Genomic DNA, 65,840 nt, shown 5'->3' on the forward strand with positions numbered 1-65,840 from the left:
GGAGGTGGGAGAATTCGACACGGTGGACAAGGTTGATCCTGTCCCGGACGAGGCCACAACAGGGGAACCAGGTGAGGCAGGATCTTCCTCGGGATCGGCGCCTGTTGTTCCTGATGATTGTGCAGGTGAATCTGGGTGAAATTCCGTGCCGTTAGTCTCTTCTGCCTGCATGAAATCACAACCAGAACTTCCTGCAACTCCAAGATTGTTAGCAGGATTAACAGGATCACTCCAGGAAAAGCGGTGCGGTGCGGTGTAAAGCGGGGCCATCATCACTCCAGGAAAAGCGGTCAGTGCTTGTACGCCGGTGCCAGGCGACCACGCAAAAGAAGCACCGAAAGGGAATCTATGACGGAAGCCGGCAGAGGATAGCTGTACCCGTTGCCAGCTGACAGAAAAGGTAAAGTTGCTTTGTCCTCTGCGGTGCTGCCTGGAGGGAACCAAGCCGCGTGCCCGGTGGAGCCCAAGGAAGGTGACGATAGACTCGGCTCACATGGCAGTGTACCATGTGCGGCCTATAAATAGAACCTTACCCCTCTGTGGGAAAGAGACGAGAGCATCCTAGGGTTTTTTCCCCTTCTTCTTCTTCTTCTTCCCCAAGAATACAGCTCAAGGAGCACCATTGTAGAGCTTTTCTATCCCAACTAATACAACAAGGCAGGAGTAGGAGTCTTACCTCTACAAGAGGGCTCCGAACCTGGGTAGATCTGGGTGTTCTTGTGTGTTTTGTGCGTGTTCTTCTTCACGTCCTCCCTCCTCCAGATCCACCATCGTCCATCGGCTCCAAGTTAAGCCATCCTATGGCATCTGTCATGACACCACCACGACAGTTGGCGCCCACCGTGGGGCCAGCAGCGGCGCTGGCTGGAGTTTTCATCCGGACGGGAAGCTTCCTCGTCACCGGAGAGCGTGTGGTCTCCGGTTTGGTCCAGAGATTCGGCTCTCTGGGATTCATCGACAACAACGCGGGCTGCTTCAACGGCGCGCCGCTTCCCTGCGCTGGCCGTTTCATCAACTTCGGCATGCACGAGGTTTATCTGGCTACTGACCGCCCTTGCAGGTACCCGGAGCAGGTGGTGATGGCCGAAGATCCACCCGCCATCTGCACGGTTTGCGGCCGGCACGCCGACTGCTCCGCTGACCGTGTGGAGGTTTTGGTGACCACTCACGGTGCTGATACGGGAAGGGACGCCGCAGGAAGTGGCGCGGTCCCCACCAAGTCCGGCAGAATGGCAAAACTTCCCTTGGAGAAGCCGGAGAACGTCGTTGCTCAAGCCAGCGCATCGGCCCTGCTGCCGAAACCGACTCAGATCCAGGCCTCCATCGAGCAGCTGACCACGCTGGTAGCGTCGAACGTTAACCCGGCTCAGCTACAGGCAGATTTGGAGGTGGAAAGGCAAAAGCTGCTAAAGGAAGCAGTCGACGTCGCCAACGCCCGGCAGCAGCTCGAGATCTCGCTTCGTGAGTATAACAAAGCTCATGGTCTTAGTTCTACTGCGTTTACTAACCCTAGCAGAGTCGGGGAGGTGCGTAACCGTGGCAAGAACTTGAATGCCGAGATGACAAGAGATGGCAGAGTTGTGCCAGTTGTGTCGACAAGTTTTGCCTCGGCACTAAAGCCGAAATACAATACCCCTGTCAAAAACCTCCGGGCTGCCGAGGCTGCGGCTGGGGAGTTGCCGAATCTCACGGGAGAAGCACTTCGGCAGCAGCAATTGCGCGTGAAAGAGCTGCTCCAAACGGCAAACGAGCAGAACGAGGCATACATGAGAATGCACGGCAAAGCCGGTGCATCGCAGGTCATTCACTCGGCAGCAGACGCCGATGGCCGGGTTGACAAACAAGCATCCTCGCCTGGTGGCAAACGGGACAAGAGTGTCAACTCAGGCCGGGATAAACAATTTGAACGTTGTGATCCAGCCTTGGCTGAGAGTCAAATAGTCAGGAGGATTGATGATAGCCAAAGCGGTCTGCGTCCCGGCGGTAATCGCCAAAATCAGCAGGAGCGTTACTCGTTCGATCACTGTACCGAGATGGCACCCAATACTGCTGCAAGACAGTAGGGTGTCAGGCGCAACCCACTGTACCGAGATGAAGATCGCCGATATGATCGTCACGATGACAGATACTCGGCCTTGACTGACGAGGGTTATATCAAGCGAGAACGCGAGAACCTTGGCCCGCTCGGAGGCAGAGTCAGCAACAGGCAGGTATCACCTCTGGACGCTCGGCACCGACTTGATCGGATATATCTGTCCGAACTTCTGGAAGAGCAAGGCCCTCCGGGACCGTGTTGCTTTGCAAACTGAATCATGAGGGAAAGACCAACCCCGGGTTTCCAGCTGCCCAGGGGCACGAGAACGTATGACGACAGTACTAAGCCGGAAGATTGGTCGGAAGATTATGTCACGGCGGTAAGCGTGGCAGGTGGCAATCGCAGATGAGCGGTGCGTTACGTACCCCAGATGCTTGTAGAACCGGCAAGAATATGGCTGAACAACTTGCCCGAGAGCAGCATTAACTGCTGGATTGACTTTGAGGAAACCTTTGTCAGCAACTTCACCAGCACTTACAAGAGGCTGAATCGTCCTCAGCAGTTGTCCATGTGCAAGCAAAGAGACAACGAAACTGACCGGGATTACCTGACCAGGTGGAACAATCTCCGCAACTCCTTTGAGGGAATAGTGGAATTGCAGGCCATAGCATGGTTTGCCCAGGGATGTCGGCACGGCAGCATGCTGTGGCAGAAGCTGCAAAGAGAGATGCTTGCCACTCTATCTGAAATGATCAGGATAGCCGACATGTACGCGCTTGGCGATCCGACTCAGCTATCGCTGATGCCGGCTGAACCGCAAAGGGAGCAGCCGGTGTACAATCCTGCTGGGGCGTTCCGAAGGAACGATCATCAAGATCATCGCAACAAGATAAGGGATGATAGGCCGGATTATCGGTATGGGCCAGCCCATGTTGCCGCAGTCCAGGATCAGCCCGATGCTGGCTTTAGTCAGCGTCAGAAGACGGGAAATCAGCAGTGGGCCAAGAAGGGAAAACAGAAGAAACCCTGGCAAGATAAGCCGAAGTATACTTTCGAAGTAATGTTGGATCAGCCTTGTCATTTTCACACGACTAACCCAAACAAGCCGGCAAATCACACAACCCGACAGTGCAGCTGGATGCAGCGGGCCGAGAAAGGTGAGGCAAGCCATTTACCCCCACCTCCACCCCTCACAGGCGCAAACGCACAGGTCCAAGGACCCCCTCAGGCAAATAATGCAGTCAACCAGGTGGAAGGACAAGAAATCCCAGGGTATGCCGGGAGAAACGAGTACAAGGAGCCTCACCGGAGCTACATGATTTTCATCACGGAGCCCACTCACAAGCAAACTCAGCGCAGGCGAGAAATGGAAGTCAATGCTGTTATGCCGGCGGTTCCGAAGTTCATGTATTGGTCGGAGCAGGAGGTCAACTGAAACCGGGCAGACCATCCCAAGGTGATGCCCAACCCTGGTGGATATGCCCTGGTGATCGATCCGACGCTCATTGGGCCCGACATTAACATCAAGTTCACTCGGGTTCTCATTGACAATGGGAGCATCATCAATATCCTATATCGGGACACGATGCTTAAGCTCGGCATTACAGATAACATGCTTGAGCCCAGCCGGACTACCTTTCATGGTATCGTGCCGGGAGTGTCTTGTGCCCCGGTAGGCAAGATCCGAGTGGATGTCTTATTCGGCACGAGGGAGAACTGTCGGACCGAGAACCTAGTGTTCGAGGTGGTGGACCTTAGAAGCCCGTACCATGCACTGTTGGATAGGCCGGCACTCGCCAAGTTCATGGCTAATACTCACATTGGTTATCTAAAGATGAAGATGCCGGGACCGAATGGTACCATAACCATCACGGGCAACTACAAACGCTCAATGGAATGCGCGGCGGCCGGGTCTGCTTTGGACGAGTCGCTGGTCATCGCTGGCGAGAAAAAGAAATTGCAGGAAGCTGTGGCAATGGCACAGGCGGCACAAGTCGGTCTGCCGGCAATGACCAATCCTCATGGAAGCGTAGCTTTTCAGGCAGCCAGAGAGACAAAGAAGGTACAGGTTGACAGTGAATTCCCGAACCGCACCGTCATCATTGGTGCCGGCTTAGGGGAGAAATAGGAAGGCGAGCTCAGCAGTTTCCTCCGTGAGAATCGGGATATCTTTGCATGGTCAACTCAAGACCTGCCGGGTGTACTGAGAGAGTTAGCTGAGCACTCATTACATGTCAGACCAGACGCAAGACCGGTGAAGCAGCCCCTTCGACGCTTCGCTGATGACAGAAGGAAAGTCATATCGGAAGAGGTATCTCGGCTTCTAGCTGCCGACTTTATCATGGAGGTATTGCATCCAGACTGGCTGGCAAACCCGGTCATGGTCGAGAAGAAAAAAGACGACCCAACTGCTGCCAAGGTATGGCGCATGCGTATCGACTACACCAGCCTGAACAAGGCATGTCCCAAAGACCCATTTCCGTTACCTCAGATCGATCAAGTGATTGATTCCACTGCCGGGTGTGAGTTGTTGTCTTTTGTGGATGTGTATTCTGGTTTTCATCAGATACCACTGAACCCTAATGATCAAATAAAGACATCATTTATCACCTCGTTCGGTGCTTATTGCTATCCCACTATGCCGTTTGGTTTGAGAAATGCAGGAGCTACTTATCAAAGGTGCATGCAGAAGTGTTTACATGATCAACTCGGCAAAAATGTACAGGTATATGTCGACGATGTCGTCATAAAAACCAAACAGAGCGCCACGCTCCTGGATGACATTCAGGAGACATTCGCAAATTTGCGGAGATTCCGAATGAAACTGAACTCAGCCAAGTGCACACATTCGGTGTGCCGGCACGAAATTGCTCGGTTTCCTGGTATCAAGCGGAGGAATAGAAACAAACCACGTGAAAATCGCTGCTATAGAAATAATGAAACTACCAAAGTGCCTCAAAGATGTGCAGAAATTTACGGGATGCCTAGCGTCACTAAGTCGTTTCGTGAGTCGGCTTGGTGAAAAGGCTATGCCCTTATACCAGCTGATGAAGAAAACCGACAAATTTGTGTGGACACCACAGGCAGACCTAGCTTTCCAGGAGCTGAAGAAAATGATTGCTACGGCACCAATATTGGCCTCTCCAATGAAAAAGGAGCCGATGTTGTTATACATTGCGGCAACCAACCGAGTTGTCAGTGCCGTCATTGTGGTGGAAAGAGTATCATCACGGATAATGGAACGAACTTCGCGGAGGGACCTTTCACGCGATTCTGTGCTGAAAAGAAAATTCGGCTGGATGTTGCTTCCGTGGCACATCCTTAGTCCAATGGGTAGGTTGAAAGGGCAAACGGCATGGTTTTGGCCGGCATAAAACCCCGGCTAATTGAACCATTGGAGCGCACTCCAGGATGCTGGATAGATGAACTCCCGGCTGTGCTATGGAGTCTCAGGACGACTCCCAATCGCTCTACGGGCTACATGCCATTTTTCCTCGTATACGGGGTGGAAGCTGTCCTACCAGCCGACATTGAACATGGCTCTCCACGGGTAACCATGCATACGGAGGTCGAGGTGAAAGAGGCCCGAGAAAATGATGTCGACCTGCTCGAAGAAGCACGGGAATTGGCTCTATCTCGGTCGGCCATCTACCAACAGCACCTAAGGCGTTATCACAGCCGAAAGGTCAACCCGCGAGTTTTCCGGGAAGGAGATCTTCTCCTCCGACTTGTGCAACGCACAGCCGGCATGCACAAGTTATCACCTCCATGGGAAGGACCCTTCATTGTGAGCAAAGCACTCCACAATGATTCTTACTATCTTATAGATGCACAAGATCCGAAGGCGAACAAGATGGATCGGTCGGGAGAGGAGACCAAGAGGCCATGGAATGTAGCGTTGCTCCGTCCGTTCTATACTTGAAAGCTGAGTATTTGTATCTTTTTTCCTTATGTTGAATGTTACAATTAAGACAATGAAATTATCTGCCGGGTTCTTAAAAGAAACTCGGGGACTTCTGTGTCATTTAAATGCTCTGTTACAATTTTCTTTTCTATGTCGGCATTGCTTAATTGCGTAATCTTATGTCGGTCTAGTACTGTATCGGTATTGATAAAACCCCTCTATGACTTCGTTGCTGTCCACAACCCGGCTTCATGGCAAGCTAGAGATGGGCGTAAGATAACCGAGCACACGAAAGATGACTACGAAAACAAGCAAAGAGGCGATCTGAGATACATGTTATCTTAATCCGGCATTTCCTTTTAACTCGGTTATCGCCGAGCGAACTCTTCGAGTTACCTTTTTCGAAAGAGTGGTTTACGACTTTGCAATTCATACGTTGAACGCCAGCAAGGCAAACAAAAGAACCGAGGTTGTAAAATTTCACTAGTGAAAAAAATGCACTCGGGGACTCGGTCGGGAATTTGATGATCAACAGGCTTAATTAAAAATAAGAAACTTACTTAGCACACAATAGTATGTCAATTACATCTGCACCCGGCATTCCGGGGATCTAACTATTCTCAAGTGTTTCAAGCAAACTACGGAGATATAGGGGGCTCGTTGTCACCGGAACTCGGCACAGTGGAGGCGGACTCCACGGCGGTTTCCTCGTCTTCCGCCTCTTCATCCCCGTCTGTCATCTCGGCGTCGGCATCAGAGATCGGGCCTTCTACAAATTTATGCACGTCGGCATATTGTATGAAGGAGTAGGCCCGCTCCTTGCGCTTGGCCACCAGGTCCGGATCCGAGAGATGGGGGGAGCCGGCACGCATAGTCTGCAACACGTCGAGGCTAATGCCGTCGTACCAAGAGAGTACGAACGACAAAGCCTCGTCGGCTCTGACGCGTCCGGCAGACTCCCGCCACTCGTTCAGTCGGGATGGGCCCTCATGCAGCCGCCTTGCCAGGACCGGGATCTCCTCTGGCACCTCTTCGCCGGGCCACAACGCTTTGAAGAGCCGGAGGGCGGCATCCAGCATATCCATGACGAAGGACTTGAGAGGTTTAACCCGGCTCGCAATGCTAACCAGGTAGTCCTCCAAGTCCTACTCGTATGATGCCCCTGCTGTCGCCGCCGGGTCCCTCTTCTTACGAAGTTTCGCCACGCTCGCCTGAGCGTGCTCGACGGATGAAGGAAAGAATTCTGGCAGAGGCAGAGGAAAACCAGTCAGTCTCGGCATGTTACCACTATCATTTAAATGAGTAACAGAGTGAAGAGGTTTAGCTTACTCGTCAGCATGGTATCGATTTTCACGATCTCTCGCTCGAGGACCTTGAGCAGGCCGGCCTTCTCAGCATCTTCCAACTCGGCGGCTGTCACACGAGTCTCGAGCTCGGCAGCGAGAGCCTTGCCCTTCTTCACCTCATCTTCCAGGCGGATTTTTTCATCGGCCTGGGAAGAGGGGGCCGAGGTGCGTCGGTTCACCTCGGTCTTGTGCGTCTCGGCCTGCGCGGCGACCTGCGCCTGCAGCCAGGAAATTTCTTCCCGGTGCTGCTCGGCCAGCCGAGTTTTCTCGTTTGTTCAATCAGACGAGTGTTACAGAAGCCGACATGTAGTATAAACGGAGCTCGGGTCGAAGATGGGGCGTTACCTTGCACCTCGGAGATGCGCTTCAGCAGCTCCACTACTTGGGCGTTATCTCCGGCTGTGAACAAAAACAAATGTCAGTTTGGGTCAGCTACACATACCCGGACAGAGATCCTATCTTGGCAGAAAGTGCTTACTCTGGCTCTCACGCTCGGCCTGCAGGGCCTTGTGCGACGCCACCAGCTTTTTGTACTTGCCCAGCAGCCCCTTAAAGGTTGCGGTGCGCTTGTTCATGCAGAGCTATAAGATGGAGATTCACACGTGAGTTCACTACAACAGGCAGTTGACGGGGAATAAGTGTTTGAAACTTCTAAGCTTCAGGCCGACTATTCTAAACATGACCTGAATCTTGGGGAATAAGCGTTTGAAGCTTCTAAGCTTCAGGCCGACTATTCTAAACTCGACCTGAATCTCGGGGAATAAGTGTTTGAAGCTTCTGAGCTTCAAGCCGACTATTCTAAACTCGACCTGAATCTCGGGGGATAAGTGTTTGAAGTTTCTAAACTTCAGGCCGACTAACTCTTACTTGCCCTAAACCTCGGGGACTAGCAGTATGGTTATTATATGGAAATTCAGAGTTAAAGTTTCTTAAAGAATTTCGGCGTACCTCGGTAGCTCGGCTTGTCTCGTACAAGGTCACTCGGGCTTGGTGTTGGAAATATGCCCTAGAGGCAATAATAAATTTGTTATTATCATATTTCATTGTTCTTGATAAATGTTTATTGACCATGCTATAATTGTATTGATTGGAAACTCAAATACATGTGTGGATAAATAAACAAATACCGTGTCCCTAATACGCCTCTACTAGATTAGCTCGTTGATTAAAGATGGTTAAGGTTTCCTAACCATAGACATGTGTTGTCATTTAATAACGAGATCATATCATTAGGAGAATGATGTGATGGACAGACCCAAACCTAAACATAGCTTTTGATCGTGTCACTTAAGTTTAAGTTGCTTATGTTTTATTATGTCAAGTATTATTTCTTTAGACCATGAGATCATGCCACTCCCTAGTACCGGAAGAATACTTTGTGGGCATCAACCGTCATCTCGTAACTGGGTGATCATAAAGGTGTTTTTCAGGTATCCCAGAAGGTGCTTGTTGGGTTGTATGGATCAAGACTGGGATTTGTCACTCTTTGTGACGGAGAGATATCTCTGGGCCCTCTCGGTAATATAACATCCTAATGAGCTTGCAAGCATGCGACTAATGTGTTTAGTTGCAGGGGTATTATATTACAGAACGAGTAAAGAGAACTTGCCGGTAACGAGATTAAACTAGGTATGGCGATACCGACGATCAAATCTCGGGCAAGTAATATATCGCGAGACAAAGAGAATTGGATACTGGATTAATTGAATCCTCGACATAGTGGTTCAACCGATGAGATCTTCGTGGAATATGTGGGAACTATTATGGACATCCAGGTCCCGCTATTGGTTATTGATATTTGATCATGTCCACATGTTCTCGAACCCGTAGGGTCACACACTTAACGTTTCATGTTGCTTGGGTTATATGAGATAAATGATGATGATATCGAATTATGATTCGGAGTCTTGGATGGGATCCTAGACGCAACGAGGAGCTCCGGAATGTTCCGGAGATAAAGATTTATATATGGAAAGTTGTTTTCAGGGTTCTGGAAAGTTTGGAATATTTCCCGGTTTTGACCGGGAAGCTTCTAGAAGGTTCCGGAGGGTTCCACCTTGAGGCCCACCTATCCCTGGGCTAAATGGGCCTGTGAGGGAGCACCCTGGCCTTTATGGGCCGAGGGGCTAGCCCACAGGGCCCATGCGGCCAGGAGGAGAGTCCTGGCCGCGGGAGAGTCCTGGCCGCATGAGAGTCCTGGCCACGGGATAGTCCTGGCCGGCCACGCCTCCTCTACCCCTATATAAATAGAAGGGGGGGCAAGGGAGAGAGACACCCCAAGCTTTCAGTTGGATCTCTCTCCCCTGAGCCCTCCTCTCCTCCTCTTCTCACGCGCACGGCGTAGCCCTGCCTGTGAGAATATTCACCATAGTCACCACGCCGTCGTGCTGCCGGGATCTCGTCTACCTCTCCCTCTCGCTTGCTGGATCGAGGAAGGAGGAGACAACGTGAAGCTGAACGTGTGGATACCAAGGAGGTGCTGTCCGTTCGGCACTGAGATTGATCTCATTGAAAGTTCCACTACACCAACAACGATCTCGTGATCGTAACGCTTAGCGGTCTACGAGGGTATGGTGTTCATGATCCCTCTCGTTACATACATCTAGTATATATATTCTTGGGTTTTCTTCCGCACTTCTCGTAGGAAATTTTTTGTTTCCTATGCAACGAACCTAACACTTGGTACATCCGAGCTGCCACCGACTCTGGAGTCGCTGCCGGTGGTGGCCCCACCAAGGGACTTTGTCGCGCTGACTGCACGCTGCTGGAGGTAACTTCGTAGTGATGCGCGCTGTTCCAGTCCATAAAGGACTGGCCCAGCGACCCCCCGCTTTGTGCGCTGGATGTCCGGGGTAGGATCTCCTGCTGCCGGCAGTAGATCCTAGAACCGTCGACCTGGCTGCGGCAGCAGGGCCTTTAGCCTTTGCAGCTCGGGCAGCGGCAGCTTGGGCGTCCTCCTTCGGCTGCGGCGAAGATGGCGGAGGAGTCGGGGTCGGCTGCGGAGCTTGGGGGTCTTGGGGACCCGTCGCAGGCTCCTGAGGCGTCTCGGAGGTCGGTGGTTCCATTGTGGTCTCGGCTGCGGCCGAGGAAGGGGCTGCCTCGGTGGCAGCCGCGCTTGCCAAGACTCTGGCGGCGGGGGTCTCAGACTGATTGACGACGGTGGCGTCGGCACCTGGACCGACATCCCGGGCCGGGGATGTCGGATCTGCGGCGGTCTCTGTCCCGCCCACGGCCGGGTCAGAGCCCTCGACACGGGAAGGACAACCCGCCGAAATCTTAGACGCGATGCACGTCTGAGACTGGGTGGCCTCCAATGCCTCCCTGCAGAAGTAAAATTTAACTATTTATGGGCTCAACAACAAAGGAAGAGTGCCGGCTTAGGCAGTTGAAGCAGAACAAGGCCTTACCCGATGACCAGGGGCTTGGGCTTAGGGCCGCGAGCCGCAGCCCTTTTGCCGCTTTACATTCTGCGGAAGCTCTGTCTCGGAGGCGTGCCTTTTCTTTATCACGGCGCGGTTCTCCCGAGTTGGCACATCCGCAGCGGGCTCGCCTGAGTCTGTTGCATCTGGGAAAGAATGAACAAAGTCACCTCACTGACAAATGCCAAGAAATCATAGAAGGATGCCGGAGGTTCTTACATTCGACGCGGCAAATTCCAGCATGCGGGATGGGCATGAAGTCCTCTGAGTCTGGATCTTCAGCGTCGGCGGACTTGCGCGGGGCCGCGAAGCGTTTGTCGGGGGAAACCCCGTCCTCCTTGCACTGAATAGCGAACTCCTGCACGAGAGGGTCGAGTCAAGCCGAAGTAGATGCATATCGAACTAATGCCGGCATAGCTCTATGCCGGATGAAAACAGGAAGTAACTGCGGGTTAAGACTTACCGGAGGAGCGCGGCGGTCCCGGGCATAAGCCGGCATACCCCATGCCCACTTTTCCGACATGTTGGTCTTGGCGATTGCCTTGACCCGGCGCCGAACCTCCGCATGGGAGAGCGTGACGGTCGACACCCTGTTCGGGTCGAACTGACCGCCGTAGTAGCACATCTTGTGAATCCGGCACTGCAGCGGGCACAAGCGCCGGTACACGAAGCTGGCCAGGAGGTTGTCGGCCGACATCCCTCTTTTCTTAAGCTCGAGGAGCCGGGCGTGGATCTCGACAGCCTCTAGGAAGGAGTCCTTCGAGTCGAAGGACCAATTCCTCTTCTCTTCCGGGGGCCCGACTTCGAATCCCGGAAGATTGATGTAGTTGGAGGAGGTGGCATTCTTCACGTAAAAGTAGGTCTTGTGCCATTTTTTGCATGACTCAAGACCTTGAACTCTCGGAAAATCCGAGTTGCGGCGAGGGACGATGGTGGCGGCCCTGCACTGGGTCATCCCCTTCGGAGCGCCGGGATTCTCTTTGTCAGGAAGAACCTGTGGCCGGAACATGAAGTACCGAGACCACAGGTCAATGGAGGGCCAAAGGCCAAGATAACCCTCACAGCAGGTAGCGAATGCTGAGAGGGTGAGAATGGCATTTGCCGAGAGATGGTGCGGAGGCCGAAGAAATCAAGGAAGGTTCGAAAGAAATCGCTAGCGGGGAGTGCGAAGCCGCGTTCGAAATGAGAGAGGAAGACGACGAACTCACCGTCTTCCGGAGTCGGGACAATTTCTTCGCCGGGAACCCAACAGTGGACCTCCTCCGGGACTCGCCGGGAGCGGCGGAGCCACTCAATGTCCGCTCAGGTAACCTCGGAGCCATCCCAGGCAGCCCGCTCGGTGCTGGTCTTCTCCTCCGTCTGAGCAGCAAGGTCGACGGCCGGAGCACGGGAAGAAGAGGCCATTTGGGGAAAGTAGATCTAGGGTTTCGGTGAGGATGGTGGCTGCGGAGGGCTCGAGCGGGCGGATGAAGAGAAGGCCGAAGCAGCTACGGGCGAAGCGGCGCGGCCTGCAAGCTCGGAGGCGAGAGATAGCGGCGGTGGAGTAGCTCAGAGCAGGCGGCAGTGAGGAACGCGAGAAGCAGAGGGGAGCGAGGTGCGCAAAGAGCACGAAGGGGCAAGGAACACGAAGAGGCGAGGAGAGCGAGGTGTGCAAAGGGTTTTCCGCCCACGCCTCCTCCTCCTTTTATACCCGAGCCGCAATAATGGGGTGCGCGTTTCCCGTGCAATCCCCTTAGTGGCTAACGGGAAGATTGTCTCCGATTTGGGCAGTTATGTCCATCAAGGCGCATGCTCGGTTGCTGCGCGGCGTGCCGCCGAGAATCCCGCGAGATCCGAAGAATGTGTGCGCGCGTGGAAACCGAAGCCCAATCTTTAAAGGCTCTATTGGCTTTATTGCCCGACGCGGCGGCACGCTCGCCTCAGAAAGCGTGATGGCAGTAACTCAAGCCTTATCCTCCCGTTGGTGGCGATTATGTCGGCAGAAGTGTGCCTTAAATTGTCGGTCATGAAGAGGAAAGAATCTCGGCTGCAAGCAGGATAAGCATGACAACCCGGAGTCCCGGATCAAATTTATCTCAGCTAGGAAAACCTGAGGAAATCTCGGCATCCTTCTTGGCTGGATTCGGCTAAGCGCTGATGGTCTGTTTATGGGAAATTGTTGCAGCCCGATATTTTTCTATGCTGGACCACAACAGTTTCGGGGACTAGTGTCGGGGGATGAACCCGGGTAGGGTCATAACGGCACTACTCTAGCCGAGATAACGAAGGCAAAGCCGGCATAGACAAGTACGCCGGCATCGCGGAGTGCGGCTAACACTAAGCCAGCATACCCGGTGTATGCCGGTGCAGCTAACTTGCTTTATGAGTTTGCAGGACAATGATGAACACGTGGGTCTTGGCAGTAGCCGAGATCCCTCAACGGTCTTATCCTGGCCATGCGGTGAGGTGTAAAGCGGGGCCATCATCACTATAGGAAAAGCGGTCAGCGCCTGTACGCCGGTGCCAGGCGACCACGCAAAAGAAGCACCGAAAGGGAATCTATGACGGAAGCCGACAGAGGATAACTGTACCCGTTGCCGGATGACAGAAAAAGTAAAGTTGCTTTGTCCCTTGCGGTGCTGCCTGGAGGGAACCAAGCCGCGTGCCCGATGGAGCCCAAGGAAGGTGACGTTAGACTCGGCCCACATGGCAGTGTACCATGTGCGGCCTATAAATAGAATCTTACCCCTCTGTGGGAAAGAGACGAGAGCATCCTAGGGTTTTTTTCTCCTTCTTCTTCTTCTTCCCCAAGAATACAGCTCAAGGAGCACCATTGTAAAGCTTCTCTATCCCCGCTAATACAACAAGGCAGGAGTAGAAGTCTTACCTCTACAAGAGGGCTCCGAACCTGGGTAGATCTAGGTGTTCTTGTGTGTTTTGTGCGTGTTCTTCTTCACGTCCTCTCTCCTTCGGATCCACCATTGTCCATCGGCCCCAAGTTAAGCCATCCTATGGCATCTGCCGTGACACCACCACGACAACTGGCCCTCCAGCTTGGGCCCGCAGCAGGTTGAGGCGTGACTCGAAGCCCATCAGCAGTGAGTAGAGCTCCGCCATCTTGATCGGCTCCACACGCGTGCAGATAGCCGACACCAGGGAGTTGTAGTCGAAGTCGAGGCCGGCGAGGACGTAGGACACCAGGTCGTCCTCCCCGAGCGGCTTGCCGACGGAAGCCATCTCATCACCAAAGGACTTGATCTTAGCAAAGTACTCGATGACGGTCATATTCCCCTTGCGCGTAGTGGCCAAGGCGATGCGGGTGTTGACGACCTTGGCCAACGTGCTGGAGGAGAACATCTGCTCGATGGCCTCCCAGACCTCGCGCGAGGTTTCCATGTTGATTACCTGCATAAGAATCTCTTTCGACAGAGAGTTCAGGAGATAACCTAGGATCTGTTGATCTTGTGTCACCCATGCGACGTCCGCCGGGTTGGACACCTTCTCGTCGTTGTCGTCGATGCTTGTCAACTCGGTCGGTGGCTCCTTCACCTTGCCGTTGATGTACCCCATCAGATGCGCACCGCGAATAGCCGGAAGGACCTGCGCCTTTCACGGCAGGTAGTTGTTCCTCGTGAGCTTCTCTTGGACAGTGCCGAGGGGATTGGATCCCGTGGGAGAGGACGAGGATGCAGAGCTCGACATTGCGTCGGTGGCTAATGGCGAAAGATGAGATGTGTTTCGAGGAGAGGCTCTGATACCATGTAAAGTAACAGAGACGATATGGAAAGCGTTGAACCTTTCACCAGGGTCGCGTAGTGTATTTATAGGAGAGATTACAATCGGGTAAGATACGAAAAACAACCCTAACTACCTGAGTCTATCTACTAACAGCCGGCTACAACAAATATACCGAAACTGTTTACAACAACAGATTACACAAGGTATTTAGGATCTGCACATATCCAAACTCATCTGTTAACACCGATGACTCCTCACTGGCCGAGCACGATTAATAGCGAGCAAATTTAAAAAACGGTTATTCTACAGACATGCTGTTCTTATGCCAAACGAGCTAGCAAGGGGAACGTGCAAATCAAAAGGCGCGGTTTTGGAGCTGCGAAAATTAGAAACGACACAACCGACTCGCCAAACAAACGGTTCGGTGCCAAACAACACGTTGCCGTCGAAAGGAAAATGGAAGACTGTACTAAAAGGGAGCAATGTACACGTTTTGTGTTCTGGCCTCTGTAGAATGTACCACGCCATGGGCATATGAAATGTGAGGAAACAGCTATATATTTTGTGAGATAATGATAATGGTTATTGAAATGGTTAATAGTTTTCGTCGGAGGCTCACTCACAGTCACTGTGCCTTCTGTGCTCTCAGGAAGTCTTCCAGAAGGGTCTCGTTCTGAAAATACGATAAAGTATCCAGTTTCCGACATTTATAACTTTAAAATAAAACTAGAGAAACTACAATAAAACTAGAGAAACTACCTTTTTTTTGTGGAGTTTCGACCGAAAACTTGTTCGTGTGGAATTCAAAGAGACAGTATTACCAGCGACGGGAACTCCTCCAAATATTGCGGTGTTTTGATCCGTGCGGTGCGGGGATTCTCCGGCTCGTTACGAAGCAGGGCCGGCCGGAACGCGTAGGCAGGCAGGCGGCTGGCCGGGTCGCGTGTCGTTATCACTGCTGGCGTGGGCGAGCCGCAGCCTGGGCCTGGCTCAACAAAGCCCGGCACGCAAGCGCCGCGATATAAATAGCCTCCCACGCGCTTCCCTTCCACCACAAATCAACCGCCCGGACCCAATTAATTACTCCCCTGATCGATTCATTACCCCCTCTCCTCCCTCCCTCGGGTTCGGAGCAGCAGCGAGAGATACAGAGAACCTGTTCCCGAGCGAGCGAGCAGCAATGGCGGCCGCGCTGAGGAGGGCCGTCGCGCAGCGGTTCGCGGCGGCGCCGCAGTCCTACGGGATGCGCCGCTTCCTGCAGGAGCGCCCCGGGTTCCGCCCCGCCGTGCCGCCGGACGTGGGAGGGTTCATGCCGCCCCTGGCCGACCGGATCCGCGACCACCTCGGCGTCTCGTTCCCGCGCATCAACCTCGACGGGCTCGTGCCGCCGGCCGCCGCGCCCGCCCCTCCGGCAAGCGCTAGGGCAGAGGGGCCTGTGGCGAGCCTCACGGTAGAGGAGGCGAGGAAGGTGCTGCGGGCCACGCAGATGGAGGCGGCGCGCGCGCGGGTGCGGGCGTCCCGAGAGGGCACCGTGCCGTACGCCGAGTTCCTGCGCCTCTGCTGCGACGCCGCGGGGGCGGACGCGGGCCCCTCCGTCGCGCGAGCGCTCGACGAGTCCGGATCTGTCATCGTGCTCGGCAAGACCGTCTACCTCAGGCCCGAGATGGTACGACCCCCTCCTCCTCTTCCTGTCCCCTCATTTCGAATCGATGAGCTAAATGTTGCTTGATCCGTCTGTTTCCCCAACCTTTTTGGTCTAGTTTTGCTTTGCAGTTAGCATGTTTTACAGAGAAAGACAACGTTGGTTCCCTCTTTTCTGCTCTCTTGTACTGTTTCATTTTAATCCGGGTGACCGGGTAGAGATTTCACAAGGCCAGAGATCTGATGCGATTTTTCGCGTGTTTTCCATGTTTCTCCCAACAGGAAAAGAACGAAAGAAACGGCGGTGTTCTAAAACAATAGAACAGTTGACATCCCCCCAAAGTTTGGGATTTTACCCCCCGTTCCAAGGGAGATGGGAGTTTCTTTTCTTCTCTCAAAACAAGAAGGAAAAAACTATCTAAAACTTTAGCCCCTCGACCTAATTCTGAGGGGGAAAGAAACAAAATAATAATCTTGCTAAATGAAATCTCCGATGAATGAACATGAGGAGACTTTAGAAGCCCCTTGGGCACCCAAAATTTTCGAAGGAAACTTGCATATCATTCTTCTTTATATAGACTAGCTGTCGTCTAGGCAGCCTCTAGAGGATCAGAGCTCCATTTTTTTGTGTGTGGCCACGATCCATATTATTTCAACAAGTGCTTCAAACTTTAATATTTACTCTGGTAATTCTGTAGATGTTCATGTTCATAGGGAAGTATTTCACTTAATTTTCAATCTACTGTATAATTAGAGATACATTAGTTAAGTACTATCCCACATGCTGTTGTCTGATCTACAGTTAGATGGCAGGGGAGAACAATGATCATATGAATGTTCTGTTTGATATGCATAGCAGAAGATTCGAATCGAAAGTGTCATCATATACCCCATCATCTGCCAGTGGTAGTGGAGGATTGATGTCACACTTTGAACTTGTCATACATCCCAGTAAATTTAGTTAGTCACATACCGAAATATGTTGTACTGCTAGTGCCAATTTGCTCGATAATTCTTCCAGTACCAGCCCTTTCTGGCAATCGTGACACATGGCCCATCATGTTTCTTATAAAAAAGTTATGACCCATCATGTGGTGTCCTTGTCACTTGTTCGTTTGATTGGTGTATAATCAATTTACTTGCGAGAATGCTTACCTGAAGGTTATTCATAATTCTATCTTTCACTTGCATCTTAACTGCATCCGTGTAGAGTTCATCTTGTTACTACTATTTGTATACTCAAGATGAGAAGTGAGCTCTTGTGACTAAAAAAATTCTGTTCTTTCTTCATGCTGAATACACAAGCTTCATCCCTACCCAATTTGAATAATAGGAGACTTAAGAGGGCTAACAAGTCATGACTAGTCTACTTTTCTTATGTTCTGGGTGACCTTCCCCCAGAAAATATATCGGGCTGACCTAAACAAAGTTTAGGGAACACCATTGCATGCCATCTGGTTCAGATTAGGTCATAGCACTCATAGGCAAGATGAGTAGTATTATTAATTCTTTGTTTTTGCTTGGCCCAATTGTGGTCAGTTAGATAACTTGGCAAGCTGTCCCCTGCAAGTAGTGGTGGCTGGCCGTGGCAAAAATAGCTTTGGATTCTTTATAGTAGGATTTAGTCTTGTTGCTGCATCTTTTTAGCACTACAGCCTGGTGACCATGTCACGTAAGGCTTAACAGTATGTTGAGGCCGCGGTGGATATACTTATGCCCAATACTGACCTAACTAAACAGTTAGCACCGTTAATTTTTCCAAGACAAACATTTTCCTTTTGTGAATATATCTGAATCCATGTCTGAACACAAAGCATCCAAGTTTCTTTTGAAAGCTCAAAAGCATTTTGCATTTGTTTTGAAAATCCAATCATCTACAATTGCTGTTGAATGTTTTGCTTTATCAGCATTGCTCTTTCTTTGATGGATCTCCCTTGAAAAGAAGAGCAGCCAAGTAAATTTTCGAAATGTTTTTGTTCTTTTTCTTGACGATTGCAGGTTGTAAAAGCAATTGAGAAGGTCATACCCATACCGCGAGCGCAAACTGTTGCCGAGAATGACCTGGCAAGGGAAGAGCTCAAGGCCATGGAGGCCCAGAAGGTGGACATTGATCGCGTTGCAACGCTCCAGGTACGGCGGGAGCTGTGGGGTGGGCTGGCTGCTCTGGCACTCCAAACGGCCGGCTTCATGAGGCTTACATTCTGGGAGCTCTCCTGGGATGTCATGGAGCCCATCTGCTTCTTCGTGACGTCGACATACTTCATGGCTGGCTACGCCTTCTTCCTCCGGACCAAGAGGGAGCCATCATTTGAGGGCTTTTTCCAGAGCCGTTTCGCAGTGAAGCAGAAGCGCCTGATGCAGGCTCGGGATTTTGATTTCCGCCGGTACAGTGAGCTCCGGCGAGCCTGTGGCCTACCGGCCTTGCAGCCTCGGAGCCCCTGTGAATTCTCGCAGGAGAGCCACTGCCATTGCCATTGATCCGTTCTTTCCAATTTTTTATGCCCATTTTATGTGGATGCTTCATGTACCGTTCTGAAATGCGGATGCAAAGCATACTCATTCAAAGTCAGATTCAGTTCTAAACTCGAAATTGGAGCGTTCCTGTTGCTGCATTTGACTCGGGGAAGAGAGGGCATCATGTTGTACATATCGGCTGTAAACAATCTTCTTTCAAAAAAATGATTCGGAACTCAGCAATTTTTGTCCAACTATACTGGCATTCCAATATTCCGCATGCATGTTGGCATGTACGTTTCTCACTAGGTATTTTCTTATGTGGTGAAGAGAAGGATTTTCTCAGTATTATCTTGTCTGATTCAAATAAAGAGAGTACTCCATCCTTTATAAAATGATTTTTTATTACATGTATGTAGACGTTTTTAGAATATATACTCTATATTTAGACAAATTTGAATCAACCAGACGGAGGGAGCAGTTTCAACAGCATCCGAAAGGCATCTTCAACGGGTCCGCCGCGGGAGGCCACCAGAGCCGTCAGCACTCACATTATTAAAGCTATCTTTCCGCCAATTCGTCCTTTCTGGCTGTCTGTACGTTTGGACTATGTCATAATAGAGATCTCGTCATAAGATGCCCAAGAAGGTTGGTGGGGTTTGATACTTTCCCTCGTGACCGTCCATTGCTAGCCGTTGTTAACTAGTGGCTGGCAGTCCGGCACGGCACTCCTCGGCCTGCAAATCAACAGCACGAGCACGCACCGCCGTGCGTGCATGGTTAACTCGGCTGGCAGGAACTGGTGGTGGCTGGCACGGCAAATTCTAACCCGCACGGCGCTACTTTCTCGTTCCAAAAGACAACTCATATAGATGACCACTCATATTGGATTAGTAGTAAATGAATGTGAGTAGTTATTGGCGGGTGCGGGTACCAAGAAAAAAACGAGGTGTGTTGTGAAACAAATGAGAAAAATCTATGTGAGTTACGTTTTGGAACGGAGGGAGCATGTTTGAACTGCTTGTGTGTGTAACCACGAGTTGCACGCACCGTGGAGAGAAGAAAAGAAAACGAGAGCGCCTTGCAGTACGACGGAGGGTCACGGAGCGCACCCGCGAGGAAAGCGGCATTTTCCCCTTCGGCGCGCGCACGCGGCAGGGGGTGGACCGGGAGACCAGGGCCGGTGCCGCTCTTGCTCTCGCGGTAGAACGCCGTGCCCCGCGCCGTGTTCTACTGTTTTTCCAGTTCTCAGTTTCACTTTCACCCCACCCGGGCGCCCCGTTCCTTGCCTGCCGCCGCGACCCGGCGTTTTGGTTCAACCCGGCGCGCCCGGTGGCACGCGCGACGCCGATGGAGACTGGAGTCATGGAAGCGTCTCGTCTTGGCCAAAGATACGAAAAGAGTGTGTTCGTGTGGGGGTTTATTAGTCTGGAGTTGAATGACCCACGGACGACGCCGACGCAGCTGGCACCAACTCGATCTGCAATTCTCCATGGATCCGCGTCACCCCGTGTATATCCTCATCGCACAACACAACAACGATCCATGACGACTTGTGATTTGTGAACCACCACCACGTTTCATATTATAAAGACACAAATTGTACTAGATTAGTGCCCTTAGGAAGGGGAGATGCATGAAGCCAAATTTGCAAACTTCTGGAAGCCAGGTACGTGGAGCTGCTTACTTATGGGACATGGCATCTCCGCCCCGGTTCCGGTGGAGCTGCCAGCCAGCCAGTCGTGCGACGGTGCAAAGAGTGTCAGGGACGTCAGCGTTCCTGCTTTGAATATTCGGCCGGTGCGCCGCTGTGTAACTGCTCGTCCGCTCGAGCTGTCCAAAGACGGAGCATTCATCCTGCAAAAAAAGAAGAACAAGCCCGAGCGCTCCAATGCTAAACGTACACCACTGTCTCCCTCCCCTGAGTGAGTGTAACAGAAAATTCATTGTTCATCATGGAAAAAAAGAGAGCGAGGTGTTTTTTCAGACAAACAGGATGAGCGCACTCTTCAGGTCGGTGTTCGGTTCAATTCAGCTTAAGTCGACACTTGACTGACTTTCAGGTACATCTGCAGCCACGAAAACAGCAAGGTGTCCTGTTGGTTTCTGCAGTTGCACAATATTGGAGTAGTGGGTAGTATCTATTGGGCAGCCAAGAAAACAGTGATCTACGAACTCATACATGGTTATTTATATAAGCAAGAACTGAAGAAACTAGCAATTGTAGAACTGTAGTTAATATAAGCAAATAAGAAAGGGTCCGACTATGGATCCTATTGGTGTAAGTGCAACTTTAAATGAGGAATAACGTTTTATAAAATCAGAAATAAAAAAAAATATCTTGTTGCATATTTGTTCTCGACTAACGTGCAACTCTACTCCTCCCTCCGACCGGTATTACTTGTCTCAAATTATCCAAATACGGATATATCTATGTGTAAAAAGTGTCTAGATACATGTAATATTTCGACAAGTGATTCCGGCCGGCCGGAGGGAGTAGTATTAATTGTGAAACACAAATGCTAAAATAGGTTACAAGCAAAATCATTATACAACACAACCGAAAAGAAACTCAATACGACTAAAAAGGATTGCAACAATGTACAAGTGTAGATGGATTTTTACAATTACAAATGAATGTGGACAAGTGCTTGCACATTGTTGTTGTGTATGTTTCGCGCGCGCGCGTGTGTGTATATATATATATATGTATATATATATATATGTATGTATATATATATATATATATATATATATATATATATATATATATTGTTCACCTTTAATAGTAATACAAGTGCAATTTATTTCATTAGAAGCATGCATTCGTCGTTAATTCTTTATATTTTTGCTGGGTTCTTTTCTTTTTTGAGAGGGCCTTGCTGGCTTTGTTTGCTTCGATGAAAAGAAAAAAACTACACCAAGTCCACAGTACAAACAAATGAGAAAGCCCACATACCAAAATGAAACCAGGCCCCAGAATCTAACCAAATAAAAAAATGATCACTAATTAGGCCGAAAACTGAAAAGGGCTCACCAAACTAGCCCAGTAGTGCTCCACACAACAACACAATCCAATTTCCTAAAAATATCAGCACGAATCTCCATGCGACGATCAACAGCATCTTGTTGACAGAAATTGTTACTATTTCTCAAGACGACTGAACACTAGCAAAACCGAATAAGAAATGAACTAGGCCATAATTAACATGTACTCCCTCCTATCTTGCTAAAGTTGTACTAAATCAAACACACTTATTATGAATCGGATGGACTACAAATTCTCCGCGGAGCTGACATTCTGAGTTGTGACCGGTCTCAGACGAGGGGGCAGACAGATGTTTTCCATTCTCTCAGTAAGCAGGCCAAGAATTCTGAAAACAGACAGAAAATCATTCTAAAAGAACAAGTTTTATACAAACCATGTGTTCTCTGCCAATTGATTTACGGCCCATTGGTATACACAAATAGGCCTTTCCGTAAAGAGATTTCGTAAACATAAGCCCATCACTGCCATGTGCCATCCACTCCCGGGAAAAAAGAAAAAGGACAAACAGATCACAACACATCATTCCCATAATCCCATTTCCTTCGGAACACACCTAAAGGATTAGCCTTCAAGGCTTCAACCGAGCTCATCATCCCTTGTTTCTCCCGGCGAAGCTTAATTAGCTCTGGGCTCCTTTCATCATCTGGTTTCTGTTCCGGATGCCGACCCGGAGGCGCCACAGGTTGAGGGCCGAGTCCGGCAGCAGCGACGCCAGGAACCACTGGACCGAGTGGCGCCAGTAGGGCACGCACCGGGGCCCGTAGCCCACGCAGCGGACGGCGGCTCTCGCGTACTCCTCCGGCGACGGGATGAACGGCGACTCGCCCTTCACGGGGGACATCTTCGTCGCCACGTACAGAGGGATCTGCACCCCACCAGTAACGTGATTACTAATCTCAGAGCCGAAAACGAAGTGGTCTCAAGACCAAAAACACGTACTCCGTACCTGGCATTGGACGTCCACTCCGTAGTGTTTGTACTCAACGCTCAGGCTTCGAGACAACTGGTCGATGTACCTAAACAAAGGGTTCACGTTTGGAGATCATAAATACTGGTAAGCATTTCCACGGTTTCGCACAATTTTAGCCGTTTTCATGCATGTCAGCGTATACACCTGAATGCATAACTGACATGACAAAATTGGAGTATGTTTCACATATGCTTTCTGCTGTATATATGATTTGTTGCTAACGAGCCATCCCATCCCGTTGCTGTATTCAGTAATGATCAGGAGGCACACCATTTATTGGAAGAGAAGCATCTACTCCTGCCTTTCCGTGATTCCATCCAAGGCCATATTAAGTGAGCATTAATATGCCATCTGGTTTGGACAGAGGGCAGTTACACCAAACATAAGTGTGCAGGAATAATGGATGCAGTACTGTCCAAGCAGCTTTTACTCGATTTTATGCTGTAAAAAGGATGCCTGGTTCTAGTGTTCTCCTCTCTGCTGGACAGCATGGTTCTTGCAAAGCCATTCTAACCCTGTCCCTAGCTAATAAAGATTGTCCGTAGATCGTAAATGAATGAAGAAATAGGTGGCCCCTCCCCGCAAATAAAGGAGAAGTAATAGGTGGCCCCAAAACAAAAATGTAAAAAAGTTCAAGGAAATAGAGTGCCCGTTGGTATATAAGGCTAGAATTTAGAGAGTGCCAGTTGCGTCGATTTTTAAATGACTATTTTTCAGTTGATAAATGTTTGATTAAGATCTTTCTATCTCTTTTGTAGTTACTCACTCCGATCGATCTATAACAAGTGTCTTGGATCTAGTATAAAGTTAACTTTGTATTTTGTACTATTAAATTCAAGACACGTATTAGAAATCGGAGAGAGTACATGTTTAAATCGGAGGATGACCTAAACCTAGTTATTGCGTAATCATCTATGAAGTACGAAAGCTTTAGATTTAGAATTTGTAAGACCACAATAGCTAGATTTATGAAGATAAAAAAATTAAGTTAAGAATCAAGATATACGTATCAACTGGAGATAAGAAACAACAAAATTTGCTTATCGTTTTCTATACATCGATCCAACGGAGGTTTTGTTATTTCTAAGGAGATTGAGAAATGACTATTTCTAAGTCGATGCAACAACCGTGATCCGATTCCGATCGTTGAGATTCGTGTAAAATTCATGTAAATACAAATAATGAGAAAATCTTAATCTGTTGACTGAAAAATAACTATTTCTAAATCGACTAAGAAATAGACACCCCATATAAAATACTGTAGTTTGCACGTAGGTAGGCATCTTTTTGTACGTACGTCTCGTAATAATACATAGCGTAAACACGGCGGAGACGCCACCAGGCGATCGGATCGGTCGAGAACTAAATAAACAACACTATACGTACAGAGAGATCACAGAGTGAGATGATACGAGGGAGCTCTAGAGCATGGACTATATGTAAACGCGATCAAATGCTAACTGAGCAAAACTAGGAGACGAGATAAATAAAGTTTGTTCAAGACCCATACATCGAAATCAGCAGAAAGACAGAAAATCCGAGATGGGCAAATTAAACCGGTACTAGAAAAAGCAAAGTTGCACATAATTGGTTATTGCAAATCTACGTAACGATTATTCGTGTGACGAGAAGTCCGGCTAGGCTAGTCTTTAGCTGTTTTCTTTTGCTTCCTTTTCTCTCTTTCTTTTGTTTGTCTGTATTTGCTCTACTCGAGCGCCTGTACGAGTACGAACTGCTTCTTCCTTCGATGAAAACGGCAGCTCCGCCTGCCGGGTTTTCGAAAAAAAAGAAATACGGAGTAGCAGATCCGCAGAACAGATCTGGGTTGATCAGAATAGGAGGGAAAAGAAATCGTGTGACGAAATTATTCACTACTCCGTATGATGGGTTGTTCAGAATATGAGAATAGAACAGCAACACCGCAGTGTCTCTGTTGTATCTCCCTGGCCTGAGGCCTCCCAGGCTGCGGCGCCGTTCTGGCTGCATGTGGACTCTGTAAATATTTTAAAAAATAAATCCGTGCGTGCGTACATACGGGCACTAATTTGATGATGGCTACCGCAATCAAGCATTTATGCATGCAGAGATCAGTAGTACGCGCCGTGACTTACGCTTTGCTGGCGGCGTAGACGGCGTAGAGCGGGAAAGCCGGCACGACGAGCGCCGAGCCGGATCCGACATTAACGACGGCGCCCCTCCGCCTGGCGACCATCCCGGGCACGACGGCGCGGGAGATCCGGGTGGCGGCCTCCACGTTCACCTTGACCACGCGTTCCCACGTCTCCGTCTCCACCTCGTGGAAGAAGGCCGCGCAGGGGTACGTGGCGCCCGCGTTGTTCACCAGCAGGCCCACGTCCAGCCCGTCCACGGCCTCCGCCACGCTCGCCGCGCCCCGGCCCATCTCGGCCCCGTCCCCGGCCAGGTCGAACACGACCGTCTTCACCTTGATGGAGGTATCCCGGCGGGCCTCGTCGCCGACGCGGGCCAGCTTGGCGGGGCTCCGGCCCACGAGCACCAGGTGGAGCCCCTCTCGGGCCAGCTCCAGGGCCAGGGCCCGCCCGATGCCGTCCGTGGCGCCTGTGATCACGGCCCAGGAGCCGTAGCGCGCGCCCAGGTCGCGCCCGGGCCGGAAACGCGTGCGGTAGAGCCACGAGATGAAGGTCGCCGCGCTGGCCACGGCGGTGCGGAGACCCAGGGCCAGGAGGAGCGCGAACCACCATACCGGCGCCGGTGACGACGAGCCTCCTCCTCCGGCCGTCGAGACTATCTCTTCTACCTCAGACATCGTCGCATGCATGGGCAATTCAGCTAGAGCTAGCGTGGCAGCAAGCGGTGTTGTGCTGTATGGAGGAGTAACTTGCGAGCTAGTAGCTGCGACAGCCAATTAAGCTAGCGCACTTAGAAAGGGCACATTATGGCAGATCGATCACCAAGTGAAGACTATAAAAGCAAACTTAGGTAGGAAGAGTGATGGCTGGATTGAATGCATGCCCGGCCAACGGGCCATGCATGCATGCAGTGTTTGGGTACACCATCGGGGCAGTGTGTGAGTCTGAGAGGGGAAGCTCTCAGGAATCTTGCGTGCCTGCGAGCTCTGTTGGCTGTTGCTATTGACTGGGCACCATTAATTGTTCTTTCCTAGTTTGCTGCATAGCAGCGTTGAGGGGAAATCGTCTTAGAATGTGAAAAACTGTACTGTAACCTTTATTGATGATAAATCGAGTATATATGCTGCTACAGGGACGCCTTGGCACATGTTCAAACAGGGACGCGAGCAACCACTGCGACTGTTTGCTTTAATTATCATCCACATATATATAGCGTTTTACAAAAGCAGAGATTAGTCCTTAATCATTTCTTGTCTGTGTTCATATCTTGAAAGATGCTGCTGCTATACACTGTGTCTAGGTAGTAGAGTAACTACATATTATGCACTGAAACATAGACAGCAACTAGTTACAGCATGGACGTGTCAAGGCGGCAAATGACACTGACACTGAACAACAGACACCGACCACTTCACCACCAACAAATTACGACTTGTATGGGTCAAACTGGCATTTGAACAACTTTAATTAGCAGATCCCAAAAACTGCGAACCGAATAGCACGAGTTCGGTTAAAATCCAGTTTTGCAGTTACGAATTGCGTCGCACAGAACATATACCGAATTCGGAACAGAAAAAATCGAAAAAGAGATTCGCACATTGACTTCATCATCTACTACCATTCACACATCTCATACTAGAAGTTCATCATCAACTACACAAAATATACTACTCCCTCCGTTCCTAAATACTTGTCGTTGTTTTAGTGCAAACTTACACTAACACAGCGACAAGTATTTAGGAACGGAGGGAGTACATGATAGTTAGCGGAGGAGCAATTAACAAAAACAAAATGTGCTCCCTGTCGTTGCCGCCGACTCAGTTTTATACTCCGGCGGCACCCTTCTACTCGCAGCCTACTAATCATCTGAAACCTCCTTCTTGGATCCAGAGATGGCGAAGTTGGGGCTCGGGGTCTTTGGCATCCTCCTTCTCGCGGTGGGCCTTCTCCTCGGCTTCGGTGACGAGGCTCGCAGCGATTGCTGCTGCCATCTCCTCTCCTGCTCCGGCAGCAGCTGCTGCCCCTACTCCTCTCCGGCAACGAGAAGCGGCGGTGTACGGCCGCACTGGAGGACCAGGGCTCCTCCCAGCCGGCCCGGCGTGCGTGCGACGGCAACGCGACCCCAGCGGTCGCGACTGTGTAAATCCACCTGCCCCGCCGCCAACGCGGCTTCTTCCCGGATGTACGCCTAGTACCTCTGCTCGGAGTCGGCGTTGAGGTGGCGGTGCTTCTCCCACTTTTTTGCACCGTGCTGCCATGCGCTGATGCTCCGCTGCCGGGCTGCCTCGTCGTCTTCAACACCCCTGCGGCCGCGGCCGCGGTCGCGGCTGCGCCCGCCGCTAGGGTTTCGGCGTGGGGAGAGGATGAGTCCGTGGCCGCGAGGTGTCGACCGGGAGGAGATGCCGGAATGCACCATTGTGAAAGATGGGGGTTTGGGTGGCGGGAATTTGTCTCAGAAATGGGGAGGAGAGACGGATTTGGCGACGGGGGAGGGTTTTGGCGGCGGAGAGGGGCGGCGGAATGTGAGGAGTTGGAACCGAAAACAACCCTTCGGGCGCCTATATGCCGTTGTTCGCAGACCCTTTGGTCTAAACATAAACGCGCTTTCCAAGCCGGCCCGATTTGGGGTACCTATTCGGGCTGTTTTTTGGCCTAAAAACTGAATAGCGGTTTCGGTTCGGCCTTTTGCGGGATCTGCTAGAGATGCTCTTAGCCTTTTCTCAAGCACACATCTCGGATCTTTTGTTGGTGGGTTAATAATTTTTGAAACTCATCAAGAGATGTCAGGTTCGACCTAGGTTTACCTAGGTTCGAACCTTCAAGGATTAGGTCTTATTGTTTCTTCCCCTTCTTATGGACCGCCATTTCTTAGATTACCCTTGGCCATCTTGAGCGTTTTATTCTCCACTGGTATTTCAACTTGCACATGAACGCCATTGGATTTTGCCTCCGCTAACACACATTGCAGACACCTTTTATTGCGTGATTTTGTCACATAGTGGACATTCTTTCGTCACCTTCCATTTGGGACCAAGGACCGCCGCCCAGCTTAGTCTATTTTTTTGCTTGAGTTGTACTGATATATACGAATGGCTGACCACTACAATAATATAAGGCATGTGTGCATCGATTTATGCAGAAGATTATTTTCATCTGCTCCCTCTGTCTTGAAATAAGTGACGTGGATTCGCATAAGAATCCAATCCTTGAGCAGCATTGGTTCTTGCCAACAATTTAGGATCTGGGTGGGTTGAGGACCGGACCTCACCGTGACTCCGTGAGGTGTTAGAGCAACTCTAACAGTTACCGAAAACGGCCGATCCAAACTCGGTTTTCGGTTTTGGGCAGAAAATGGGCCAGACCAGATACCGAAAATGGCCCAAGAACCGAAAACCTAATTCGGGTTCCCGAATCAGCCCAAATTCTACCCCCTATATGTAGCGCTTGGGAGGGCGAGTTCGGATCCATCTCCGGCGAGTTCGTTCTCCGGTCGCCGGACTATTTCCCAACTGAAAAATGGTGCTCTCCGGTTGCGGCACCTGTTCCTCGTGGGGCAGGGCTAACCCTAGCGACGGCAGAGCTGGAGGGGCAGAGGAAGAGGCGGCGCGCCGCCGGTCCATCGGGGCTTGGTGGCGCAACGCCTGCAAGTGGGAGAGGCACCGCCACCTGAGCGCTGATTCCGAACACCGGTACCAGCGGTACCTGGCGGGCGAAGCGGCACTGGCGGTGGGCACTTGGGCCGGCCCACGCGGCCGGCGCGCTCGGGAGGAGGAGGCAGAGAGCTCCGCCTCCGCTTCCCGCAGCCTGATCCTAGCGGCCGTCCCGGAGGTGGTGGCGGCCGTCCTAGAGCCGTACGACGAGACGGACGCGTATGGGGTGGTGCGTGTTGGGGTACGCGGTAGGCTACGCTAGCACAAAATCAAAATTCTACCGATTCCGCCGGATCAATGCTGTAGATAATGGATCACGAGATCACCACTAGACGCGCAGACCCGTAGTGGAAGTAGAGTCGATGATGCGTGTCGATGTCGAGTAATCGTTCGGCCTGCTCCTCCTCGCCGATCTCACGAGCAGTTCGTCCAAGCGCCGCAGGTGCAGCGCCTCCGAGGTATCCACACGTATAGGGAGGAACTCCGTGCGGTGGACTGCTAGATCCGATCACAAGGTTTTGGGCGTGGAGGTGTGACGGCCGAGTATAACTCGCATCTGGACTGGTGTAACCCTAGCCGGGTTGGTCTCCTCCACTTATATAGACGTCCCTAATGGGCTCAACACTTGAGGCCCGTTAGGAGTCTAAGCCCGATACAAGTTGGATCCGATCCAACTCAGTCTCCCACCCCCTAAGCGTGTGACCCTTCAGGTTCGCGGTCAGTCGGACACGATTACGAGCTCGGAGTGCGGGCCCGAGTAACACCTTACTCGTCCACTGGCACGGACTCAAGTCGATAGTTGGTAGCGGAGCCTAGCAGCACGTGCCAACCCCGAGTGACCACAAGGTATATTGACGAATCATACAATGTGTCATATGCAACATTCCTTTTGCCTCATGATATGTGTGTCGAGCTCAAGGCGAGTGCTTGTCATCCTTATGGATAGCTTGAGTCTCTTCTCGTGCAGATTCCTGAACGGGTTAACACTTAACTCAAGTCGCATGGCCATACTTTTCGAATCTGATCACTCGAGAGGGCCCCGAGATATCTCTCCGAATAGGAGGGGCAAATCCCATCTTGATCAACCATGACTCCCAGTATGCTTCTCAGCAAACCCGAAAGCTGCCTTTATAACCACCCAGTTACGGAGTAGCGTTTGGCAACCCCTAAGTAGGCCGATTCACATCCCAAGCTCATGCGATGACCTCAGGTCTAGGACTGGTATATACATCGTACTTGAGACTAACAAATGACAATCATCTCGTTGTGTCTCAGTGCGGGTCTGTTCGACTCAACAATCTCACTGTCGAGTCCATGCTATCTGTCGGCAACACCTTGCCCTATGACTTGTGAAACATAGTCATCATACTGATTCACATTGCTAGTATAGGTTATGTGTCCGCATAACCTCAATGACCAGGGACCATTAGAACAACATCATAGAATACATAGTCTCACAAACAAATCACGTATTTATTGATACATATCAGTGATGATGTTCAAGGACAATAACAATAACTCATGAAGACATAGAAAATAACATCATCACATGATTGCCTCTAGGGCATATCTCCAACAGTCTCCCACTTGCACTAGAGTCAATCATCCAAGTATTGCATACCCATGGCTCGTGTGTGCGCCTCATGCTTTGGCTGCGGGAGAGGCTTTGTCAACGGATCGGCAACATTGAGATCCGTGTGTACCTTGCATATCTTAACGTCACCTCTCTCCACGAATTCCCATATGAGATGGTAACGCCTGAGTATGTGTTTGGATTTTTGGTGATGTCATGGTTCTTTGGCTTGTGCGATAGCACCACTGTTGTCACAGTAGAGGTCCATGGGATTGGACGCGCCCTGAACTACTCCAAGCTCAGAAACAAACTTTCTGATCCAAACGCCTTCTTTCGCGGCTTCCGAAGCCGCGATATACTCAACTTCTGTTGTAGAGTCAGCCACCGTTTCTTGCTTAGAGCTCTTCTAGCTCACCGCGCCTCCGTTCAAGACGAATACGTATCCAGATTGTGATCGATAATGGTCCTTGTCGGTTTGGAAACTAGCATCGGTGTAACCCTTTACAACGAGCTCATCCTCACCACCGTAAACCAAAAACATATCCTTAGTCCTTCTCAAGTACTTAAGGATATTCTTCACCGCTGTCCAGTGACTCTCACCGGGGTCAGCTTGATACTTGCTCGTAACACTTAGAGCATAGGAAACATCCGGCCGAGTACATAACATGGTGTACATGATGGATCCGACCGCCGAAGCATACGGAATCGTACTCATCCGACTTTGCTCATCAGAAGTCGAAGGACTCTGAGTCTTGCTTAGACTTATACCATGCAACATGGGCAAGAACCCTTTTTTTGCCTTATCCATGTTGAATCTTTTCAACACTTTGTCAACATATGTACTCTGGCTTAAACCAATAAGCCTCCTTGATCTATCTCTATAGATCCTGATTCCCAAAATATAAGCCGCTTCTCCCAAGTCCTTCATTGAAAAACTTTTCTTCAATGAGTCCTTGGCGGCTTCTAGCATCGAAATGTCATTTCCAATCAATAATATGCCATCCACATATAAGATTAGAAATACGACTGAGTTTGCACTAAACTTCTTGTATACACAAGGTTCTTCTTCATTTTTGATGAAGCCAAACCCTTTGACTACTTCATCAAAACGAATGTTCCAGCTCCGTGATGCTTGCTTCAATCCATCGATGGATTTCTGAAGTTTGCATATTTTTCCAGCATTCTTTGGATCGACAAAACCCTCGGGCTGTATCATATACATGTCCTCGGTTAAATTTCCGTTAAGGAAAGCCGTTTTGACATCCATTTGCCATATCTCGTAATCGAAATATGCAGCAATAGCTAGAATGATCCGAACTGATTTAATCATCGCTATAGGCGAGAAAGTCTCGTCGTAGTCAACTCCTTGAACTTGTCGAAAACCCTTTGCGACAAGTCGAGCTTTATGGATTTGAACATTTCCATCCATATCAGTTTTCCTTTTAAATATCCATTTGCACTCGATGGTTTTTACACCCTCTGGCGGATCTACCAAGTTCCAAACTCGGTTTTCATCCATGGACTTTAATTCGGATCTCATGGCCTCAAGCCATAACTCGGACTCTGGACCCACCATCGCTTCTGCATAAGTAGTCGGCTCGTCATTGTCTAACAACAATACATTGCGTGCATTACGCAGTCTTTCCGACCTTCGTGGATTTGGGGCTATATTGTCCGTGGGTACGACGACTGGCTCAGTCACTCGGACATCACCTGTCGAGTTATCCCCTACTGGCTCATCTCGAACTTCTTCGAGTTGCACTGACCTCCCACTTGCCTCCCGACTGAGAAATTCTTTCTCAAGGAAGACACCGTTTCGAGCGACAAACACTTTGCCCTCTGCCCGGTTGTAGAAGTAATATCCTAAGGTTTCCCTTGGATATCCCATTAATATGCACTTGTCCGATTTGGGAGTGAGCTTGTCCGACTGAAGTCGTTTGACAAATGCATCACAACCCCAAATCTTTAGAAAAGTCAAACTGGGATGCTTTCCAGTCCATATCTCATATGGTGTCTTATCTACGGACTTTGATGGTACTCTGTTTAGTGTGAACGCTGCGGTTTCTAGAGCATAACCCCAAAATGACAAGGGAAGATCTGACTGACTCATCATCGACCGAACCATGTCCAACAAGGTCCGGTTCCGCCGTTCCGATACACCGTTTCGCTGTGGTGTACCTGGCGGTGTGAGCTGTGGAACAATTCCACAACTCTTCAGATGTTCGTCGAACTCGTGGCTCAAGTATTCACCTCCACGATCGGATCGTAAAAGTTTTATTTTCTTGCCACGTTGGTTCTCTACTTCATTCTGGAACTCCTTGAACATTTCAAAGGTTTCCGACTTATGTTTCATTAAGTAGACATATCCATATCTACTCAAGTCATCAGTGAATGTTATGAAGTATTGATAACCTCCTCTAGCTGGCGTGCTCATTGGTCCACACACATCAGTATGTATGAGTTCCAACAAGTCGGTCGCCCTCTCGCAACTCTTTGCGAAAGGCGACTTGGTCATCTTGCCTAGTAGACAAGACTCGCATGTCTCGAATGATTCATAATCAAAAGAAGTTAAAAGTCCATCTCCATGGAGCTTCTTCATGCGTTTGTCACTTATGTGACCCAAACGACAATGCCAAAAATAAGTTTGATTCAGATCGTTAGGCTTGCGCCTCTTGACATTAATGTTATAGACAGATTCTCCTTCAAGATTAAGGATGAATAACCCGTTCGTAATAGGTGCAAAGCCGTAAAACATATCCTTCAAATAAAAAGAACAACCATTGCCCTTGATATTGAATTCATAACCATGACTCAACAACTTTGAGACAGATATAATGTTTCGACTTAAAGCAGGAACATAATAACAATTATTTAATTCCATAACAAATCCAGAAGATAAATGAAGTTGCATAGTGCCGGCGGCCAATGCTGCAACTCTTGCTTTATTGCCAACCCTTATGTTAACCTCTCCACTTGCGACGCTCCTAGTCCTTACCAACCCCTGCATCGAGTTGCAAATGTGAACAACCGATCCGGTATCCAATACCCAAGAGTTGTTAGGTGCATCAGCAAGATAAATGTCTATAACACATACAACAACCGTACCTGAAGTAGAAGTCACACTTCCACCCTTCTTTGCCACTTGGGCCTGGTACTTGCTGCAGTTCCTCTTCCAATGACCGGTGCCTTTGCAGAAATAGCACACGGTCTCTAAGTTCGGTCCAGCCTTAGGCACAGCAGGGGCAGGGGTCGGGATCACATCCTTAGCCTTTCCCTTCTTTGCCTTCATTTTAGCCCAAGAATTCTTCTTGAACTTAGTCTTTCCCTGCACCAGCAACACTTGCTTGGTATTCTTTTTTATATCCTCCTCTGATGTTTTAAGCATCCCATGCAATTCAGTGACTTTCTTTTCCATGCCATGCATATGGTAGTTCGAAACGAACTGCGCATAGCTCGGCGGAAGAGATGCCAGAATTGTATCCGTGGCCAACTCTTGGCTCAGTGGAAAGCCCAGCTTCTCCAAGCTTTTCGTGTAACAAACCATCTTGATTACATGCGAGCTCAATGGGTCGCCCTCGTTCAGCCTACTTTCCAGGAAGGACCTCCAGACATTAAATCTTTCAGTCCTAGCCCGAGTCTGAAACATGCCCTTGAGAGTCTCGATCATATCGAAAGCCTCAACATTCTCAAATTGCTGCTGCAATTCGGGTTCCATATAGGCAAGCATCAGACAGCTGATTTCAGTCGACTCATCACATGAGCGCTGATAGACATTTCTAACAGTAGCGGTGGCATTATCAGCCGGCGCAGCTAGAAGTGGGTTGTCTATGACATGTTCTTTCTTATCGTGCCTGAGAACGATTCTCAGGTTCCGATACCAGTTGGTGAAGTTAGTTCCATTTAGTTTATCTTTCTGAAGAACAGATCTCAAAACAAAACTGGACAATTGAGGTGGTGCCATTGATCTACAACAGAAAATGCAAAAACACTAAGACAAGTATTCATGAAAAGTAATTCATATTAAACACTTTAATAAAAATATACTCCCACTAAAATCAACATTCCTCCATTGATCATTAGTGATTCAAGATTCAAGATCAACCAATCGTCTAGTGAGCTTTAGCATCACTGCTAGCCGATTGAATCACTCGGCAGGCAACTCTTGCCAATCGTATCGCTATACGACTCTTGTTAGTCGGTAGCCAACACTTGCCCCGACTCCGACTCCTTTTACCCCGAGGCCCAAAACCATTTTGATAGCCCCGTCAAGTTAACCAAAGCTTCGCATGTAAGTGTCTGACACGAACATCACCAACGACAAGGAAAAATGGCGATACCCCAATTTCATGAGCCCATCACCAAATGTACTTGTCTTGTAGGAGTAAACAAAGCAATAACCATCACAGATAATCAAATTAACATGTGAAATAGTATGGCTCTGTTCTTCATGGTGATCTCCATCTCCATGAACCTGTTCATCAAGCCGCCATGGTGCTCACGTCCTCCAATTCATACTAAACTACTACACCTAGTATCTAGTAAAGAATTTACATGGAGAATGACATCACATGTCGACACGCAGGTCGTCATACAATTATAAAGACAAAACCTTGGCTCTAGCCTGGCTGACAAACTCATGACACGCAGGTCATGCAAATATTACACACATGCATCACATACATATGAGCCATACTATTCACAACAATCCTGCAAAAATAAGTTAAGCGTAGAAATCCATTCTACCGAATTGTTGTGAACTCGCAACGACAACTAAGGCGCTACGAATACATAGCACGACGGTCCCGCTAGCCGGATAGAGGGCGGGGATCGAAGGGGCAGCGCCCGTTAGAAATTTTTCAGATCCAATCCGAAATTTCCTTCATGGATCTCTATTCCGATTTGATCAATCGCATTGATCTCATGAATCGTATCCGGATTTACGTTTCACTGTCTACTCCGACGGCGAAAATCCGACCGGTAGGAGTATGTTGTGTCACGACCTTCAACATCATTGCGTCCGGATTTACGTTTCACTGTATACTCCGATGGCAGAAATCCGACCGGTAGGAGTATGTTGTGTCACGACCATCAGCATCACGATTAGAATCGAATATCCATGATCCCCGAGTATAATCGATCAATCGATTGAGTACAAAACCGATCTAACACTTAGATCGACCACCAAGATAGCAATAGATCACATCTACTACTAACCGCATAACACTTATGCACGTAATCTGAATCCAAAATAGACATCATCGGCTCTGATACCACTGTTGGGGAACGTGGTAGGCTACGCTAGCACAAAATAAAAATTCTACCGATTCCGCCTGGATCAATGCTGTAGATAATGGATCACGAGATCACCACTAGACGCGCAGACCCATAGCGGAAGTAGAGTCGATGATGCGTGTCGATGCCGAGTAGTCATTCGACCTGCTCCTCCTCGCCGATCCCACGAGCAGTTCGTCCAAGCGCCACAGGTGCAGCGCCTCCGAGGTATCCACACGTACAGGGAGGAACTCCGTGCGGTGGACTGCTAGATCCGATCACAAGGTTTTGGGCGTGGAGGTGTGACGGCCGAGTATAACTCGCATCTGGACTGGTGTAACCCTAGCCGGGTTGGTCTCCTCCACTTATATAGACGTGCCTAGTGGGCTCAACACTTGAGGCCCGTTAGGAGTCTAAGCCCGATACGAGTTGGATCCGATCCAACTCGATCCCCACCCCTTAAGCATGTGACCTTCAGGTTCGCGGTCAGTCGGACACGATTACGAGCTCGGACTGCGGGCCCAAGTAACACCTTACTCGTCCACTGGCACTGACTTAAGTCGATAGTTGGTAGTGGAGCCTAGCAGCACGTGCCAACCCCGAGTGACCACAAGGTATATTGATGAACCATACAATGTGTCATATGCAACATTTCTTTTGCCTCACGATATGTGTGTCGAGCTCAAGGCGAGTGCTTGTCATCCTTGTGGATAGCTCGACTCTCTTCTCGTTCCTGTGGTACAGATTCCCGAACGGGTTAACACTTAACTCAAGTCGCATGGCCATGCTTTTGGAATCTGATCACTCGAGAGGGCCCAGAGATATCTCTCCGAATAGGAGGGGCAAATCCCATCTTGATCAACCATGACTCGCAGCATGCTTCTCAGCAAACTCGAAAGCTGCTTTTATAACCACCCAGTTACGGAGTAGCGTTTGGCAACTCCTAAGTAGGCCGATTCACATCCCAAGCTCATGCGACGACCTCAGGTCTAGGACTGGTATATATATCGTACTTGAGATTAACAAATGATAATCATCTCGTTGTGTCTCAGTGCGGGTTTGTCCGACTCAACAATCTCATTGTCGAGTCCATGCTATCTGTCGGCAACACCTTGCCCTATGACTTGTGGAACATAGTCATCATACTGATTCACATTGTTAGTATAGGTTATGTGTCCGCATAACCTCAATGAACAGGGAACATTAGAACAATATCATAGAATACATAGTCTCACAAACAAATCACGTATTTATTGATACATACTAGTGATGATGTTCAAGAACAATAACAATAACTCATGAATACATAAGAAATAACATCATCACATGATTGCCTCTAGAGCATATCTCCAACAGTGCGGCTCGAGTCAGATTAGTCGGCGGCGGTGGAGGCAGCCAGGAGGGAGGCGGAGTACCAAGAAGACCTCACCTGTATGAACTATATGAACTTTATTTTGTATGAACTGCATGAACTCGGATGAGAGATGTCTATGTATGTTTGTCAAAAGTTAGGATTCCGAATTCCGCCAAGTTTGAATCGACTGAGTTTGGTAACTGCTAGAGTTGCTCATGGCACGGAGTACCGCGGAGTACATATTTTTTGGCTTTTGGAAAAATCGAAAATCTTAATCCAGCGAACGCCCACCCTACTTGTCAGGATTGGGATTTGGGATTTGTGGAGAGGACTCGGCGCGCGCACCCTTTGCTGCCCTCTTCCTCTCCCGCCACCGGCCGCCCGGTCACCCGGAGATGGCGACGGCCACCGCCTCCACGCCGCTCCGCCCGCTGCCGTCGCCTCCATCCCCGCCTCGGCTTGCGGTTGGCGCCTTTTTCATCCCGCTCCTCTTTTCTTCCGCTCCCCCAGCGAACTCGACGCTTCTCTGACCGTCCGCCACCTTCCTTTAATCGACTCTCTCTCCTGGCTAGGGTTCGCTGCGTCGGTGGTGTTGGGGGATCCCTGTGCATTCCCATCGGAGAGCTTTCCATGCGCATCGGCGGAGGCGGTTCGTGCTGTGCGCTTGCGCTCTCTCCTCTTTAGTTTTATTTGTTTGTCTACTGGATGCTTCTCTTTTTTTTTTCTTGCGGAACTACTGGATGCTTCTCGGCTTGTAGCAACGGCATTTCTCTGTATTGGGTTTCTAATTAGGAAAATACATGGTTCTTTCTGCAGTTTCATTTATCTGATTAGCCGATATTTTCATGGGATTGGGGAGATATATCAGACATGAGTTGGGGACATTGATTCGATTTGTAGTGGTAATAGCACTGTTTATGTTTATCTGAAAATCAGCACTGAATGTGAGTTAGGGAGGTTCAGTAGATGCAGAGTACAGCACTAAACACGTCAGGCATAGTATTTATGCTAGTGATGCAAACTTCTGAGTTCTGATTGTTGTATACTTGTATATTAGTATTTTCATCTTATGTTTAGTAGTAGTAAGCTTTGATATTACCACATACATGGCAGAGTCATTATGTGCGTTTTCTTTCAAACTCTTTAGTTTATTTATGGGAATATTTGTGACAGTCAAATTGCATTGTTCGTTAAGAACTTATGATTTCATTAAAACAGGAGCGCTTTGTTATGCGCAGCCATCAAAGGTCCTGAAGAATCCTTCAAGAAGACCATTGAAGTGGATAGGCTGATTGATATGCTAAGGGACGCAAATCCAAGGGAGGTAAGCTTGCATGATGTATATCTTTCTTGTCAGAACAAGCTACATTTTTGTTCTACACTTCAGTGTTAAATTCGCTTCATTCTCATTCATCAATTTCACTTGATATGTAAAAATTTGGTCAGTATCTAATTAACCTTGCTTCGAGCTTCTTCACCATGCTTATTTCAAAATGTGTAGAACCAAGCTGAGTATTGGTTGGTGACATTTCATTAGCTACTTAAACTATACAAGACGCTTGTGAGCTATTAGATTTTCCTCTAGTTTCTTTTTAGGCTATTCCTGATGCATATGAGAGCGTTCGAAGTGTGCCTAAATTTGTGGCTAGATTTTGAAATGTTGACGCATCATTGGAAATATTCTAGGTGGTTATTACTTGTTGAATCAATAGACAAAACGTTGCCTTCTTTAAAGTTATTTTTGACGTATAATATACCTCATTAAGTAACTAATGTACCCTTCTTACATGCAAACAGCTTGATGTAATAGTGGTTGAAAATATTCTGGCATTCAGCGAGGGTTTCTGGGTTCGGCTGGCTGCTAGGATTGATCTATGCAAATCGGATGATGATAAAGCATGGTTTCACATTCGAATTCCTTCTTGCTAATTGTGGATATTGCTTACTTTTATCACCATTATTCTGACTTTCGGTTTGCTGCCTCTTGTTTTTCAGAAAGATTACGAAGAATTGGCTGAAAATATCATGAACATAGTTGACCGTGTCGTCCACAAGACTGACGTAAGACCCATGTCCTATCATGCATAACCCCTCGTTTTAGTACTGCTGTCTACAACCACAACTTGATGTGAAGTCCTAAAACTTGGTACTTTCATTGTGGTTACCACGTGTGCCTTTCATGCTGCTAATTTTATTTTTATTTTTCAGGAGAAGATTGAGCAGTCAACTGATGTTCTGAAGGCAATTATTAGTCCTGTTATGCAAGAAGGAGAAGATGTGATGTGGCCACCAAGAGACCCAGAGGCCCTAAAATTGATGGAGATGGTAAGCACATGTCTAGTTGTATAGTGCATTTGCGCCTGCTTATGATTTTGGTCGACTTTGGGGATACATTCCAATAGTTGCTTATCAGAACTGTGCCTAGACTAAATAGTATTTTTTGAAAGAACTCTATCAAGTACACCCACCAGAGTAGTCTCACATAGTCACATCTATGTATGCATTCTGCTCTGCTCATGTGAAATTTAGTATCATTATGCATTTGAAGTTGCAGTTTTGTGCACCTTGAGTCAATGGTCAACGCTGCCCATTACATGCATTTCTTCATTTTCTTGCAGTAACTCCTGAAGTTGAGACTTCTTTTCAGGAGTCATATGCACTAGTTGACCTCCACATTCTAATTGTGAAATGTGATAGGCAGTGAAAGATATAAACGCCTCTACTGCTTATATAATTTAATTTTTTAATTATGCTGTACACAAGCCTCTACTGTTACTTCCATGAAACAGATTTTTTGGGCCTCAAAGATTTAGCTCTTAAGGGCTTAAGGCACACTATTATTTCATCCAGGAATGTTGATTTTGTGCTCCATATTCTGATGTGATTTTCAAATCTCTTCTGGGTATTCCCAGGAAATATCAAATAGAGAAAAAGAAGGACAGCTAGATGAGAGTTTTCTGTCAGAAGTTAATGCTCAGTTGAGGCAAGTAAGTGTTATTTATTGCTTGCTAGGTTTGAGTTGTCATATCTGATTATAACCCTAGATGGCTAGATTAGTTTCGTGATATTGTTCATACTTGTTTTTAGGCTAAAGAAGATGGTGATAAGCCAGGGCTTCAAGCCATGCTGCAAAAGGTATTGCAACTATATGCTTGCAACTTTCTCCAAAAGCGCAGTTATGCTTATAAAGGTATTTTTTTTGTTCGTGATAATTCAATTAGGTTATCCAGCTGCAGATGTTGAGAAATAACTACATCTTTAGTTGATTTTTTAGTGTCTGTTAACTTTCTCAGGGGGAGAGGTTGTAGTGCCTGAAAAGTTTCTTGAATCGATAATACAGGGTAGGATATGCATTTCACCCAAAGAGATTGATTATTTTGTGTGCACTAGTAATCTGCTTTGATATATTGAGTTTGTATCACGCAGCTCCTGAAAATGACTGGAACAAACTGCTGCTTGACGGACTTACAGTTGGAAAGGGGGATGTTTCGCCTGAAGAACTTTACACTGTTACGAAGAAGAGAATTGAGAGAATCTTAATTCGCACAGTAAGATCCATAACCTTCCGCGTTCTATAGACAGCAACTATCTTAACTTGTCAGTGCCTTGTCCTGAGCATTCCCTTGTGCAATTCTCCCTCTGTTTTACAGGAAGGAGGTTCTTATCAGCAACGTGTACTTGTTGAATATATAAAAGAGATACAGGCCAGAGCAGAGGAGATTGTGAATCGGCTTCAAGGACCAGCTATCTAACATTATGGTAGTGTTGTAACTTGTCGATCGGTTTTATAGTAGTGCTGTAACTTCTGATTCCATTGCGTTCAATAGATTGGGAAGATTGGATTCTATCTTTAGCTGAAGTATTTCCAGAATGCTTTGTGGCAATAAAAATTCATTGTGGGGTTCCTGAATGGGCATGGAGGGATCATCTGTAATCGGAGATTTCAATGCTTGGTACTCCCTCGGTTCCATAATTCTTGCACTTCCTTTAGTCATTCTCGAAATATTACAATATTGGCAATTCACTGTTGCAGCACATAACTCCTGGAAGCACAAGTGTGATACTAAATGCAGCCAAACTGCATGCATAACAGAGCACGCACACGCACTCTCGAGGGTTGGTGCCCCGATGAACCTAGCTTGGTCCAAAATATCTATCTAAAATATCTGCAAAAAGGTTCAGCAAAAGCGTGATATTTTTCAGGGAGAAGCTCTGATATTGCTGACATGTTTTTCCCTGAACGGGTGCAGTCAACAAACCAGCCGTGGAAGCTTCAAGGGAGAAAGAGACGAAGGTTCATACGACTCGGAAAGAATAAGGGAGGCGGAGTTCGTTCCGCGAGTCTAAAGGAGCGAAAACCTCCATATCAATCACCCACTCGATCGTGAAACGGTGCAAGTTAACGCTTCCGCGTCATGCATGTAAATACACGGAACGATGTTGAGTAAGTATACTTTGTTCGCCGGTAAGTTCGTGGCCATTTCTCCCCGTTCCTGCACATGCCTTCTGCCACAGATAACAGATTGGCAGTTAAGCACAAGACACACCAGACAATCAGCTATAGTCAGTCACTCACGCAAAGCAAAAAAGTTACACATGGCCGGAAAAGAACACAACTCAAACACACAGGCGCTCTTGTCACCTAGCTTCCCGAAACGGCGTGCGCGCGGGGGGCCTCGCTCTTGTCTCCGGCCGCTAGCTAGCTAGCTCACTCCCCCCGCCCCGCACGCATTGCCAAAGGAAAGGAGCAGCGCCTGCCTTCCAGGTTGGACGCCAAGGCGCAAGACGCCGAGAGCCCCGCGCGAACGGACGATGGAGCATTGGAGCCAGCTGCTTGTCGGACGAAATTAACCGTGGTGCAAGGCACGCATGGAGAACCGGACACCGCCGCCCCGAGGCGTGCGGGCCACGCACCCCGGCTTTGGCCTTCCCAGCGTGGGCGTGGCAACGGCCGAGGGCGCGCGCCGCGGCTATATATGACCCGCCATTGCCGCTCTCTCCGTCTCGCCACCGCCTTCCGTGGGAGCGAGGTTCCCTTCTTGGATCGGATCCATTCCAGAGTGTAACGAACGCCGGTCGTGTTAATTGGTTGGGGATCGACAGAGAGTAGTTCGTTCGGTTCCCTATCTATCTATCTATCTAAGATCGAGGATGACGCCTGCTAGCATGGTTGCCGTGCCCAAGATCTGCCCAGGGTCGTCTTCGCTGGCGTTCGCGCCGTTCGGCGGGGAGCGGAGGAGGAAGCAGCCCCGGCTCTGCGTCTCCGCGGCCGCGGCGGGCGGCGGTGGCATGGAGGAGCCGTCGATGGCCGCGGTACCGGCGTCGCTGCGCGCGATCCAGGCCAGGAGGAAGCAGCAGCAGCAGCAGGCGGGGGTGCCGCGGGCGGCGGGGAGCGCGGCCGGGTGCGCGGTGGCGGCCCTGGCGGCGGCCGTGGAGGCGGTGCAGGGTGCGGCGGCGGCAGGGGGCGCGTCCGGCGCCGGGGACGCCGTGGCGTGGGTCTTCCGCAAGGTGCACTTCGTCGAGTCGCCCGATCTCGCCGTCGGGCTGCTCGGCCTCGTCGCGTCCTGCCTCGGCACGGCCGTCGAGATGGAGATGGAGCGGATCAGGGCGTCCAAGGAGGCTGAAGCCGAGGCCCGCAAGACAGAGGAACCTCACGAAGAGGAGCGAGACGCGGAGGAGGATGACGTCGATGATGACGCACCGCAGCTGGTGGGGCTGGACGTGGAGAAGGAGCTGTGGGCGAGGATCGGCATCCAGCACGGCGGCGACGACGACGACATGCTCCCGCTGGCCGGCATGGACGAGCAGGAAGCCATCGACGCTGCCCACGCCGAGCGCCGGAAGGCGGCTTACGAGCGGATCATCGCCACCGCCGAAGCCAACTCCCTCATCCTCTCCAACTACGCCCAGCTCCTCTACGAGTTCGACAAAGATCACGACAGGTATTTACGTACGCGGATACATTGCCATGATCTTAAACCTTGCATGATTCGCATGCACAAGTCAAAAGTCGATGCGTGTCCTTAACTATCGTCTCGAATTCTTGATCGACCTCGGCGGCGATCAACTGCAGGGCGGAGGACTACTTCAAGCGGGCGGTGGCCATCGAGCCGCCGGACGGCGAGGCGATGCGGAGGTACGCCGTGTTCCTGTGGCAGGCCCGGGGCGACCTCGCAGGCGCGGAGGACATGTTCACCAGCGCCATCGACGAGGAGCCGGACAGCACCCACCACCGGAGCAGCTACGCCTGGTTCCTCTGGATGACCGGCGGCGTCGAGACCTGCGTCATCGACTCCTCCGGCTCCGGCAGCAACGACCCCGAATGAAAAAAACAAACTCAACAAACACAGGGCCGCTTCTCGAACCAAAGACCAAGACCGACCTCGTCGGCAGGGCATGTACGTGCCCCGGCGATGGCCCCGGCCGGCCATTTTAGATGGTGCATATAGGTATATATTGCGCACCGTCTCCATAAGTAGCATCGGCATCGGCCCTTGTAGGGGCCAGTTTATACTAGGGTGCGCGTGCCTGCACTGCATGGCAGGAGCTGCCAACCTTAATTACCCGGTCCGGTCAGGAGGAGGGGCAAATAATGTTGTCAAGCAAGCGCACATAGTACATTAGGTCAGTACTGCCTGTGTGGATTGGAATAAAGCAAGCAAGCATGCATCGCCGGTGATGGCATGCTGTTGCTAAACTGTGAACAATATCTCTGTAAGAAAAATCTGGGAAGCATAAGGTTCTCCCATTTGTGTATACTGGCACAAATTAATAAAGAGCAATTGTGGTATATATTGTTGTATATATTTACGGCATACAGAGAGTTGTACATACACACTGAAAGGGGGGAAAGGGCAGATGTTGTTATCCTGGTGCTCTATAGACAGATCCGACTCCGTTATTGTTATCCGTAATGATGCTGATGCTGACATAAACGGCTAAGATGTGGTGGGGAATTGGGAACTCTGCTGAATCACCTGCAACCCAGATCTAATCTTGCATCCTCGTTGATGCTCATGTTTCTGCATAGCTTCTGAAGGTCAATGTAGCCGATGATTGTGTCCTCGAACACGACGTCCTTCATGTTAGCATCGTCAAAGGTTGATCCTGACAACACGGTGTTCTTGAAGATTGCACCTTCCAGGTCGGCCTTCCCGAAATTGGCACGGTCTATCACTGCATTCGTGAAATCTGTGCCTAAAAGCATTTGAAAGGGAAGTGTTTGTCATTATGTTCATACTGCAGCATGATCAGCGCGATGGTATATCTGAACTGAAACGGTCAGCATTCAGAAGCATCAAGCAATTGCAGCAATGCAGTGTGACGAATAACAAAATTATTTTATCTGTGAGGCTCTTTATCTGCTTATACACAACAAGGTAGCCATGATCAATGTAATGGTACATCTGAAAGGGTAGTATTTAGAAGCAGTGCAACAATGAAGTGTGGTAAAGATCTGAATAAGGTGTATAGTTCGGTTACCTTTGAAACTTGCACCAACAGCATAGGCTTTGGACATGACAACTTCTGTCAAGTCAGCACCATCAAACTTTGCGTCCGACATCAAGGCGGCAGATAGAGTCTTGCCTTTCAGATTATTTTTCTCATTGGTGTAATCACAGAACCGGAGATCAAGCACCTTGTCATACACTCCATTTGCCTGACCAATCGTGTTCCCAACGAATGCAACCTCGCATCTGTTTGGATCTGTTGATAGTGGAGGCAACCTCTAACAACCAAAGCAAATAGGGAATAATGTTATCTCAGAAATGTTTTTTCCGAGAAACTATCTCACAAAAGTTTAAAAATATGGAGAAAAGGAAGATAAGGTCGGACGCCGGAATGCAGTTTCCAGGAATAATAGTATAAGTGCCAACTTACATATTCAGATTATACTTGTAGTATGTAAAATGATGAGCACATTGTCCTTCACTAAGAAATGGCAGTGATTCCTAGATGAAATGCGGTTTCGCAAAAATCAAACACTAGAAGAAATAGCGTACGTTTATAGTGATAACTGGCACGCTTTAATCAGTTGATCTGATTATTGGGTACAACAAGATAATGATGCCTACAACGGATGGTGTTTCTAGATGCATACGCAACCCTGAATTAGATATATTGCATATCCAGGGTTGCTCGCTACAAAATAAGTGTCTTAGTTTTGAACTAAGCCTAGTTTGATCCTAGTTCAAAACTGCGACACTTATTTTGGATCGGAGGTAGTATATATAATCAATAACATAATTCTAGCTTTACATTGATTGGGGGTCTTGCCCTATAGAGAATGAAGTATCAATGAAATTGCTGTAGTCCCATTCACATCATATTCCTATAGAAATTTAACATTGACTCTTTAAGCTTAATTGATATCACCATTTTCATTTTACAAATCAGTGCTAATTCATCATCAAAGTATATCAGAATTCTGAAACCAATCTACCAACCAAAATCCAGGTCATCTCCAACAGTTGTTCCAGATTAACAATAAAACTCAGCATTTTTATTTTTATATATTTAGGAAGCAAATATTTGCTAATGGCTAAATTTCCTGCTAATGAATTCGAGCAGAAGTTAAGGTCAATTGAGATTCATCCTACCTAACTTCATAAGGGGTAACATATGACATGGAATAAAATCCAATCCGAAATTAAGCGACTTCCCCTCACTTGCCACCAAATCCTCGCAAAATGCGACGTCCGAGTCTATGGGCGCTAACGATCATTGGATTCCAATTCCATAAATTTCCATTTCAATTAAGTAGGACAGACGAAAAAATACACTGGCTTAGTTTACTAGTTCTCCGAAGCTGCAGCAGCAGCGGCCGCAGCAGCCTGTTTCATCTTCTTGGAAAACTCGACCAACCTATCGACATCCGGCAAGGCTGCCTTGGCCACATCAAACTCACTGAAGCGCTCAATCCAAGCGGCCAGGAGCGGGGTCTTGATGGGGTCAAAGATTTTAGCACCAGACATCACTTCGGTCGCCTTGAGCCACGACAGCAGGCTCCCGAGCGAGACGTCGATGAGCCCCATGCTGTCGCCGCCGAAGAATAATCCCTCTCCTTTGGAGCAGTCCCTCAGGGCTCCCTCCAGCGTCTCCACAGCCCCGAGCGTCTTCTTAATTCCCTCGGTTTTTTCCTCCTCCGTCTTGCCCCTCATCGACTGCACCCACGGAACCACGAGTTGCACACGCGCACACAACTTCAGTGACCACCGTATTCAGTTTCTAAATGCTCGGATCGGGAAAAAGAAAGAAACAAATTGTGAAACCTTGTCGTCAATGTAGGTGGCCCAAAAGCGGGCGACTGCACGGTCGTGGGGTTCGGTGGGGAGGAGGGAGGGGCCGGTGCCGGAGAACGCCTCGTCGATGTACTGCAAGATGATGTGTGATTCACAGATAGGCTTGCCGTTGTGGATGAGCACGGGCACCTTCTTTTGCACCGGGTTGGATGCGAGGAGGAGCTCGCTCTTGTTGCGGAGGTCCTCCTCGACATACTCGAAGCTCAGGCCCTTCAAGGCGAGGGCAATCTTCACTCTGGTGACGAATGGACTTGCCCATGCGCCGAGCAGCTTCAAGTCGTCTCCTCCGGCCATTATCTCCTGCTAGATTTGTGTACAAAGGCTGAGACTACTTTAGCTTGTGTTTCGTTGGGTGCTTGGTGGATCAGGATCAGAGGGAATTAATGGCATGTATGTATGGTGTATCGACATGGGTTGGCACGAATCAATCGATGTGTCACCAATGATGCTTAGAAACTGGGAGCAAGCATGCAAGATGGATGTGCCCAACTTGGAGAAGAAGGCTAGGAGTGAAGTAGTGAACGGACATGTGACAAGATATATGGGCCTATCAGTTTGAATAGCTTGGTCAATGCTATCTTTGACTATTATATTAAGAGCCCAGGAAGGTAGAAACAATTGTTACACGTACGGTGTATGGTGGCATGGTGCATTGGGTCACAAGACTGCAGACTAGTAAAAAAACAGGAACCGCGGGGAGCTGACAGCCCCCGGGCTTTTTCTGTAAGAAGAACTTCTCACGCAAGTCCTGAAAATCCCCGAACCTCGTCCCACCACAGCAGCATCGCAACTCTAACACAACCAGACTGCAGACTACTAGTAACGTAGAGGTGATGCACTAGTGCTAGTGCGTGAAGCCGTGAAGTACTTGAAATTATATGATTTTGTTGAATGATAATTTCTTAGTTTTCTCTCGACAAGTTTAGGCCCTCTTTGGATCATAGGAATTTTAGAGAGAAAATAGAGGATTCTAATCCTAAGGAGAAGAAAAAAAATCCTATATGTGGCCATTGGATCATAGGATTGTATAAAAAAGAATCATAAGATAGGATTTTTTTTTCTTTCAACTTTTTGAGAAATCAGAGCGTGAGGTCTAACCTCATGGAAAATTTCCTTTGACAATTCCAATATGTCCCTCCCTATATCTCTCCTCTTTTAATCCAAATTAAGTACCCCTGATCTTAAAATTCCTGTGTAGCATCCAAACATCTCTTTCAATTAATTCTTGCGTTTTTTCTTCATGTGGTATTCAACTTGTAGGCATTTCAATCTTATATTTTTCCTATTCCTGTTCTTTTGGATTCCAGAGAACCACTTAACTGCAGGGATTTCCTAGTTTATACACATTTAGGGAGGAAGCAAAGTTTGCTAATGGCTAAATTTGGTTGTCGGTGCGGGAAGTACATTTCGTGCTAAAGAATTCAAGCAAAAGTTAAGGCCAATCGAGATCCATCCTAACTAACTTCATAAGGGGTAACATATGACAAGGATTTAAATCCCATCCGAAATTAAGCGATTTCCCCTGACCTGCCAGGCTGCCACCAAATCCTCGCAAAAATGCGATGTCAGTCTCTAGGTGCGCTAACGATCGTGGGATTCCAATTCCATAAATTTCAATTTCTTTCTAAATTAAGCAAAGGCAGACGAAATAATACACCGGCCTCGATACGCTCGACAATGCGATCAGAATCGCGCGATGCCCGCGCATGGGCGCGACGGAGGAAAAACCACTAACCTGGCCGGCGGCGATCGCCGTGGAGGGCGTGGACGCGACGGCCCAGGCAGCGAGCAAGCCGCACGCGAACCCTCCCGCCGCCTTGGTCCCGGTCCGCCCAGCGTCAGCCGAGCACGTTACGCGGCACCCCCACCTCGTCTGCTGCTGCTGCAGTGGGCGGAGAGCAGAGCCAGCCCGTGGCGCGCCCGGCGAGGCGAGGCAGGACGAGACCATGTCAATGCGGTGCCTCGCTGCGCCGGTTGGGAGAGGAGAGGGGAGGGGAGTGGCTGTGTACGGGTACGTGTGCGGCGCGCGCGGCGAGGGGAAGAAGGGGAGGGGAGGGAGATAGGATCGTGTTATCCATCGCCCATCGGCGGCTTATCCCTCTTCTTCCGGTTTCGGCTCTCGTCCGCATGACGACCACGGGACCCACGTGAGCCGGTGAATGGAGTTTGAGTGAGTGCGCACGTGTCATGCTTTGACCGACCGTGCAAGCCTAATTTTGGATGGAGTGGATTAAGGGTCTTCTTTTTTGTCTCCTCCTCTTTTACATTCGACTTGATCGATCGTTTTCTGTTCGCTCTGTAAATTAACGTTTGACCAGCTATAAATAGTTTGTTATTTCGCTGGATTTGTCGTAATCCCGTTTTTCATTTTTTTTTATCATTTTCGTGTTTGACTAACCAACTTTTTCCTATTTCCATGTGTATTTTTCCATAGCAGATTATAAAACAAGTGCAGCTCATCACAATTCAACAATGTCAAACTGAGCCTAAATATCCATGCCGTTGCAGTTGCTACGGATAAAAGTAATTATTCCTACTCCCTCTAATACATATTATTTGTCAAAATATTATATGTATGTAGACGCTTCTTAAACATAGATACATCTATATTTGGACAAGTTTGAGACAACTAATATGGATCGGAGAACAGGGATACTATATTTGTACGTGTTGCACTGGATTTAACATGTCAAGCCATTATTCATGTGCTCCATGACATGCTCTCGGCTTCATTTACATTTATTCACAAATATGTTGTTGGCTTTATAAATAAATCATATGTGCAAAGGCTCGTAAAGTAACCAACGTATACCTACAACTAACTGTTAGAATTTGGACCTTACTAGTTCAGAGTGAGTGAGATCAATATATAAGGAATGTTGATATTCACCTAGTAGCAAGGTGCGCAAGGGGAAATACCCACGCGTGCTCCTCCTCCTCCTCCTCCTCCTCCTTCGCTCGTCGCGTTCCTCCTCCGCTCGCCTCGTCCCGACGCGACGCGACACGCGCGCCGCCTCGTTTCATGAATCGATTTCGAGTTGTACCTGCGTGACTATAATTGAGCCGCCCCATCCCTCGATTTGCACCATATCAAACCGATTTAGGGTTTTGCATGTCTCTCACTTTAATTTTGCGCTGTCATCGTAGTCTACTCCATCCCGAGTGTCAGCGTGCACCAATGAACGGGAGAGCAGGTCTCTGGAACCTTTCGTCTTTGTGATGCTGTACAGGAGAGGCCGAATAAGGTTTTTCGAAAGCGGTCCGCGTGACTGCTCGCTTCCCTGCAACCACGGGTCATCTACCTCCTCGAGCCGGCAGGTGCGTGATTCGTCGCCGCCTTCTTCGTCAGCAACTTCGTCAAGCGAACACAACAACACCGGCTTCCTCTACACCGCAACAATACGTAATCTGTGATCCGATCTATTGTTTAATGATGATTTGCGAGTTCACGTTGCTGTTGATTGTGCCGTTGAATACTTCTAGTATATTCGAGATGCATGTGCTAGTTGTTACTGTCATCATGATTTATATTCTGGAATTACTCGTTAGATTGTTATTCTCGAAATTGTTTAATTTTCCAAGACTAACTCGACTTCCAGATCTCAAGCATCTGGTGAGGGAAACACCAAATGCATAACATTAAGGATAGGGAATGAGGTTTTATCACTATTTGTAGCCCTGCATTCGTCACTCCTTGCAGCTGCAGCATCTATTGGCTGTGCGACCGGCGACACCACCTTGTCAGCTCCACCGTCTATCCCCTGCAACTCTTTCTAGTGTTTGGAGTCTGGAGATGTGATCGGGTGCTTGCACAAGGATGCCAAATCATTACTGTTCAGCAATAAAAGATGAAGGTGGGGTTGTTATTTACTAATGTATGCAACATTGGTGCATAATCTGAACAAAGAGAAAACCAGTCTCAAAATCCAACATTGGCTCGCATAGCACAGAATTAAATGCATCCATGATTTTTGGCTCTATTTGTGAAATTGCAACAATGTCTTCTCCAAGAGCAGGTTATTAATTGTCATGCATGCTTTATTTGATACTTCCTCCTTCAACAAAAGATGTCTCAAATTTGTCAAAATTTGGATGTATCTAGACATGACTTAATGTATAGATGCATTCAAATTTGTCAAATTGGAACATCCTTTGTTGGACGGAGGGAGTACAAAAGTTCAAATTAACATACCTACGGCATGAAAGAACCAAATGTGCTCAATTGCTCTGTTGCATGTACATAGAAACTGAATCTAGCTGTCTGGATGTAGAGAAAGGACAGTTCATACAAGTCCAGAAGTATGCCCCTTCTCTGTTTTGTTGATTGCATTTCTTAATTTTGTTTCTCTGATTTGTGGTCTCCTCGAATGTAAAACTAGCGAAAGGATAAGATTGTTGAATTAGAGTAGTAGATAAGGGAGGATAAATGGCAGTTGGAGAAGGCTGGAACAAATAACTTTGTGCTGAGTAATAATAAAGTGACAAACTTTATTTAAGTTTGCTTGATCAATTTGACATGTGAGAATAGTATGAATCTTGTAGGCATCTATGCTTCTGGAAAATTGTTTGATGTAGCTCAAATTACCTCCTTCCTCGCAACTTGCGAAGGCACAAACGGTTTCAAATGGGGGAGGATTTGGTTTGGTCACCATTTGTAATGTGCAGTCATAATTCACCGACGGCATTATGCAGGTTTCTCAATGGTACAAGCGTGGTTTCTCTCATAATCTCACATTTGTGGTTTGGTCATCAAACTTCATCGAGCCATTCCATCGTTGCTGGCTTTCAGATTTTTTTTCGTTCTCTAATATCATCAAATCGGTACCTTTTATCCGTGGGAAAAATCAGTACATTGTTAACTTTACAATAACTTTCTACTATTATGTATTTCTGTTGCCAATCTCTTACGTCGAAACATTAGTTCAGAAAAAATCTCACATATTTGCCTTTACGAGATACCAAGTTGGAGTAAGTTCAAGTGCTTAAGGTACTACAGCATACACTCCCAATATATGATTGTGATGTGCTTCCATATTTCCTGAGATGTCCTGTTGCCATGCTGTAAGCTTACCCACTATGTTTCCTTTGGTGGCATTTCAGTTTTATCGGAGCAACCTTTGCAAATTAGATGTTGCCGTCCTCCGGTGTTGGTATGCGCTTTTTCGGAGCTGGTGGCCTAGCATATTTCGAATACTGGCCATAACACACGTTGGCCCTTCCTGGAACGCAATAAAGATTAAAAGACAATAAAAAAAAGTAAAGGTGATCTAGCAACTGTCTTTTATCTATATGTACCTTCTGTATGGGTGCTTGTTCCTTCAACATAATCAAGAGGAGATGATTTATGTGAACGAACGTGCTGACTTGTTATCATTCTGTTCTAATAACGCAATAGATATTTATCTATTTAAAAAAAAACTACTCGCTCCGATCCAAAATAAGTGTCGCGGTCCAAACGAATGCTTTTTTTTTTAATCGAACGTGACTCGTGTCTCCGTGCCGACTTAGTTTACTAGTTCTCCGAAGCTGCAGCTGCAGCTGCCGCGGCAGCCATTGCCAGCATGTTGGAGAACTCGAGCACCCTTTCGACCTCCGGCAAAGCTGCCTTGGCAAGCTCGCTGAAGCGCTCCATCCACGCGGCCAGGAGCGGGGTCTTGACGGGGTCAAAGTACTTGGTACCGGATATCACCTCCGCGGCCTTAAGCCAGGAGAGAAGGCTCCCCAGCAAGACGTCGACGAGCCCCACGCTGCCGCCGCCGAAGAATAATCCCTCCCCTTTGGAGCAGTCCCTCAGGGCTCCCTCCAGAGTCTCCATCGCCGCGAACGTCTGCTTAATCCCCTCGGCTTTGTCCTCCTCCGTCTTGCCCCTAATCGACTGCACGAACTGAGCCACGACCTGCACCACGCCGAACTTAGCTTCTAAAATGCTCGAAACGGGAAGAGGAAAGAGAAATTTGTTAAACCTGCTCGTGAATGTAGGCGGCCCAGAAGCGGGCGACGGCGCGGTGGTGGGGATCAGCCGGGAGGAGGGAGGGGCCGGTGCCGGAGAACGCCTCGTCGATGTACTCCAAAATGACGAGTGACTCGCAGATAGGCTTGCCGTTGTGGATGAGCACGGGCACCTTCTTGTGCACAGGGTTGGACACGAGGAGGAGCTCGCTCTTGCTGCGGAGGTCCTCCTCGACATCCTCGAAGCTCAGGCCCTTGAAGGCGAGGGCAAGCTTCACTCTGGTGACGAATGGGCTTGGCATGCGCCGAGCAGCTTCAAGTCGTCTCCTCCGGCCGTAATCTCCTGCTAGATTTGTGTAGGAAGGCTGAGATTACTTTAGCTTTATGTTTCGTTGGGTGTTTGGTGGATTAGGATCAGAGGGAATTAATGGCATGTATATGTGGTGTGCGGACATGGATTGGAACGCTATGATGCTTGGAAACTGGGAGTATGCATGGGAGTGAAGTAGGGAACGGACATGCCACATGCGACTACAAATATGGGCTATCAGTTTGAATAGCTTGGTCAATGCTATCTTTGACTATTACTCCATTTTAGGCCAAAATATTAGGTGAAAACCACACTTCCTTTGCAAATTTCATAAAAAAACATGTTTATAAGTTCTAAAAATCTCTTACAAAAATAGTCGCAAAAAAACTTAAAAAAATAAAGTATATTAGAGGCATGATGTTTTACGACCGTGCAAAATTTCAAGCCATAACTCAATTGCATTTGGAAGAAACAAAAAAGAGAAATATGCAAATGAATAGCGGCACAGAAGCCTCGGCGCGACTCTATGACAGTTGCCGCGAAATCAATGTTAATCCCTAATTTTGCATTAAATTTTTTCATTATATAACATATAGGTTTAGATATGACTCTATTCTTTTGTACGTGATGGCGCGACCGCTGTTGCAGCTGGAGGATGCCACCGCGAAATAATTTAGCAAGCGAACTAAAACCTTATATACATAAAGAAAAATCATAGGATGACATTTTCCCTCCAATTTTTGAGAAACCCAAGCACGAACCTTTTGGTTTCCTTTGAAATCCCAATATATCTTCTCTCTATCTCTCTGCTCTTTTAGTCCAAATTAAGTAGCATCCAAACATCCTATTCTTGCGTTTTCGATTCCTGTGGTATTCAACATGCATGTGTTTTTGGATTCCTGTGATCCAGGGAAGCAGGATTTTTTTCTAGTGTTTATAAACTGAAGCAAAGTTTGCTAATGGCTAAGTTTGGTTGTTTAGATGCGGGAAATACATTTTCCTGCTAATGAATTCAGGCAAAAGTTAAGGTCATGAGGGGTAACATAAGACAAAAGGAGTAAAATCCCATCCGAAATTAAGCGATTTCCCCTCGCCTGCTACCAAATCCTCGCAAAAAATGCGACGTCAGAGTCTATGTGTGCTAACGATCGTCGGGTTCCAATTCCATAAATTTCCGTGTGAATTAGGCAAAGGCAGACGAAATAATACACTGGCCTCGATAAGCTGGGTTCGATGCCCGCGCATGGTGACGGGGAAAGAAACCACGAACCTGGCCGGCGGCGATCGCACGGACGGGCGCGGGCGCGGGCGCGACGGCCCTGGCAGCGAGCAAGCCGCGCGCGAACCCTCCCGCCGCCTTGGCCCTGGCCCCCAGAGCGTCAGCCGAGCACGTCACGCGGCACCCCCACCTCGTCTGCTGCTGCTGCAGTGGGCGGAGAGCAGAGCCCGCCCGCGGCGCGCCCGGCATGGCGAGGCAAGGCGAGGCCATGTCAATACGGTGCCTGCCGCGCGGTGGCCGGTGGGACCGTGGAGTACTAGTTTGCGGCGCGCGTGGCGAGGGTAGGGAGATAGGATCGTGTTATCTGTGGGGAATTTGACACTTTTAGCCCTTGCTTTGTTGGTACTGCGATCATTTGCTCCTATTTACATTGTGTCTGATCATTTGCTTCCAGCAGTTTGATAATTTTCTCTTTAACATGTCGAGCCGCGTCTAACATACAGGAGTGGTGCTTCTGCAGAAGCAGTTATGCACATAATCGTCGGGATTGAGAAGCCGGAAGCAACAACAGTAGATTGAATTGGTTTTGGGCCGGGTAGGGTGTGGAGCGCGAGAGATTAGGCTTGCAATTTAGGTGGCGATCCTACTCATTCTATAACCACCCTGTCAGGTCGTAGGTAAGTTGTCAAAACTAACTTCCGCAATAACCAGATCAATTACGTGTATACTTATCAGACACTCATTTTTCATCACCATTACTTATGGGAGAAGAACAAATTGAACTAGTAATATTCTCTATGCTCTCCTAAATCATCTGTAAGTGTACCGACTGCTGAAGAGACGTCTGATCCTTTGTTGTTAACTAACCAGATTTTCATATGGTCTGCCCTGCCAAAAACCCGATAAGAATAAATACTGCACAGTTTGGTGAGCAGGGAAACATTAGGCATTAACTGATATAAACGTTGTAATATCCTATTTGTATTTTTTTTACTTCTTTTGATATTCAGGTTTTACCATGTCAAATCCTAAAACTTGTTGTACTACTTTGATACATATACTACTCTCTCCAGTCGGAATTACTTGTCGAAATATTACATGTATCTAGACTTTTTTAAATATAGATACATTCATATTTGGACAAATTTGAGACAAGTAATATGGACCGGAGGGAGTACGAAAGAAACTCCATCGCTTGTACTCGTAGTATGTCAAATATCTGCATGCAGTTCATCTATTGGATGCTTATTGCTGATCCATAAATAGAATCGGTGATTCACCGAAAAAAGAAAATGAGAAAAAATCCCTTAGAATTTTGTTTTTTTTTGCAACCAAGTGTTTGCATAGAGGCATACGCAGTCAAAAAAATAAAATAAAAAAAATCAGCCCGTACCGAACGTTAATTTTCTTGGGCTGCTCGTGTCAGAAAAGGGAAAACAACTTGAACGGCTGATCATGGGCTTGTGCGTGGCCCGTTACGCTCAGAACCAGTTCCTGTCAAGAAAAAGAATTCCCTCCCTTCATCGTCAAAAGAAAAAGAAAATCAGTTCAAAAAAACAGAAAAAGAAAATCACCACGCGGCAAACGTGGTTAGCAATTCACACAAAGTTGTCAACGAAAAAGAAAAGGAAAATCAATGGAAACCCCCGCCGTGCTCTTCTCTTCTTCGTGCTCAGCGACGGCATCACGACAAGTCGGCAACACTGGACGGCGCAGCATCGGTGATGGTCTCATTGGCTGATGGAGCGACGAAGGCCCCCCGGTGTGGCGTCGAGCCGCGCGCCGAGCCGGAGATGCAAGCACGGGTGGCGTGGTCGTCGGCCCCGAGTGAAGGCGCGCGGGCGGACCCCTGAAGGCGGCGGAGGCGGAGAGCGGACCGCGGTGAAGGGCGTCTTCAAAGCGTGGCTCGCTCGTCCATTCCGATCTGATCTGTAAGTAACAGCGCTCCATCTAATATCTAATATCTATTCTAATATCTAATTAATGTAGTAGAAATTTTACGGTCAAGATTTTACAAAGGTTATCGTGCGGCTCAGATTTGTTAGAAGCCAATCAACCTGATCGTAGCTAGGACTGACTAATTGAAAAAAAACGCTCTCTCTCTCTCTCTCTCTCTCTCTCTCTCTCTCGTGAAAAAGGCGACTCGGGGGTCGATTAGGTTTCCGGCCACCGCCGCCGCCACTCCGGCGTCGGCGTCCACCTCTCGCCGACGGCTGCTCCGGCTCCGGCGGCCACCCCTCACGGCTGCCTAGTTTTCTCCCTCTCTCTGTGGTCTTCCTCCCCCGCTCGCGGGACTAGCCATGGCACATCAGCTGGGTCCCCCGGCCCTCCACCATGGAGAGGCGTTGGAGGGAGTCGTCGCCGGACTCCGACAGCATGGGGTCCATGCGCTCCTACTGCGAGGTGCTGCGCAACGGGAGCCCTCCGGTGGATTCGCTGGAGGAGGCGCCCCCATCTCCTTCACACGCGCAAGGTGCTCGACGGTTGGCCTCGGTGGTGATTCCGGCGGAGTCGGCGGCTGTGGTCGGCCACCCTGAGGCTGATGGGGAGGGGTGGATGCGCGCGCCTCGGCCTCGCAAGCGCCGCCGCAACCTCGCGCCTCTCCTTGCGATGGTGGTCCGGCCGGAGTTGGCCGACCTGGCGGGCCGCTGCTTCAATTGCTTGGGCAATGACCATGTTGCGGCCCTTTGCCCTAATTCGACGAGGTGCCTCCGTTGTGGCGGCGAGGGCCACGTGGCGAGGCTGTGCCGTTCAAGGCGCAGGCCTTCGTGGGGTTCTTCTCCGACGGCGGTGGGGCAGGTGCTGGTGGCCACCCGTTTGGGCCCCCGTGGTGATGGCGCTCTACGGGCGGCGGCTGCGGGAGCCTAGGGCGTTGCGCGAACGGCGGCTGCGGGTTCCTAGGGCGTCTCGGCTCCTTGCGCTCCGGCTCGCCGCGCGGCTCCGGCTTCGCGGGCAGTGACGGGGGCTGGTGCTGGGCCAGCTGCGGCGGCTCACCCCAAGCCGGGTCCTGCTCTGCTGGCCCGCCTGGGGCTGAGGGTGCTGCCTCCTCCGCCTCTTGCCGATGTGCCTGTGGCGGTGCCGCCTCCTTCCGTGACGGTGCAGCTGGCTCTGGTGGAGGCCGTGGAGGCAATGCCGTTGGGGGCGGCTTCCCTCCGTCCTCGCGTGCAGCTCTGCATCATCCCGCGTTCGGCGGAGGTGGATGCGGCGGAGGTCGCTCTTCAGTGGAGTACGGTGGTCTCGGTCACTGGCACGAGACCTCACTTGGCGCTCGCGGTTGTGGGTCGGGTGATTGCGGCTCGCTTCCCGGAGTTTGAAGGGAGCTTCACAACTCACAGATTCTGGCCGGACGATTTTCTGGTGGTCTTCAACTCTCGAGGGGCGCGCGACGCCGTTCTGACCGCCGGGTCGATCAACGGGCGCAGGTTTTCCCTGAGATTCTCGGCTTGGAATAGGTTCCGGAAGGCGGTGGGTCGTACAGCCTTCTTCCGTACACACTTGGAGATCGAAGGCGTGCCGCCTCACGCGTGGAACTCCGGCACGGCGGCGACTCTGCTTGGGCCGGCATGTGCTGTCGAGAGGGTGTGTCCTGACACTGAGAGCAGGACTGATCTTGGTCGCTTCCAGGTTTACACTTGGACCTCGGATCCCAGTCTCATCCCGAGGGAAATGCGGCTTCAGATTCCCGAGGCTCCGGCGCTCTAGGACGAGGAGGACGATGATCTGTTGGTGCCGCCTGAGATGATGGTCCAGTCGGAGGTCAGTCTCCTAGAGTACAGGGTGATTGTCCATCTCCTACGGGTGGAGGACACTACAGCTTCGACAGATCGCCCTTCCTCGGATGACTGGCCGTCCGATGACGGGGACAGAGGCCGCAATGGTGGCCCTGGGAGGGGCTACGGGGATCGTCGACCTGCGCAGGGAACGAGGCAGAACTTCTTCAGCTGTTCTCGTGGCCACGTGGATGAGGATGATCTTGGCGATCACTCGGGTGGTTTCAGGCGTCGGGCCACGGGCGGCGGGGCTGACGGGTGGCGTGTGGGCCTTTCGGCGGCGGTGGCGGAGTTCAGGCCAATGCGCCCCTGTAGGGTGCTATCGCCGGATCCTACCCTCGATTGGTGTGTTCCCTCGCTCACCGCCACCGATGATTGGGATCCCATGCGGCTGGAGGCGACCTCCTTGTCACCTTCTAGCCGCTCCTCGGCTCCTGCGCCCTCCCTCGACCTATCGCCGGTGGACTTCCAGGCGGTGGCATTCCCATCGCCGCCGCCGTCGGCGGCGGCTACGGTGGAGCAGTCGATGCTGAGCATGTTCACGGTGAGCCTGTCGGGTGAGGCTTCACCGGTGGTGGAGTCCGCGGAGGCGTTGCCTTCGGCTGGCTCTTCCTCCACTCCGGTGGAGGACCTTGTGGTGGCTGTGGTCCTGGAGGTCGAGGCCTTCAGCGCGCGGGTGTGGCAGCGAAGGCTGAGGAGGAAGGTGGTGCAACATCACTCCCCGCGGCGCAGCAAGCGCATTCCTGGGAGGAAGGCCACTCCGAGAGGCGCCCCTAGGCAGCAGCGCGCGCTCATGCACCGGATGGGCGTGGCGAGAGAGGGTGATCGCATTGGCGACGAGGCCCTGCAGGCCTACATCAAGCTGTTCGAGCGTCCTCTCTCTGCAGAGCACATGACGACGATTCTCTCACTCTTTGGGTGGGAGAATGTGGCTCTTCCGCTCGAGGAGGGGATTGAGGTGGAGGTGTCCGGATAGCTGTTGGTTATCTTGGGTGCGGTGGTTCGGTGAGCTTGTAAATGGATGTGAATGTTAGTTTGTTAGTGTGGAATGTGCGTGGCTTGAATTCTAGGGCCAAACGCATTGTGGTTCGTCAGGTGGTTGCTTCTTCGGGAGCTTGTATCGTTGGATTTCAGGAAACTAAATTGAGTGTGGTTTCGCGGTACTTGCTTGAGGAGTGCTTGGGGGCCGATTTCGACTCCTTTTTTCATCTACCGGCGGTCGGGACACGTGGTGGTGTTGTTCTGGCGTGGAAGAGCTCGGTCGTTCGGCTTGCCAATCCGCATGTCACGACATGTGCGGTTACTGCGAGTGTTTCGACTGGCCCTAGCACGCCGTGGTGGGTTACGATCGTCTATGGCCGGCAGGACGATGCTAACAAGCTGCTCTTTCTTCAAGAGCTATGTGACATTCGGGATCTCATTGCGGGGCCGTGGTTAGCGGGTGATTTCAACCTTATTGTGGATCCGGGGGAGAAAAGCAATGAGAACTTGAATAGGAGGATGATGGGTAAATTCTGGCGGGCTATTCGAGATCTTGACTTGAAGGAGCTCTATCTCAATGGACGCCGCTTTACGTGGTCGAACGAGCGTGAGGTTGCGACTCTTGAGAAGCTTGATCGGGCCTTCTCTTCTGTGGACTGGGAGAACACCTTCCCAAATGCCTTCATGGCGGCCTTGAGCACGGCGACTTCCGATCACTGCCCTCTTTTGGTGACTTTGGAGGCTCGGCTCGTGCGGGGGAGACGATTCCATTTTGAGAACTTTTGGCCCAAGGCGGAAGGTTTTCTTGATGTGGTTAAGGAGGGTTGGGACATGGGGGAGTTCATTCTCAACCCGTTCAAGCATTTGGACTCCAAGCTTAGGCGCACGGCACGGAAGCTTCGGAGGTGGACTGACCGGTTCATTGGGAACATCTGACTCCAAATTCTCGTGGCGACGGAGGTGATACTCCGTCTTGATGTGGCGATAGACTCGAGGCTACTTTCGCCGGAGGAGAGGTGTCGTCGCACGGGACTCCGACACCGGGGGCATGCGGTCACGTCCCCTTTTAGGTTCGGCAGGGGCGTCGGGGATCGCTCCGGCGATCGCCGGCGTGGCCGATGGCCTTTGTAACCTGCAAAGGAACGTACCCCAGATGCATGCAAGCTAAGGGCACATGCACACACGTTTTTACCCAGGTTCGGGCCACCCGGAGGTGTAAAACCCTACGTCCTGTCTGTCTGAACTGATATTGATTATAAATAAGGTGTTTACACGTTGCCGGGGGGAGGTTCCCCAGGCGTTCTCTCTTTTTGGCTAAGTGCCCTTTGCTGTTTTAGGCTACTCCTAATGGCTAACTGTGAGTTCGACGCCAACTGTAGAACAAGTGTGGAACCGTTCAACCATCCCACCTTTGACCGTCGGCGGGACACAAGGAGTATCCCCAAGAGGAGCTTCTGTACTTGCGTGTACCTTGTTCATGCGTCGCGCAGCACCATGCTGACGAAGTACACCGGGTGCTGCACTAATCGCTTAGGCGGTGCTGAAGCTGCCGGCTCGGGGGTGGTCCCCGGGTCCGAGGCGGTTGCTGGGGGCCGCTCAGCCCCCAGCCCCGCCGCCTCAGTCCCCGGGACATCTTCCTCCCTCTCTGCAACCAGCACTGAGCTGACCCCCTGGTCAGTCGCTGCTAGGTAAAGTAGCAGCGGCTCGCCCAGCTTGGGGGCGACGAGCGGCGACCTCAGGTACTGCTTGAGTTCCCGGAGCGCCGCCTCGGCCTCGGGAGTCCAGTCAACCGGACCCTTCTTCTTCTTCAGCTCGAAGAAAGGCAGGGCGCGTTCGCCCAGCCTTGAGATGAAGCGTCCCAATGCGGCAACGCAGCCGTTGAGGCGCTGGACATCTTTCACCTTGCGGGGAGCCTCCATCTTCTCGATGGCTTCTATCTTGCTCGGATTGGCTTGTATCCCCCCGTGCGAAACCAAGAAACTCAGAAACTGACCGGAGTTCACACCAAAGGTGCACTTCTCGGGGTTTAGCTTGAGCTTGATCCTGCGGAAGTTATCGAACGTCTTCCGCAGGTCATCAATCAGCGAGTCCCCATGCTTCGATTTGATGATGATGTTGTCCATGTAGGCCTCTGCGTTGCGGCCTAGCTGGGGCCCCAAACATTCGCGCAGCGCGCGCTGAAATGTGGAGCCCGCGTTCTTCAACCCGAACGGCATGCATGTATAACAATAGCAGCCAACCGGAATAATGAACGCTGTTTTTTCCTCATCTTCGACCGCCATCTTAATTTGATGGTAGCCGGAAAAAACATTCAAAAAACTCAGCAAGTCACAACCAGCAGTAGAATCAACTATTGGTCGATGCGGGGTACAGGGAAGGGATCCTTGAGGCATGCATGATTGAGATCAGTAAAATCTACGCACATGCGAAACTTGTTCCCTGCTTTAGCTACTACTACAGGGTTAGCCAACCAAGTGGGGTACAGAACTTCCCTGATAGCCCCAGCAGCCTTGAACCTGTCCACCTTCTGCTTGATGAACTCTTTACGCTTGTGCTTGCCGCCGGATCTTCTGCTTGACGGGGCGCGCGTCCGGGCGCACCGCGAGCCGATGCTCAATCACCTCCCTGGGGACTCCGGGAAGGTCCGACGGTTCCCAGGCGAACACGTCAGCGTTATCTCGGAGGAAAGTGATGAGGGCGTTTTCCTATTCGGCAGTAAGGTTCGCACCGACGGTGACGGTGCGTTCCTTGTTGCCGGCTTGGAGGGGCAGCTTCTTCACCTTGGCGGCCCCTCCCGGAGCTTCTGCCCCTTGCCGGGGCGCGAGCTCGAGCCTGCGCTTCCCCCGGCAAGCTCTTGCGGGGCGGCGCGGGCCTTCTTCGTTGCCGGGGCATCGCCCGGCGAGCTGTCGTCTCCGACAGCGCCTTCATCGCCAGCGTCAGCTGCGGCGGCGGCCCTGACGACCTCACCAACGCACCAAGCCGCATCCTTGAGGTCGCACCTGATAGAGAGAACTCCATATACGAACGGCATCTTCATCACGCCAAAAGCGCAATGCGTAGCCGCCATGAACTTGATCAGCGCTGGCTGACCAAGGATCCCGTTGTAGGGCAACGGGGTGTGTGCCACGTCGAAAATGTGTTCGGTCCTGAACGCTTCCCGGGACCCAAAGGTGACCGGCAACGTGATGCGCCCGACGATCCCGGGGTTCACCCCCCGGAACGGGTCGGTGGGCTTCAGCTGCTCCACCGGCAACTGGAGTTTCTCCACCAGCCGGGCGGACAGGAGGTTAAGCCCCGCTCCGTTGTCCACTAGTACCTTGGTCACCGTCATATTGCTAATGATCGGTGAGACGACGAAGGGTATTACCCCTGAACCCAGCTGCCGCGTTGGGTGATCGTCAGTGCTGAAGGTGATCGGCACATGCGACCACCTCAGCGGCTGCTGCGACTCCGCGTCCGGCAACAGCGCGCCGCGGGTGAGGCGCTTAACCGCGGTGTGGGATGGGAGAGCATAGCCTCCCCCATGGATGCAAGCGACGCCGCGAGGCTCCTGGAAGCCCGACTCGTCACCACCAGTGCAGTCGGACTCACGCTGCTCCTCTGCGCGAGCCCTGTCGCGTCCCCGGGGAGGGCGCTCCCGTCCCGCACGAGGCTGGCCGTGTTCTCCTTGGGGTTCCTCCCTACCGGCGCCCCCGCCAGCAGGCCTCGGCCCCGCTCTGAGGTCGTTCGGTCAATCTCGGTAGAGATGCCTGATGTCGCCGCAGTTGAAGCAGGCGCCAACAGCGCGGCGCTCCTCATGGCGCTGTTTGATCCCCTGCAGGATGCGGCAGTCCTGCGTGTCATGGGTGGAGTTATTGTGGATGGGGCAGCGGGGTGCGTCACCCTGCTTGCCGCCAGACCCGCCACCCGGCGAGGCCTTCTTCGCAGGCCTCGCGGCAGGAGCCCCGGAGTCCGCAGCGAGAACCTACTTCCCACTGCGCTTGCGGGAACCCTTCTTCTTCGAACCCTCACCTGGGCTCGCGGCAGCCTTGGCCGCCAGCTCGGGCGCCAGGCGCCCTTCCTCGGCCATGGCGCACTTGTGCGCCAAGGCGTATAGGTCCTGCGTCGTCCGGATCCGATGCGTGCTCAGCTTCTCGCGCATCTTGGGATCGCGGACGTTGATGGCGAAGGTGTTGACGATGGCAGCCGCCTCCGCCTCCGGGATAGACTAGGAGAGATTGGAGAAGCGGTTGATGAAACTCCGCAACGTCTCTCCCGGCTTCTGCACGATGGTGTCCTATTCCGCCATGGTTCCCGGGCGCTTGTAGCCGCCCTGGAACACGCTCACAAACTGCTCGCGCAGGTCCGCCCAAGTGGCGATGGACCCGGCGGGCAGGTTGAGCAGCCAGGTTCTCGCTGATCCCTTCAGGACCATTGGGAACCAGTTGGCTCTGACCTTGTCGTCGGCGCCGATGGTGTGCATCCCCAACGTGTAGGTCAGGAGGAAATCCTTGGGATTCACGGTCCCGTAATACGTCCCGAGCGCTGGCGCTCGGAACTTATGGGGCCATGTCATCCGCCGCAGCTCGCGCGTGAAAGCGGTGCAGCCGTCCTCGAGGCCCGTGGGAGCGTCTTCCTGCTCCTGCGGGCGTTGGCGCTCCACCTCGCACCGGCACCGGCGCTCTAAGCGCTGGCGTAGATCCTCTTGCTAGCGGGCATTCAAAATGCCGCGCGCGTCACCCTGTGTGACGGTGGGTGACGAGCCCGAGGACCCCTCCGGGCCCCCGTTTCCCTGGCCTCCCTGTGGAGGAGGGTTCTCCCCCTGTCGCGAGGCGCGGGGCGTGTCTCCGCGCTCTGGGTTCTGCCCGTGGCCGGAGCCTACCGGGACGCCCTCGCCTTGCGGCTGCTGGGCGGCCAGAGCGAGGAGCGCGTCCAACTCTTCGCCCCACATCTCATGCGCCGGCGTGCCTTGCTACGGTTCATACCGCACCATGACGCGCGCGGCGATGATGGCTTCCGCCGGGGTTCGTGCGGGAGGAAGCCGATTTCCCGAGCGGCTGCTGTCCGCTCTAGCCCCGGACGCCTCCGGGTGCGCAGGGTGTGAGCCCCCGGGCGTCGCTCGTGACGCGGTATGCTCGTGGTGCCGTTGTCACTGCGTATCCTCGGCCCGCGACTCGACACGCTGGCCGGCGCGGGCGGCACCATGCCCGCTCGCGCGGCTGGCCCCGGCACTGAGGGCCGCCGGTCCTCTCAGCCGATTGTCTGCAGACAGCCGAGGAGGTGGGGGAGGCAGCTGTGATGGCTGCACTCGCGAGGGCTCTGGATCCTCCTGAGCCCCCGATGCGGGTCGCACATCATGCGACCGTGTGTGTGCCGCTGGGGCCTCACGCAAGTCTATCCGAGGGTCACCAGCCCGCTTGGGGGCCATGGTGGCCAGTCCCGTCGACAAAGAAGACGAGGCCGACGCCGATGCAAACGTTGCTGCCGGCGGTCACCGGCGAGCTCTCCTCTCGCGCCCCCTACCTGGCGCGTCAGATGTCGTCGCACGAGGCTCCGACACCGGGGGCGTGCGGTCACCTCCCCTTTTAGGTTCGGCAGGGGCGTCGGGGATCGCTCGGGCAATCGCCGGCATGGCCGATGGCCTTCGTAACCTGCAAAGTAACGTACCCCAGATGCATGCAAGCTAAGTACACATGCACACACGTTTTTACCCAGGTTCGGGCCACCCGGAGGTGTAAAACCCTACGTCCTGCCTGTCTGAACTGATATTGATTATAAATAAGGTGTTTACACGTTGCCGGGGGGAGGTTCCCCGGGCGTTCTCTCTTTTTGGCTGAGTGCTCTTTGCTGTTTTAGGCTACTCCTAATGGCTAACTGTGAGTTCGACGCCAACTGTAGAACAAGTGTGGAACCGTTCAACCATCCCACCTTTGACCGTCGGCGGGGGTCCTCCTTTTATACTGAAGGGGATACCACAGGTGCCGCGGTGCATGCACTATAAGTGTCGACCAGGGAGACATGCCACTCCCCCTCGGTGAGCTAGTGGCATGCATGGACGCCACCTTAGCTGCTAGGGGTCTAAAACCCTAAAGGTAGGACTGGATAGCCATTGTTCACCTGATTTGGATGGGTAACACCCCTCCTGTCGGCTCATTTAATGTGCCGTGCGCCTCACTCCTCGCCCTGGTGAGACTGCGCACCCGGCGCCCGCCACGCGCCCGCGTGGCGCTGTTGCTCTGTCCGCTGGGCCCCACCCTTGTGGCGGATGCCTGCGCCCGGGAACTCCCCCTCCCGGCAAGTCGCACCCCGGGAAGCGCCCAGGCCAAACACACCTGGGAACCCCCCTCCCGGGAAGCGGCTTCCCGGGAGGTGTCCAGGTGGGGATATTCCCCGAAGCCCTACTAGCCCTTCCGGGCTAGTAGCTTGCCGGGCAGCTCGTGGCTGCTTCCTGGGACGGAATCCTCCCAGGAACTCAGAGACGGGGCCCACGCGTCGCGCAACGGTGGTACCCCGGGAGCCACTGGTGCGACAAAAGGGTCTTCGAAGAACCCTCAAGCGGAAGCTGCTTGGTCTTGCGTCACTAGAGCGTACCATTGTACGGCAGAGGTCTCGGGCATTGTGGTTGTGGGAGGGGGATGTGTGTACCAAAATTTTCCATCTCTATGCGAGTCATCGGAGAAGGAAGAATTTCATCACCCATCTCTGTGTGGACGCGGTCATGGTGGCGGAACATGATGAGAAGGCCTCCGCGGTGGATGACTTCTTCTCCGGCCTGCTGGGCTCGGCACCTGATCGGGAGTGCTCACTCGATCTGGACTTCCTTGAGGTGCCGGGCTGCGATCTGGCAGCCCTGGAGAGGGACTTCTCGGAGGGGGAGATTTGGGCTGTGGTGAAGGCCCAAGAACTTGACAAAGCTCCTGGGCCGAATGGATTCACTGGAAGATTCTATGTGGCTTGCTGGGATATCATAAAGCGAGATGTGCTGGCGGTCTTTGAGGCCTTGGCGCGGCGTGACGTGCGTGGTATGGGTGCCATTAACACGGCCTTTATCACCTTGTTGCCCAAGAAACCGGACGCGATGGAGGTCCGGGATTTTCGGCCGGTTAGCCTTATCCACAGTGCCGCCAAGCTTGTGGCTAAGGTGCTGGCGACTAGGGTGGCACCGACACTGCCCCGGTTGGTGGGCCCGCATCAGAGTGCTTTTGTCAAAGGCCGATGTCTCCATGATAATTTCATGTTGGTCCAGAGCATGGCTAGGCGGCTTCATCGGGCTAGGACTGAGGCTGTTCTTCTCAAGCTGGACATCACTAAAGCTTTTGACACAGTGGATTGTGCCTTCCTTCTGGAGACGGTGATGCGGCGTGGTTTTGGGCCGAGATTCAGCGTGGATTTGTGGCCTCCTCTCCACGGCCATGACGCGAGTCCTCCTGAATGGCATTCCGGGTGACTCCATTGCTCACAGGAGGGGTCTTCGCCAGGGTGACCCTTTGTCCTCGATGCTCTTTATCCTTGTGATGGATGTCCTCCATTGCATGATTGAGAAGGCTATCGAGATGGGTTTGCTCTCGAGGTTGGTGACTCGTGGCTTGGACCATCGCACTTCTATCTTCGCCGACGACGTGGTCACTTTTCTGCGTCCTACGTGGAAGGAAGTGGTGGGGTGCTCGACGATCCTATCGGATTTTGGTGCCGCCTCGGGACTTCGCACTAACCTCGCCAAGAGTTCCGCCCATCTCATCCACTGCTCTGATGTCTAGAGCCAGCTGGTTGGCGATCTGCTGCAGTGTGAGGTCCGGGGATTTTCGTGCGCTTACTTGGGGCTTCCTTTAGGCCTGAGAA

The 65,840-nt window shown here is 50.6% G+C and overlaps 6 protein-coding genes, 1 non-coding gene and 1 pseudogene across 16 annotated transcripts; 3 read left to right on the forward strand and 5 right to left on the reverse strand.

The window, feature by feature from the left end:
* Window positions 1-13,763: 13,763 nt before the first annotated feature.
* LOC112272088 lies at window positions 13,764-13,902 on the reverse strand. The gene has a single exon (XR_002965785.1). It is a non-coding gene; the product is annotated as a small nucleolar RNA Z247 (small nucleolar RNA).
* A 1,562-nt stretch (window positions 13,903-15,464) lies between these two features.
* LOC100840135 (calcium uniporter protein 2, mitochondrial) lies at window positions 15,465-18,770 on the forward strand. The gene is made up of 2 exons (XM_003574096.4): window positions 15,465-16,087; window positions 18,061-18,770. The coding sequence occupies exons 1-2, from the start codon at window positions 15,602-15,604 to the stop codon at window positions 18,538-18,540; spliced, it is 966 nt and encodes a 321-aa protein (XP_003574144.1). The 5' UTR covers window positions 15,465-15,601; the 3' UTR covers window positions 18,541-18,770.
* Window positions 18,771-21,888: 3,118 nt separating this feature from the next.
* Window positions 21,889-25,550, reverse strand: LOC100827587 (very-long-chain 3-oxoacyl-CoA reductase-like protein At1g24470). 2 transcript variants are annotated; one of them, XM_003571897.4, is made up of 3 exons: window positions 24,647-25,521; window positions 22,512-22,581; window positions 21,889-22,430 (listed from the first exon to the last, which is right to left on the reverse strand). In XM_003571897.4, the coding sequence occupies exons 1-3, from the start codon at window positions 25,330-25,332 to the stop codon at window positions 22,185-22,187; spliced, it is 1,002 nt and encodes a 333-aa protein (XP_003571945.2). In that variant the 5' UTR covers window positions 25,333-25,521; the 3' UTR covers window positions 21,889-22,184. The 2 variants fall into 2 exon arrangements, 1 of the variants encoding a protein (XP_003571945.2); XR_002965694.1 differs by having other exon boundaries at window positions 22,351-22,430; window positions 22,512-24,528; window positions 24,647-25,550.
* Window positions 25,551-36,793: 11,243 nt separating this feature from the next.
* On the forward strand, window positions 36,794-40,464 carry LOC100840747. 7 transcript variants are annotated; one of them, XR_002964445.1, is made up of 11 exons: window positions 36,794-36,955; window positions 37,064-37,149; window positions 37,710-37,815; window positions 38,289-38,387; window positions 38,487-38,552; window positions 38,700-38,816; window positions 39,404-39,474; window positions 39,579-39,681; window positions 39,785-39,832; window positions 39,918-40,039; window positions 40,142-40,464. XR_002964445.1 is itself a non-coding variant. In XM_014900108.2 (11 exons), exons 1-11 carry the CDS (start codon window positions 36,887-36,889, stop codon window positions 40,241-40,243), a joined length of 1,008 nt encoding a protein of 335 aa, XP_014755594.1. In that variant the 5' UTR covers window positions 36,794-36,886; the 3' UTR covers window positions 40,244-40,401. The 7 variants fall into 7 exon arrangements, 6 of the variants coding, with proteins under 6 accessions (XP_014755594.1, XP_014755596.1, XP_014755597.1 ...); XM_014900108.2 differs by having other exon boundaries at window positions 39,766-39,832; window positions 40,142-40,401; XM_010236575.3 differs by having other exon boundaries at window positions 36,795-36,955; window positions 39,404-39,478.
* On the forward strand, window positions 40,305-43,370 carry LOC100828203. 3 transcript variants are annotated; one of them, XM_024460571.1, is made up of 4 exons: window positions 40,305-40,444; window positions 40,525-40,607; window positions 40,695-42,433; window positions 42,565-43,370. In XM_024460571.1, the coding sequence occupies exons 3-4, from the start codon at window positions 41,643-41,645 to the stop codon at window positions 42,815-42,817; spliced, it is 1,044 nt and encodes a 347-aa protein (XP_024316339.1). In that variant the 5' UTR covers window positions 40,305-40,444; window positions 40,525-40,607; window positions 40,695-41,642; the 3' UTR covers window positions 42,818-43,370. The 3 variants fall into 3 exon arrangements, with proteins under 3 accessions (XP_024316339.1, XP_024316340.1, XP_003571946.1); XM_024460572.1 differs by having other exon boundaries at window positions 40,742-42,433; XM_003571898.3 differs by lacking the exon at window positions 40,525-40,607 and having other exon boundaries at window positions 40,308-40,444; window positions 40,742-42,433.
* On the reverse strand, window positions 43,240-47,868 carry LOC100841350 (thylakoid lumenal 17.4 kDa protein, chloroplastic). The gene is made up of 3 exons (XM_014901050.2): window positions 47,529-47,868; window positions 43,974-44,220; window positions 43,240-43,688 (listed from the first exon to the last, which is right to left on the reverse strand). Exons 1-3 carry the CDS (start codon window positions 47,739-47,741, stop codon window positions 43,465-43,467), a joined length of 684 nt encoding a protein of 227 aa, XP_014756536.1. The 5' UTR covers window positions 47,742-47,868; the 3' UTR covers window positions 43,240-43,464.
* Window positions 45,128-47,522, reverse strand: LOC106865426 (probable glutathione S-transferase GSTU6). The gene is made up of 2 exons (XM_024460573.1): window positions 45,764-47,522; window positions 45,128-45,655 (listed from the first exon to the last, which is right to left on the reverse strand). The coding sequence occupies exons 1-2, from the start codon at window positions 46,085-46,087 to the stop codon at window positions 45,287-45,289; spliced, it is 693 nt and encodes a 230-aa protein (XP_024316341.1). The 5' UTR covers window positions 46,088-47,522; the 3' UTR covers window positions 45,128-45,286.
* Window positions 47,869-51,041: 3,173 nt separating the features above from the next.
* LOC100841050 lies at window positions 51,042-53,632 on the reverse strand (annotated as a pseudogene).
* Window positions 53,633-65,840: the final 12,208 nt, after the last annotated feature.

This window comes from Brachypodium distachyon, chromosome 3 (assembly GCF_000005505.3).
Source record: "Brachypodium distachyon strain Bd21 chromosome 3, Brachypodium_distachyon_v3.0, whole genome shotgun sequence".
Classification (NCBI taxonomy): domain Eukaryota; kingdom Viridiplantae; phylum Streptophyta; class Magnoliopsida; order Poales; family Poaceae; genus Brachypodium; species Brachypodium distachyon.

Excerpts from the sequence above, each read along its gene's own strand:
- LOC100840135 (XM_003574096.4), top strand. The coding sequence starts at position 15,602 with ATGGCGGCCGCGCTGAGGAGGGCCGTCGCGCAGCGGTTCGCGGCGGCG. Across the intron at positions 16,088-18,060 it reads TCTACCTCAGGCCCGAGATG|GTTGTAAAAGCAATTGAGAA; the intron begins GTACGACCCCCT and ends TGACGATTGCAG.
- LOC100827587 (XM_003571897.4), bottom strand. The coding sequence starts at position 25,332 with ATGCATGCGACGATGTCTGAGGTAGAAGAGATAGTCTCGACGGCCGGA. Across the intron at positions 22,582-24,646 it reads GTCTACGCCGCCAGCAAAGC|GTACATCGACCAGTTGTCTC; the intron begins GTAAGTCACGGC and ends CCCTTTGTTTAG. Across the intron at positions 22,431-22,511 it reads GAGTGGACGTCCAATGCCAG|ATCCCTCTGTACGTGGCGAC; the intron begins GTACGGAGTACG and ends GGTGGGGTGCAG.
- LOC100840747 (XM_014900108.2), top strand. The coding sequence starts at position 36,887 with ATGGCGACGGCCACCGCCTCCACGCCGCTCCGCCCGCTGCCGTCGCCT. Across the intron at positions 36,956-37,063 it reads CATCCCCGCCTCGGCTTGCG|GGTTCGCTGCGTCGGTGGTG; the intron begins GTTGGCGCCTTT and ends TCTCCTGGCTAG. Across the intron at positions 40,040-40,141 it reads AGAGAATCTTAATTCGCACA|GAAGGAGGTTCTTATCAGCA; the intron begins GTAAGATCCATA and ends TCTGTTTTACAG.
- LOC100828203 (XM_024460571.1), top strand. The coding sequence starts at position 41,643 with ATGACGCCTGCTAGCATGGTTGCCGTGCCCAAGATCTGCCCAGGGTCG. Across the intron at positions 42,434-42,564 it reads TTCGACAAAGATCACGACAG|GGCGGAGGACTACTTCAAGC; the intron begins GTATTTACGTAC and ends GATCAACTGCAG.
- LOC106865426 (XM_024460573.1), bottom strand. The coding sequence starts at position 46,087 with ATGGCCGGAGGAGACGACTTGAAGCTGCTCGGCGCATGGGCAAGTCCA. Across the intron at positions 45,656-45,763 it reads CCACCTACATTGACGACAAG|TCGATGAGGGGCAAGACGGA; the intron begins GTTTCACAATTT and ends CCGTGGGTGCAG.
- LOC100841350 (XM_014901050.2), bottom strand. The coding sequence starts at position 47,741 with ATGGTCTCGTCCTGCCTCGCCTCGCCGGGCGCGCCACGGGCTGGCTCT. Across the intron at positions 44,221-47,528 it reads CGGCGATCGCCGCCGGCCAG|AGGTTGCCTCCACTATCAAC; the intron begins GTTAGTGGTTTT and ends TTTGGTTGTTAG. Across the intron at positions 43,689-43,973 it reads TGTTGGTGCAAGTTTCAAAG|GCACAGATTTCACGAATGCA; the intron begins GTAACCGAACTA and ends AAATGCTTTTAG.